At 40.9% G+C, this 72,089-nt stretch overlaps 1 protein-coding gene across 5 annotated transcripts; it reads right to left on the bottom strand.

The window, feature by feature from the left end:
• Positions 1-17,209: 17,209 nt before the first annotated feature.
• On the bottom strand, positions 17,210-41,692 carry PTGDR (prostaglandin D2 receptor). 5 transcript variants are annotated; one of them, XM_075192964.1, is made up of 4 exons: positions 40,767-41,692; positions 18,372-19,739; positions 18,236-18,324; positions 17,210-18,143 (listed from the first exon to the last, which is right to left on the bottom strand). In XM_075192964.1, the coding sequence occupies exons 1-2, from the start codon at positions 41,568-41,570 to the stop codon at positions 19,524-19,526; spliced, it is 1,020 nt and encodes a 339-aa protein (XP_075049065.1). In that variant the 5' UTR covers positions 41,571-41,692; the 3' UTR covers positions 17,210-18,143; positions 18,236-18,324; positions 18,372-19,523. The 5 variants fall into 5 exon arrangements, with proteins under 5 accessions (XP_075049065.1, XP_075049062.1, XP_075049063.1 ...); XM_075192961.1 differs by having other exon boundaries at positions 17,210-18,324; XM_075192962.1 differs by lacking the exon at positions 18,236-18,324 and having other exon boundaries at positions 17,210-18,189; positions 18,377-19,739.
• Positions 41,693-72,089: the final 30,397 nt, after the last annotated feature.

The following is a 72,089-nucleotide window of genomic DNA, read 5'->3' as shown; positions in this document are numbered from 1 at the left end:
CTTTAAAGCTCCCAAAACATACAATATTCTGAATTCTAAATCATTCGAAGCACAATTATGTTGCATTTAGGATGCTGGCAGATATCTTCAGTGAATGTTAGTGAAGTGGTTTATCCAAATTAAGTTGTGGTCTTATCTCAAAATATTGCCTTATGTTGTCTTAGCAGCTGTCCATCAGGCTTATTTAAGGCTCAATTGGGTGTGGCTCACAAGCCAGCCCTTGCTAGATGTAAGCCTCTATACCTAGGAGGTGAGTGCATCTGATTTGAACTGCATTTTAATGATGTCTAAAGCATATAGGTCAGTGTAGGACCTGCATATAATGAGGTGCCCTTGATGCTGGGATGCAGGCTTAAATGTTTTGATCAGTATATGAACCAATACCGCATATTTTCATTTTGCTTGATACGCACAGATATGAAGTATTAAGGAAAAGTGCTGGCAACAACTGACTTTTTGTTTTATATACATGTAAGGCGTTTATATTGCCATGCAGCTGGTACCATTTATAATATGGGATTAACCAAGCGTGGGCTTATTTCTTCTCTGGTTTTGTATTGAAAGGATAATCAATAAGGCGGGAGGAGGCAAGAGATTTTCCAAAACAACAAGGGCCATTGGGAGATTTCAAGGGTATTTAAATAAGGTCAGAGCACTTATTGTATTCATTCTTCAAAACTGGGGGCATGCAGATGAGTAAGAGATCATCTTGGTGAAACAACAACAATTTGTAGCCATCCTGAGCATTAGAATATTAAAAAGCACCGCAGAGTGTTTCAGGTTATTTTAACATTGTGAGAAACTACAAGAAGGTGCCGAGTGTCAGTACATTAAAGACGGTTGTTTCGATGACCTACTGGAATGCCATCTCTGTTCGGCTGCTGAGTATATGTGGACCGACGATTACACACTTTTCCATTGTTCCTATTTTCACTGTGTTCCATCACTCACAGGTTCCCTTTGGGTGCAATATATACAGCAAAATACAGTTATAGGCACAATTCTACCAATATAATAAAAACATCAAAGACATAGTTGAGGGAAGGAAAGTTTGAAATTAATGAAAGTTTTTACTGTAGCCACCTGACATCAGGACCCACAATTCTGTAAAAGGATAGACAGAGAGCTTTTATGAGGCAGTTCCCGAAGTGGGATTGATATATGGATCTATATAAGCACTAGTTGAACAGGTGAATAGGTGCATTCGAGCAAAAAAGAAATTTCCACATGTTTTGGGGCAAAAATATGCTTAATAGATGGGCTCTAAACTTACAAACCTGCCTGATAATGATCCTGTTGACTTGGAAAAATCTCTACATAGGAAATTAAGGTCAGTTTAACACCTTACGCATTGCCATATTGAGTTGGTTGCATGATACACAGGGTGAATTGTCAGCATAGGATAATTTAAATTGTACATAAGTGTGTAATTGTGTAGCTAGCACGTCATTGTCCTCTGACGTCAAACTTTGCAGACTTTTAGTTTTGTTGTAGGCAAAGAGGAAGTTTTGCATGCCTTGGCAGGCGTGCTTTCCTCTTGGATCATAATCTGGTCCTAAATATCTTCCTTGTCTTCAACATCTTCCTGAACTTTTTACTTACAACGTATGTTGTGAACATTACCTGTACCTCAATTATGCAAGGAAACCTTCATTATAGTTTTAGGGGTCTCTTCAATAATTAATCTATGTATACGCTGCTATCTTAGATTGTGCCCTCCATATTTTATTTAGTTGCCAGAATGGGGTCTTTGCTTTGGGGCTTCCGCAAGTATTTTAATTTTACTGCTACATAGTTACGATTCTAGGCAGAAATATAGGATCCCCGGGTCTGTCTAACTCTACACTACTCTACCCAGCGGCGCGTTGTCTAACAGGACAGGTTGTCTTCACCTGGAACCCCCGCAAGGAGGTATGGGCCTTGTAGCCACTGCCCCGCAGGTCGCTGCCGCCTGGGAGAGCATTAGACGAGACCCTTATAGAGAATTTAGGATTGGAGGGAACTCTGCAGGGAGATGCCGCAGAGCAGCGAACTGGACTCGAAGACAGGATAGTTGTGGATTAGTGGCACTGAACAGTCACTGAGGAATCACTGGAGCAACAAGCTGAAGAGCAGGAGCAAAAAGAAGCCACGTCTTACAGTAACACATACGGAGCTTTAGAACTGGAATTGCCATATAAACCGCCAGATTGCTCAGGGCACTGATAGCTTTTTAAACAAACAATTTGCTAATTATTGTCAGATAAACTCCATACTATCCTCACAATAATATATTGGTATAACATGTCTTCATGTGACTCACCAAAACCGCACAATGAAATGATTTGATTAGAAAGGGTCTGGAGCCCCTAGTGTTTATATTAACTGCTCTTGTTCTCAATTAAATAATTATTTATCCAATTTACTTAATTTGAACAAAGTGGTTTTCATTATTGACATTATTTGCCCGGGGAGTTATAAATATCTGCTTCAGTGGCGCACGGAGGATTGTCCTATACAGCAGCCGCGGCGCTGTCTAAGAAGCGTCTGCGGCGGTGCTGTATACAATACAGCACCGCCGCGGACGCTTCTTTGACAGCGCCGCGGCTGCTGTATAGGACAGTGGCCACTTAGTTAGCGCAGGGGGGGTTTTCTAGAGACTCAGAAACCCCCCCCTGCGTGCGCCACTGTGCTTGATGTCTAGAGATTTAGGATGAATAGACAATGGATATTTAAAGCACAACAACTAAGATGCGTCTGATGGTGAAGTATCGCACTTCGTAACACATTGCAGGGCGCATACTTGGATACAGGTCACCTGCTATTTTCATAGTTCAGTGCTACCATAAACCCCAAATTGATCAATGACCCCGATTGACACGCTTACTGAGTGCAACACGACTTGTCTTAAAGTCCATCAGTATAGCAGGAGATATCTCCTGCATTAGGCTTTTCTTAAATTACAATTTTACTTAAAAATGCCTTAACCATGTGGGAAAAGCTGTTTCCGCATGGTTTAGAGCTTCATACATAGGCCCCTTAATGACAAGGGAATTATCCTTACTCAATTCGCTAGAGATTTTAATTGTTTAATAGACAAATTATTATTATTCTTTTCTTTTTTTCCTTTAATTTGTCTACTTCAGCCAAGAGCGATACTTGGATACTAATGTTCAGCTTTGGAACGAAAATAGATGTTTGCACAAGAATTTATCATACCTGTCTCTTCATACTTCTTGGTTGCTATAATAGTGTGTACTATTGTGTTTGAAAAATGATCTTCAATAATAGGATCTGCAAAAACACCTACAATTATTATTATTATTATCGTTTATTTATAAGGCGCCACAAGGTTTCCGCAGCGCCGTACACAATACAAACAATGGACAGTACAGGGAATAACAGTACAGAACAATAAACAACTAGTACCATGACTTCAGAGGCTCCAGGCAAGGCAAATGTATGGAGGTTGGAGCAGAAGAGAAGGTAGCGAGACAGGAGGGAGGAGGTCCCTGCTCATACGAGCTTACATCCTATAGGGAGGGTAGACAGACGACAGGCACAGAGGATGTCGGAGGAGGGGAGCAAGCGCTCCCCTCTACTGAGGAGGAGTGAAGTGAGGAGAGTGAGCATGGAGAGAGGGTTAGGTGGAAGGCTTGTAGGCAATGCGGAAGAGATGAGTTTTGAGTGCCCGTTTGAAGGAGCACAGGTTAGGGGACAAACGGATGGACCGTGGGAGGTCATTCCAGTGCAGGGGGGCAGCTCGGGAGAAGTCTTGAATTCTGGAGTGGGATGAGGTGATCAGAGTGGAGGAGAGGCGACGGTCATTGGCTGAATGACCGTCAATTGAATCTTATGACCAATTGAATCTTATGACCAAACTTGAATACATCAGAGTTAATAGAAGTAATGTCAGAGCAATGAGTGGGTACTTTGGAGAATCCTTTTCCAATATTTGAAGTTGGTCTTTAGATATTTGCTCGCCGGACAAATGAGTCATTATTGTTTTACAGACCACATCTGAATGTGCTATGTGGTGATTGTATCTCGCTTGTTGTGGTTTGTGTGAATCTTGTGTTATTTGCTCTTGCATGCTTCATAGTTTTCCTGCTGCGTCATCTCCATCTGAAGCTCTGGAAAAAGAGAAAGAGGACACTTGTGCCCTTCGGTTTATTTTGGTACTCTGTCTCCGGTAATATTTTGGTTGGGAAAAACAGTCAATGCTGATTTTCTTCCTTGGAAATACTGTAGAAGGCTCATCTTGAAACATTTAATAAACAGCAACATGTATTTCAAGAGAAATATATTCCTACTTCTTCTGGTTCCTTTCTGTATGTGGGATGTACAATTTGGCCATGTAGAGGAAGAATTAGTATACACCAAATCGTGTATTGGGGTAAAAGATAAAAAACAGTTCAGTGAGTGTCCATTTATCTGACTGTAATAACAGCAATGTCCCTACACCAGAGGTGGCTAACAGGTGGTACGGGCGGCCACCAGAGGGCCGCCAAACCTTCACCTGCGGCCCATAGTTCTGTCCTGCAGGTCTGACTTTTTCTCTCCTGCAATTCCCCAGCCAAAATAACGTGATTTGCGGTGCATCGCGTCATTTTGGCCCCGCCCCAGGCGAAATAACAGCATTTTCATAGCAAGGGGTGTGGTCAAATGACGCAATTGACCATGCCTCGCCCCCTAGTCACACCCCTCTCCCAGACTGCACTGTCTGAAAGTAGGCATGTATGATATAAAATGATTCTCAGATGAGAATTTTACTGGGCTCAAGAGCTTCTCAAGGGAGGTTTGAGTACAGAATGTGATTGTAGTGTTTATGTGTAACATTTGTATTGCTATGATAAGATGTTTTTGTATCCAGTTCACTGTTAGTTTTGTACCAGTTTTATTTTTCTCTAACAACATAATAAATAATTGGTTATATATGTCGTGTGATCCGATTTGTTCCCTTTAAATCACGTGAGCGTATGCGTTTAACATTGCCTTTTGATAATGGCTCTTGCATGCGGAAAAACAGTAAAGTAACTTTTTAAATTTATTTTTTAATAACTTTATTTATAAAGTACCAACACACAATGTACACATACAATGTAGAAAGCCAAAGTAGGCCAAAATAGTTAACAAAATATGCAGCTGGAGGTGGCTTTTTAACAACCCCAACCTTTACACTGAAGAACGTACAAAAAAGGTAACAAAACGGCAGAAAAAGTACACGTTCAATTAGATGTCCTGAACTATAACAAAATATTCAGTACTAAACCATTAAATTATATATCCAAGTGTGAGGTCTATTTTCTGTAATTTAATAAGGGAGGGAGGGAGAGGGACGTAGGGGGAAGGGGGGGGGGGTTAGACTGAGACAAGACACAGGGCTCCCGGCGGCCACATTCCTTTATTTGAGTCAACATATAACATCAAATTTGACAGGTTATAAGAAGAGGGATGTCCTCAGGGTGAGTGCTGGTGTCGTGTGAACTTATGGGGTTATTATACATAAACCAATCGCACCAGATTTGGGAGAATATGTGGGATTTATTATTTAGGCATGATGACATTTTTTCCATTGATGCCAGGAACCAAATTTTATTTATCAGGTGCTGTCTAAATGGGGAAGGGGGGGTCTGATTTTTTCCATTACTTCGCCACTAGGCATCTGGCTGTGTTAAGGATTTCTCTGGATGTTTATCAAGAGGCTCTAATGAAGAGCCCAAGAGGAAAGACCAGGGACATTTAGTAATCTGAGTCTGTGTAACTTCACTTAGTAGAGCAGCCACGTCATCCCAATACAAAGCAATCTTTGGGCAGGACCACCAGATGTGAAGAAACGATCCCCGTTCACCACATCCCCGCCAACATAGATCAGATGTGGTCTCATATATTGTTTTTGTAATATAACATTTCAGACTTCATTCAGTTAATATTTTGCTACTGTTTCCAGTGGTCTTTTGCACGCTCCCACAATTACTGATTGACTGGTGGTGGGCAGTCCCGAGTACATTTCAGAGATCACCTGTGTCTTCTCAATTTGTTTGGTTGCTGCTTATGTTATATGACCAGCAACATCACAGTAATGACTATCTATTTAATGGTAAGCCTCTATCCGTGGCTTGTCATTTTCAGCACTATTTGCAATAAATCAAACTGAAAAAAATAAGACACTTTGCCCACAGATTCCAAAAACATACTAGTAGGTTATTTGGCTGCTATTTAATTGACCTTAGTCTCTCTCGGTCTCTGTGTGTGTGTATGTTAGGGAATTTAGTGTGTAAGTTCCTAGGGACTGATGTGAGTGCTGCGGAATTAGTGGTGTTATATAAATAGCTGTTCCTAATGAAGTGTTAATAAGTGAAACTTGGATTTTTTGGTCTGTGATTTCATGTTATTCCAGTCTAAGTGTGATACCCCTCTGACTATAACCTTGTCAAGTGATGTAGAGTGCACTCAACTGCCATGTGAGTTCGGCCAACTGAGATGCTGCTGATACTTGACTGTCTGAGGTCCATGAGCTAGGTTCTGAAATGCAGAGAACAGCTGGTGATGCTATCGGGAGTGTTAAGACCAAGTGCACGGTCAGGGCTGGATGCCACAAACTTGTCCTGTATGTGGGTTGAGAAGTGTGATTGTTGCCACTAACTCTGAGAGGCTTGAGACTGCACTTGTTAGAGTCCCAGGTGTAACCAAGAATGGAGAGAGGTGAGCTGGAAGCATGTGATTACATTGGAGGCATGTGACTACATTGGAGGCACATGACTACATTGGAGGCACGTGACTACATTGGAGGCATGTGACTACATTGGAGGCATGTGACTACATTGGAGGCATGTGAATACATTGGAGGCACGTGACTACATTGGAGGCACGTGACTACATTGGAGGCATGTGACTACATTGGAGGCATGTGACTACAATGATGTGACCGCATGTAGAGGCAGAAGACTGAGAGATATAAAGTGACAGTCCCACTTCCTGAGGGTGCCAAGCTTGACACATAGGTGCATATACTCAAATATTAAAGCTCTATGTGCCTAGGTGATTTTTACTTTCATAAATGACCTTTTCTGTGTTGCTCCTTCTGACCCATCTTTACCCTTTTTTACAGATGTTTATAGTTTTCTGAGGAATCTAACTTCTAAAAGATATTATCACAGCAAATTGCGTAAAGGATAATTAAAAGACTTTCTTGGAACCGACAGACACCAGTAATTCTATGATAATTAGTTCCGTAGTTATAGATGACTGGAGGGCTTATGTGGAAAGTTTACACATTTGGGAATTACATAAAACACAAGTAAACAAACACTTGCCAGACAGAGGGGACATATTTTATAATGTAACTTACTCAGAATTTGTAAAAACCATGTCTTTTAAAATGAACCAAAATTGTATTAATAATGACGCTATTTGAGAAAAAGATTGTCTCAAGCAACTAATCATTGCCATCTTCAAGCAGATTTGGACACCTTTTGACCAATGTAACATGAACGCTGCCCCCCCCCCCCCCCAAACCCTGCTTTCCAGGACCCCCTGCAGCCAGAAGCTGGTTCACCCTCCTGCAGTTCTTCCATAGCACTTCAACACAGCTTTATCGATGAGCAGCCGATAGATTGTTCCACCCATGTGAGCTGTGGTTTCAGCCAGATCTTTGATTCAGGTAACCGAATGGGGTATCTGGGGAGGCAATTTGCCCACTCATCTGCTGTACAGGGGCATTTGTTATTGATCAGGGCTTGTCCAAAGGTGGACAAACACATTAATGATCTGTCAAGCAGACAAAAGAAATAATTCTGATGTCTGTTAGGGTAAAGTGTCAGTGCATCCATAGATGCACCATTGTACCAGATCAATGTATACATATGTTCACACCCATGCTGACCACAATTGTGGCCCACCTGTGCATCCAGTATGCATTGTCATTGTGGTTGGATAGTGGGGATAGTACCTGTTATAGCAACGTTTATTGCCTCTATAAATTATTTAAAGCCATCAGTCTCTCGATTGCTCATTTCATCTTCAGTGATGTTTCTTTAACCAATAGTTGTCATCTTGATCCTATTAGAAAATCACGCCACATGTTGAAAATTCTTTTGGCTTACAAATGACTATATTTGGATCTCATTCAATGCGATTAATTTGTTTACTTCCAAGGAATATCAGTTATGTTTAATGGCAGCCACAGTTGTTCTTGAATGAATCCACATTTTGCCTGAAAGATTTAAACGTACTGGGACAGTATTTACAGTCATAGCCAAAAGTTTTGAGAAGGACACAAGTATTGGTATTCACAAAGTTTGCTGCTTCAGTGTTTTGAGATCTTTTTGTAAGATGTTGCTATGGTATACTGAAGTAAAAACTCCAAGGGGTAAATGTATCAAGCTGAGAGTTTTCCTGCGGGTTTGAAAAACCAATCACATTCTAGCTATCATTTATTTAGTACATTCTACAAAATAACAGTTAGAATCTGATTGGTTGCTATAGGCAACATCTCCACTTTTCAAACCCACTGGAAAACTCTCAGCTTGATACATTTACCCCCAAGTATTGATTAGGCAAGAATGGGCAGCCATCAGTCAGTATGTGGCCCAGAAGTTGATTGACAGTATGCCAGGGCGAACTGCAGAGGTCTTCAAAAATAAGGGTCAACACTGCAAATATTGACTCTTTGCATAAACTTAATGTAATTGTCAATAAAAGCCATTGACACTTATGAAATGCTTGTAATTTTACTTCAGTATACCATAGCAACATCTGACAAAAAGGTGTAAAAACACTGAAGCAGCAAACTTTGTGAAAACCAATACTTGTGTCATTCTCAAAACTTTTGCCCATGACTGTAGTATTTTCTGGACCTCTTTTGGAAGAGTTGCTTCATTACAATTTCTGCACCTAAATTCAATCCTACAGATGCTCTAAAGTTTAGTAGGTAGGGGGCTTTAGAAACACCGTACTTAAGTAAGTGGCTTTAAAAAACTGATGAAGGAGCAATAATAGAATAATAGAGGAGCAATGATTGCAGGGATTGAACACACACACACACACACACACACACACATTATGTATATATATATATATATATATATATATATATATATATATATATATAACTTCTCCTGCAACCAGCACCAGTGCGAGACAGATTGTCCTAGCTGGTATGATTGCGGGGTGACCTGCATCATTTATTTCCATTAAACTTCTTGACCAGACCCTGGTCTGTGCAGAGATGTGGGGGCTGACCTTATAACAGCTAAAAAAGAGTTGTTCCCCTTACTAATCACAACCAGTCCTACTCCTGACAATCCCTGGACCTCTTCCTAGACACCTCCTACATCCTCTATTCTTCTATTCTTCTCTATGTCTCATTTTAGGTCTGCAATAGCCTTAAATGGAAAATCGTAAACGCAAAAATATTCAAATACTCTAGCCTTACCCATATAATGTCATGCGTTTATATATGAATGTCTAATAGATTCAGAACTTGTGGTTTTTCTTTGGAGATTCAAAAGTGTCTGTCTGTCATCTCCCTCATGGGGGACATAAATGATGAAGAAATAGCACAGGGGAAAATGAATAAAAATACATTGGTACTCTGCCAGTGTAGATGTGAGGCATTGTAAATGATGACAATAATTTGCTGTTCAGGGCTAATTATCACTAAAGTACTGGGTTGAGAAAGAAAAGTTAATTAGAAGGCAGACATTGTGGGACCACAAAAGATGGATCAGCTTGGCATTTTATCTAGGTTATGGTGTCTTTTACTGGGAATCAGCAGTGTGATTAGAGCCTTACTAATGTGTGTGTGTGTGTAAAAAAAAAAAAGTGAATATATATATATATATATTCACTTTTTCTTTTTCAAATCCACCTTGACTTACATTTCAATCGCTTTGCGTCGAATACTCTTCTGTTCTTCGTCGCTGTTCTGCGCTCCTCCCTGCTGTGCTCGCAGTGAATGTCGGGCGTGATGATGTCATCATGCCCGACATTCACTGCGAGCGCATCACAGAAGAGGGAACCAAGGAGTGAGCCGGATTGTCACCTAACCTGAACAGTCAGGTGACCGTAAAAGGTAAGTTTGGGGTTTTTTTTTCTTGTTTTTTTTTAATAGGAGTCCTGCCTCTGGCCCCCTTGTCCGCTGGGCCACCGGGCAACTGCCCATCATGCCCAGCGGGAAAGACGGCCCTGCTCTTAAGTTTTAAGCAATGCCAAAGCATCACATAGAGGGGTGTTAGGAGTTCCTCACTTTTCTTGGAGCATAACCACTTCGTGTTAAGGTCTGCTTAAATTCAAGAACGCAGTTTAGAGGATTAGGGCCAATATTAGTAAATCATCCTTACGGTCTATATTTTATATGTAAACTATGCAGAGTTGATTATTTTACCTGGCCCTGTTTTAAATACAATGTTGCCAAGTAAATAATATTATATCACATGAGCCAAGCTGCTTTTTAATGATGGGCAACCCAAGAAAACAATAATATAAAGTCTGTTTAGAAAGAATCCAGTGAGATAAAGTAATGTATACTTGCAGGACGACGTGTAGAAACCGATAAGTGAAAGGTTTGTGCAAGTGGAAAACAGATGTGTTAAGATTATTTTTAATGTGACCGAGCAAATTGTTGTATCTGTACATATACGTTATACAGGAAACCACATTTTATCTGCAGAATCAGAATATGAATTAATCGTTTTTATCATTTCCGTCATTGATTTATAGATTGTTTACATTATTTTACATGATGTTAAATATGTGTCAAATACGCCCTACTGTTAAATTAATTATTCAGTTTAACCTCACTTGCTAAAGTGAATCATAACAAGAAGATGGATGGCACCTGAACCACCAGGATTGTTTTGGTAAATGATGTTTGGAAACATGAAAGATTAATGTACAAATGTAGAGAGGCTCTCTGCAAATATCATAAGATTTGGCATCCTTGGTACAGATCACAATATGTTAACCGTCCTCATCAAGACGATTAGGGGTGATAGGGGCGAGATGAAAGCCAGTTATGATAACCCCTTTCTATGTTTCCTCATGCAATATGGCACTACAATACTGATATTCAGCCTTTCTATCATCATCATCATTTATTTATATAGCGCCACTGATTCAGCAGCGCTGTACAGAGAACACTTTCACATCAGTCCCTGCCCCATTGGAGCTTACAGTCTAAATTCCCTAACACACACACACAGACACAGACAGACACAGACAGACAGAGACTAGGGTCAATTTTGATAGCAACCAATTAACCTACTAGTATGTTTTTTAAGTGTGGGAGGAAACCGGAGCACCCGGAGGAAACCCACACAAACACGGGGAGAATGTACAAACTCCACACAGATAAGGCCATGGTCGGGAATCGAACTCATGACCCCAGTGCTGTTAGGCAGAATTGCTAACCACTTAGCCACCGTGCTGCCCCATATCATATCACTATGCTAAGTGGTGGCTCAGTGGTTAGCACTTCTGCCTCACAGCCAGGGCCGGATTAACCCTAGGGCTAACTGGGCTATAGCCCAGGGGCCTCGGGCATCCAGGGGGCCCATCAAAGTCCTCAGCAGCATTATTGATTGGTTCGGGGGCGGGGGCGCCCCCATCCCGATCAATGCTGCTGAGCACTGTCAGTGCAATCCTCCGTCCCCGGCGCCGCTCAGTAATCTGCTTACTGAGGAGATCTCGCGAGAGTTCGAGATCTCCTCAGTAAGGAGCTTACAGCGCGCCACGGAAGGAGGACTGCACTGACAGGTAATTGCTTGGGGGGGGGCCTCACGGGAGGCGGCGGGCGGCTCACATTGGGGGCCTCATGGGGGAATGGAGGCCCCCTTAGCCCAGGGGCCTCCATTCCCTTAATCCGGCCCTGCTCACAGCGCTGGGGTCATGAGTTCAATTCCCGACCATAACCTTATCTGTGTGGAGTTTGTATGTTCTCCCTGTGTTTGCGTGGGTTTCCTCCCACACTCCAAAAACATACTGAAAGGTTAATTGGCTGCTATCAAAATTGACCCTAGTGTCTGTCTGTGTGTGTGTATGTTAGGGAATTTAGGCTGTAAGCTCCAATGGGGCAGGGACTGATGTGAATGAGTTCTCTGTACAGCGCTGTGGAATCAGTGGCGCTATATAAATAAATGATGATGATGATATGTTGAGTTTACATATATGTATGAAATTTTATCTTTTAAAAACAAGTGACGTTTTTTGCTTATAGCTTTTATGTCTTATTGTCTAAAACCAAGTTCTCACAGCCTGAGTATGTCTTAATCAGATACGCTACGTTTAGTTATTTTCAAAAGGTACGTATTGTATTGTTACATGTTTCTAAAACCAGTAAAAATACTTTATCAAATACTCCCTACTGTAAATTTATACCAAATGCCACCTACTATGTGTACATACTATGTGTACATTCCAAGTATATCTCTTTACATATTTAAAAATATCTCTTCTTATTTGTTCTATATATAACTAGTAAATATTATTCTGGGTGAAATTAATCAGGTGAAAATACCCCTGTGGGTGCACATTCTATGGGCGATTCATTGAGGCATGCAAAACTGACATAAATTGTCTTTTCTTTGTTTAAAACACACGTAATTCAGACATACGCACGCCCGTATTCAAAAAGGAGCGGATCTGAAGAAACATCTCTTCTAAAATACGGATCTAAGTCCACTCTGCTGTGATGGACAACACTGCAGGATACGTACAATACACATGTGGAATATGAAGTCTGAGCGGAACGCCCAGAAAAAAATATTCAGTTGATGTCATCTGTTAATATTATAGTCATTAATGACCAAAAATTTTTTTAAAAAAAATCCCCCCCCCCCCCCATAAAATGCATTTATTAGGATGTTATTAATGTTTACTGTACATAAAATACATTTATACATTTGCTAATGATTGCACACACATTCTAGCTGTATACACAGCCGTCATCACTAGTAATCGGCACTTACATCTGACCTGTAGCTGGTGCAAGTGATACGGCTGAAAAACACGTACCTTAGAGATGCCCAAAGGTTGATTGTACATTAACTGCGCCCATTCCCCTCCCCGGTTCTCCCATGATAGCGTAGGCTGCCGTAAGGATTCTCTGTGCTTGAAAATGAATGAATGTTCTTGCATTCACTGGCGTTTGGTTCACTTTTAGGCACGTGTAGAGCGAGTTTATGCAAAATACAGCACATATCAGCATTTATGTTCCTTAATGAATCAGGCTCTACATGTTTATAAACCCTGCTCTATGGGCTGGCTGGTCTTATATGGTGTTTATATATTAAATGTTCATGCACTGTTGCTACGAATAAGGTTTAATGTTTTAATGGGCTGATTAAATGTTATACTTTATGGATATTAGCAATGAGTTCTTGGAGACTTTGTATCTACAATGCATGGTATGTTTTCATTTCTCCTGTACTGGAAGCACCTGTTAAGAAGCCTGGAGGCATGCAGCTGAGCACGGGGAAGTAGCGGGGTGATTGATTGTGCAGAGTGAGCTAGGAGCCCTTTTATATTTGCATAAACACATGTATTCGCTATACATTTCCACATTATGGTAAATGCGCAATGCAATGTATTGTGAAACACTGGTTTACCTGATAAATGTAGGATGTTGGCACTTGCCAATCTGGCATGTAGCTTTAAATATCCACGTTAACCCATTCACACATTCTTCATGCGTATTTATAACCCAAATTTAGGCTAAATACAGGTTTTTGTTGAATGTGTGAAAAGGATCTGAAACTAACCAAACACTGAAGCAACGTGATTAACATATGGAATTCCGGAGAGTACTTTGAAGACTCCGCTTTTAGACCTACATCAGATGCCATTGGGACATAAAGATGCCCTAATGATGCGGGAGGAGCTACAGCTGTCTGCAATGGAGCGGGGAGTTAATACTTTATGACACGGAGCCGTAACTTAGAATTCTAGCGCCTGGTGCGAGAAAGACAAATGCAACCCCCCCCGCTAGCCCTCAATTTTAACCAAATTAACCTAAAATATTCCTAAATTGAGCCCCCCCTTCAGCGTTGTGCCCTGGGCGATCACCCCTGTTGCACAGTCCTAGTTACGGCGCTGTTATGACAGACCTGCCTAGGGAAGTCAGGGTAACACTGTACAGTGTATTTCCTCTCCATGGTTCATATCTGAAAATTTGAATTATGTACTTTAGTGGGCCTTTAAGGTTTCTTGCTTTCTTTTATATACTTTATATACTTTAATCATGTATCACCCATAATGCATCTAAACTGATCAACAGATCCATTACCCCTTTTCTATTATCCCTCATATCTATATAACCGTGTTGGAGTCATGGCATGTGTCCCAACGATTGATGTCCAAGTCGGGAGATGACCCTGCCTCCTCTAAAAGCGGGGGTGACTGACTCATGTTAGGGGTGTGGTCACATGACAGTAGGTATGGCCCAGAGGGTGCTCTAGCGCTTGTGAAGTGTTGGTCTGCCCCCAACATCTCTCCCCTCTCCTAAAACACACAGTTGAATTGTACCATGAGAAGGCAGGTTCCTCCTGTACAATAGTGAGTAGGCACATACCTCAAATTGGGACTATCTCCCGAAATTGAGACAGTTGGCAGGTATGGTAATGGTTACTTTATTAACCGTGTTGTGTTAGCTAAGCAAATTATTTTATTCATTTTAGTATAGGTGATTTTCAGGGCTGTATTTAGAACGTACTGTTTACTAGGTATTGTAAGTAAATATGCCCTAAAGAGTAATTGTAGTTAGAAAGGATTCATATAGCTTTGGAGTGATCTTGTTGTCAATCAACTTGTTTTGTCACTTTCATTTTATTACGACATGTCAGTAAGGATTTGGGTAATTTCACTTTTCCTGTTTGGTAATGAAACGCCTGACTGGCAGGAGCGCTGTGTAGAATTGAATATGACTCAATAGAAAAGAAAGAGTGTGAGCTTTTTTTCCTATATATTTGTATAAAATCAAATGAAAAGAAAATCCCATGTATCAATTGAGAAGATATTTCCCTTTTAAATGCTGTAAAAAAAAAAAAATATATATGTTGCTCACTTGTGCCCAGCACAAGGGGAGGCTTAGGGTAGACCTAGTTGTATGTTACCCCTCCATACAGACAGACGTAGCTGCGCCTGCCTCATCCTTGCCTACTCACTAATATTTTCGGACTTCTACATCCTTGTTTGGACCCTCCTGCCCATTTTATTATACCATGCCCACATTTATATCTCACCCACCCTTTGTTACTCGTCCACATCCACATATAAGGGTCACACAGTCTATACACAATTTTCACATTTGCAGTCAGATTATTATTAGGTTACAGCCAGAAATTGTAACATTCTCTATCTCTTCCTAAATTGTCACTACTCCCCCTGAGACCACCTAGGAGCAGAGCAGTTTGGACCACTGTAGGTCCTGAAAGAGTTAGGACTGACGATTGTAGGCACGTCATCGACAGCTATGTCATTATATAATTCATTTTCCGTTCCTATTGATCATAAATACGATATAAGGGTCAGTAGCTATTATTGTAAGAACTTAAATTAGGAAGAACTTTTGATAAAGGGAGCTACAATCTAACCAACGGTTGTGTCCTTTACCTACCCTAAAACATAATAAAGAGGTGGGCACCGTTTCAAAAATTGTCATTGGGCCCAGAATTCTTATGTCTACAAGGTAAGGTATGTTCTTTTTGCAGGTGATACAAAAGGAGTAATAAAAAAGGCAAAGTTATTTAGAGAAAATAGAGGGATAGACCATGGTCTAAAAATCTTTAATTTGATAATCAAAATGTAAAATAAAAATAGGGACATGAAATGAATGGTGAAGTACTATTAACAGGAACGGGACCTTTCACATTATAATTTCGGATTATATGAAGTTCAGCAAGCAGTATAGTCAGCAGTGGGAGGAGCCAGTAGAATACTTGGTTATATAGGAAGAGGGAAATTATATCACCACTTTATAGGACTCTGGTAAGACCTCAGCTTGAGTACTGTGTACAGTTCTGGAATCCCTATCTCGAAAAATATATTAATAAAATTGAAACAAATCAGAAAAGGGCTCCTAAAATTGTGCATGGTTGGCATAACAAAGCTTATCAGAATAGTAAGTGTCATAGAGCTAAACATGTAGAGCTTAGAGGAGAGAAAGGACAGAGGTGAGTTGATAGAAACATTCAAATTTATCTAAAGTATGAATAGAGTTCAGGAAGGCCAGATTTTAAAAATAAGAAGATATGTAGAAGGAGGAAGACACAAAAGTAAAGGTATGAAGAACTTTTTTACAGACCAATCCATAGAACAGTAAGAGCCGTAGAAGGGTGAGATCAGTAGAATGGTGATATCAATAGAACGGTTAGAGCCGTAGAACGGTGAGATCAATAGAAGAGTAAGAGCCGTAAAACGGTGAGATAAATAGAACGGTAAGAGCCGTAGAACGGTGAGATCAATAGAAGGGTAAGAGCCGTAGGATAGTAAGTGTCAGAAAATATTAAGATAAATCAGTCTTTTTATTTAGTAAAATTTGCAGAAAGGCATGACCCTTATACCAATAAATGAAGGTTTTGTGAAACCCATTGGAAGGTCCCCAGTCTAGCTCTAGTGGAAATGTTGTCTCTGTGTAATGTAAACTATAATGTAACCCAGCAAATTGTTTTATTGGTATGTATCCGTCATACAGGAAGCCACAAGTTTTCATCAGTTCTGCCGCACGCTATGTTTATTCATTAGCTTCTTCCTGTAAAATGATTGTCGACATCCCTTAGGGCTCATTCACACAGAAGCACTGGGGAAACTTACTGTGGCTTCTAGCAGTAACAATTAAACACTGAGATGATTAAAATTTCAAATCCCCAGTTTTGTAGCTTACTTACAAAACATTTTATTAAAACATGAGTGTTACCATGTTGTGATCAGTAATAGAGTCTATGAAGCTTGTCAGGGAGTAAGATTATCGCAAGAAACCTTAAAGAGCTGAAGTTTGCCTGTGGGTCTCCCGTTGGGCAGCCTTGCCCTACACTATCAAGTCATGTGTATTGGAAACTCATCGCCAGTGTTGTAAAGATGACCTGATCTGCATATGGATGACTTGAGAGTCGTTGTCTAAGAAAGGTGATTATGTCACCATCCCTATATGCTGCAGAACAGGTAAACTCAATAAATGTGATACTAGCACACAGATGACACATGAAATTTAGTGAGAGGCATAGTCACACAGGCATACCTTTGCTTTAGTGCAGTTGTTTATTTTCCATATACTGTATGTATACAATACATAGTTCCTTTTTCTGGGATTACATATGTATGACTACAGTTTCTTCATTATGTTTACTTCAGACTATTTTCACTCAATACCCTGTAGTACCATATTTATTAATCAGAAATACAAATATACATCCATACATTCAGTGTATCTCTGTGACATATTAATATATTTTCTTCTTATAGACAAAACTCTTAACACACCTCTCATGAACCTCTTTCCATTTTATACCCAAAACCTTCTACACACCTCTCACTAACCCCACCCATCTCTAACCATATCTCTCTATACACCTTTCAATAATCTCTTTCCATCTTATAGCCATAACCCTCTACAAACACCTAACTAACCGCTTACCATAACTCTCTACATATTTATTACTAAACTCTTCACTTATAGCCATACTCACATCCCTCAATAAACTCTCTCTTTCACATAGTTTCAACAATCTACCACAATCCTCACTAACCTCTTCCCATCCCATAGCTATAACCATCCACCAAATTGCTCACTAACCTTTTCCCATCCGATAGCTATAACCATCCACCAAATTGCTAACTAACCTCTTCCCATCCCATAGCTATAACCATCTACCAAATTGCTAACTAACCTCTTCCCATCCCATAGCTATAACCATCTACCAAATTGCTAACTAACCTCTTCACATCCCATAGCTACAACCATCTACCACATCCCTACCTAACCTCTTCCCATCCCATAGCTATAACCATCTACCAAATTGCTCACTAACCTCTTCTCATCCCATAGTTATAACCATCTACCAAATTGCTCACTAACCTCTTCTCATCCCATAGTTATAACCATCTACCAAATTGCTCACTAACCTCTTCCCATCCCATAGCTATAACCATCTACCAAATTACTCACTAACCTCTTCCCATCCACAGCTATAACCATCTACCAAATTGCTCACTAACCTCTTCCCATCCACAGCTATAACCATCTACCAAATTGGTCACTAACCTCTTCCAATCCCATAGCTACAACCATCTACCACATCCCTACCTAACCTCTTCCCATTTCATAGCTACAACCATTTGATATGTCCCTACCTAATGTCTTCCCATTTCATAGCTACAACCATCTACCACATCCCTACCTAACCTCTTCCCATCCCATAGCTACAACCATCTACCACATCCCTACCTAACCTCTTCCCATCCCATAGCTACAACCATCTACCGCATTCCTACCTAACCTCTTCCCATCCCATAGCTACAACCATCTACCACATCCCTACCTAACCTCTTCCCATCCCATAGCTACAACCATCTACCACATCCCTACCTAACCTCTTCCCATCCCATAGCTACAACCATCTACCACATCCCTACCTAACCTCTTCCCATCCCATAGCTACAACCATCTACCGCATTCCTCACTAAACTCCTCTTTCCACAACAACATCATTATACCCCATGCCTCATTAACCTCATAGCTATGTCGATCTACCACATCATCACTAACTCCTTTTTTTCACATAGCTATATCCTTTCTACCACACCTCTCACTCTAACCTCTTACATTAGCTTTATCCATGTACCCAGGGCCAGATGGTAAAACAAATTTGGCACTGGGGGTGTTGCTGGTGGTTTGCCTGTATCCGAGGATATGTGACACCACAGACCAATAGAAGTTACAAGCTTTTGAAAATATGTGGTAAATATATTCGGCTGCTTAACACCATTAACTAGCTGAATTTCCGGGTGTACAGTGTCAAGAGCTTAGCACCAGCCCAATCTGCCATGCATTTAACATACCACATAACTCACTTTCCTTCCCAAAGCGACACCCATTTACCACAACTCTCACTAACCTCTTCCTTAATAATGCTGTAGCCATCTATCGTATCCTTCACTAAGCCTGATTCCACAACTGTATTAACATATATATTATTGACTTCAAATATGTAAACTTTATTGATAATGTGCTTATATTTTGCAGTAAAACTATCTACTATTGTTTTTCCCTGTATGTCTAAACAGCGGAATCCTCTTAAGATACTGTATTGAGTTATAACTCGACCAGATTTCCTGGATAAATATTACTTGCTTTTATCATGAATCAGCAGTGCATCCTTCATATAATCTTTTTATAAACCATTGTTTTTCTTTTAGTAGCATATTAAGTACAACATTTATAAATTGAATGCTACGACTGGACGTTTTCAGGTTTTGATTAAATCTTTCCAGTCTGTTCACGGAACCTTGGTTACTGCAGAGTAATCCTTGGAAAGGACCAATGATTCAGATTACAGGTTCATGTTAGTGTCTAGCAGCTCAGACTGTGTGTTGCTTGTAGAATTAATTCTACTACAAAGTTTATGTACGTGGGTGTGAAATTTCGACGTCCTGAAGATGATAAATATCCAAGGATCCACTATAGAATTAATCGACAGAAACCTCAAGACTATAAGGTCGGCATATTCATTTTTCTCATCCGTAAATGCTCCAATGTACACTCGAACCTGTGGGAAAGAGGTAAAGGCCAGTTAGTGGTGACATTTTATGGGTATTTTAGATTAACTATAGATATATGATCATCAACCATTAAAACAGAGGTGTCCACACTCGGTCCTCAAGATTTACCAACAGGTCAATTTTTCAGAATTTCTTTAATCATGAACAGGTTAATCTATTTGGCTGGGTCAGTAAATAGCCCACCTGTTTCTACAGTCTGAAATCCTGAAAACGAACTGTTGGTAGCTCTTGAAGACTGAGTTTGGACACCTCTGCATTAAAATATGGAATCCACACTTTGACCCACTAACATTATTCTGTGTAACGAACAGCGAGATCTGTATCATTTATGTTTGCTGGTCTGTTTTACTAGTTGTGGTCAAGTACAAATACAAATCAAGTGCAAATCTATTTCTTTTGAAACATTTGACATCACCGGTGGAACCGCCGAATACATTTAGCAGCCCCCTGGGGCACTGGCTTGGGGGGTGCAAATAATAAGAAAAAATAACCTGGTGTATCTGAGCCATTTTTCCTTCCTGGATCCACTATGTTGCAATGCTGCTTTGCTGAACACTAGGGGGTAAATGTATCAAGCTGAGAGTTTTCTGGCGGATTTGAAAAGTGTAGATGTTGCCTATAGCAACCAATCAGATTCTAGCTGTCATTTTGTAGAATGTACTAAATAAATGATACTAGAATCTGATTGGTTTTTCAAACCTGCCGGAAAACTCTCAGCTTGATACATTTACCCCCTAGGAGTAGCTTGAATAGACTACTCAGTGAATAAATACAAGCTCTGTACGACAAAACAGTGAGTGCTGTCATTAATTACAGAAATAGGAATGGGAAAGCTCTGCGAACAAATGAGCACTTACAGTAGAAGAGGGTTTGTGAGACATCTGAGCGGCATGACAGCCCACTCTCTCGTCTTCTTGGACATCAGGGGGCTGAGATAGAAATTATTTAATGGCTTATCCTATATAGGCTCTTTTGGAGGCTACTCAGTTTTAAGGCAAATGTCCATTTGTCCCTGTATTAAAACAGTTCAGCTTTCACCCATAATGTTCTACAGTAGACAATCATCCAGCTGTCCAAATTCCTTCACACCAACTACAGCAATGTGAATTCTCCACCATAATTTCAGAATCACTTACATAATGGATTTTAATCTGGCATCCTTTAATTGTACAGCATTAGTCATGGTTTTATTTTGTGAAAGCTTCCATTAATTTACAAAAAATTACAAGTGCACAACTGCCAAAATATAGAATATTCTGTTCTTCCAAGCTAAACAAAGCTGCATACTTGCCTAACCTCACGCCCTGCTGGAACAGACTTCAATAACAAGATTTGTAACATAAGCCCGTTTCTCAGCGGAACATGATGAAGTTACACAATTGTGCAGAGATAGGCGAAAAGATAACTGTACTTAGAAGATAAAGGGACACAAAGGAACAATGAAGCACAACAGGACAAATTAAGTGACCAGGGGGTAAATGTATCAAAGTGCGATTCTGCCAAATCTCCAATATTTATTTACCCCCAAGACTGATACTAGGAGTCATTGGTATATTTAATTGTTGAGTGTTCCTTGAAGATATTCTCTCTTTTGTGCCTTAGTTTTGTCACATAAGTTGATCTTGATCTTACATTATTTTTTTCAATTCAACTTTAGACAACTTTAATTTATTTGCTTGTTCATGCCATTCCGAAACTTTTACTATGTATATTTTTTCCTTCCTTATGGGCTTCCATTCGTTTACTTATTTAATCAGGCATTTATCCATTTTCATAGCCCTGAGATACTACACAAAGTAACTCTCTGGATAATGCTGACATTTTTATTCTATTTCACTATGAATCTGTTTGTAGCATCCACATGACAACTATCAAAGACAAAAACACAACCTGACTCATAACAGCAGCACACGGTGCATACGTTCAAACATCCTGATTGGAAATTCAGGATAAATTAGGGATCACCCACAATCCACTCAAATCAGGTCCATATCTGCTAACATAATGCCCATTGTTGGCAAGAACACGCCTACTTTCCCCACGTGTCATTTCATTCCCATGAAAACTGGGATTGTTGGCAGGTGTGCATGATGACAAAAGAAGAAACAAATAAGAACACGTGAGGACCTCCTAGGCAGAGCAAAAGTTTTGGGACCCCCTATCACTGAACTTTTCAGTGTCCCACATGATAGATTATCTCCTGCACAATTTTATACAAGCAGTCTGAGGTGCCCACTTGATTATATACCAGCCTAAGGTACCCACTGGAATTCCAGAGTGCCCATGATTAAATACTAACTATAGTCCATACCTGTGCATGATGCTGAATAAAGATAAGTTAATGGAGAGACTGGAGATAGCAGTCCTCCATTCTCCAAATAATCTTTCCAACACACAGATTTCCCATAAATACTTCCTCAGCTTGATCAAACAGAAAATCTCAATCTCTGGGGGTAAATGTGTCATTTGCCATTTTTGAAAATTGGGATATTTACAGTAGCACATTTGTTCAAGGCAAAACCCGATGGATGATAGATTTACCCCCTGTTTCATCTCCTATGATGCCCTTGTTGCTCCACTTATCTCTCGATAAATGGTGCAATGACTGCACAATCCAATAGGCTAATAGTCTGTTACAACTTCTAGATGGCTGCAGGATGTCCCTCTAACCCAAAGTCTGCAGTTTAACTGCCCATCAGTTTGGAATCATTCAGTACACTAAGCTTCATAATACTGGTTGCGTTTGCATGACGTAAATTGTTGATAATCATGAAGTTTAGATTAATAAATTATTGCAATACCCTGGACAGCACAGAATAATGATATATGTTGCAACCTGTTTTCATGCAGTCCCCAGAATTGTAATAATTTATGATTCTATACTTAAATGTAAAGTAACTCCTTACTTGTGGCTCTACAAGTCCAAGCACAATGACCTGCAGGAACATTAACCATACTAGGGTAACCCAGGGATTGTGCCGATTCCTCCTTCTCTCCCAGTGCCGGATAGCACGCAGCCTATACATTTCAGCACACTCTTTGTGAGCCAATCCCCTGGCACCAAAGGTGATATTTGTACTTTACAATGTTGTTTCTGTGGACTTATCCAAAATATAAAACCTTCCTTTGGGAAGACTAGGGCTATGGAGCAAGCGTTCTTAACCTCTTTCTGGCTGGGACCCAGATTTTGTTTGGAATGAATCTTGGAACCCATAATTCAGAACTACAAATATTTCATTGTTACTAGAATGTGGCCGTTATGTATTTGTACATACTGATGTTATAATAGGATAATTTATCTGGTTTTTGTCAAAGAGAATCATAAAACATTTGATGCCCAGCTGTCCCCATTGGTGTAGGATTTTTGCATTTAGAGTTAGGATTAATTGAAGCTAGATGTTGTAATTTGGCAACTTGGCAAAACCATTTTGCGCTGCAAAAACGGGAGCAAATTTAAAATGTGCGGGCGCATTTAAAGTTGTGAAGGGGCGTGTCCTTGCTCAACTCTAAATCTCAGTGTAAACAGAAAGCTGTTCAGTATTTCTGCGCTAAAATACAAAAGCAACCAGTATTTTTCCTGTAGGCCAAGAAAAGCTCCATCTGTACCCCTGGCATCGCAACATGGTTTGTCCCGGCGTAAATCTACAGTCTTTAGCTGGATTTGCTTCTAACTGACGCTCCTAGTTGCAATTTGATTCCTAAATTTCTACATTTCTGTGGTTGTAAACCACATGCCAGGATGAAGTCACATTGTACTTTCCAGAGGAGGCGTTTCTGTGGTTGAAACTATGTTTTGACTTTCACAACATCTTAAATATACTGGATTGTGAAGCGATATTTGCATGTGGCTTATGTCACTTTCTCAGTACAGAGACCAGCTGGAATTGAGAGCAGGGCCATCTCTTCTATTGGGCACGATGGGCAGGTGCCCGGGGGCCCTGCAGGCAAGGGGGGCCCGTCCGAATCCTAAAAAATATATTTATTTATTTATTTAAATACTTACCATGCGGTCACATCAGCGGTGATCCGGCTCCCTCCCTGGTCCCCTCTTCCGTGCTGTGCTCGCAGTGATGTCACGCCCAGCATTCACTGCAACCACAGCACAGCACAGCATTATATATAAAAAAAGTGATTATATATATAATCACGTTTTTTTTACATACATATATATTTTTTTTACACACACACACACTATTAATATATATATATATATTTTTTTTTTAGGGGCCCGGTACACTGCATTGCCCGGGGGCCTATAAAGTTGTTAAGGTAGCCCTGATTGAGAGAGTTAATAAATTTGTACTGGAGACGGGCATCTGCTGTTATACGTTACTGGAAGCCGGACATCACTGTATATGTGAAGGCAGCTTCTACCCTCTGATCCACATGAGTCCAATTCCAGACCATGGCCTTATCTGTGTGGAGTTTGTATATTCTTCCCGTGTTTGCGTGGGTTTCCTCCGGGTGCTTCGGTTTCCTCCCATACTCCAAAAACATACTGGTAGGTTAATTGGCTGCTAACAAAATTGACCTTAGTCTGTGTGTGTGTATATTAGGGAATTTAGACTGTAAGCTCCAATGGGGCAGGGACTGATGTGAGTGATTGCTCTGTACAGCGCTGCAGAATTAGTGGCGCTATATAAATAAATGGTGATGATGATAATGATGATCCAGTCCTAATCAATAAAAAACTATAAATTACAGCGCTGAGCAACAGATTAACGTTCACCGCATATGAAAATGAGTGCGTGAAAATGTTCTAAAAATTGATTTTATTAATAAAACTTCAAAACAACAGTATGAAATCTCCAAATCATTGATCGCATAACCAATATATAAAATTGATCCTATTATACATTATTATATACACAGTTATACTGAATAGTATCATCAGTGCATTGATCTATATATTAGACATGACAGTTCTTTTGTCATTGCACTTAATAACAGTGATTTACAGATTTATCTGAGTGATGGGAAGTTGGAGATGTCCACATTCAAGAAGATGGTGGACGTAGCCGACTATCTTCACTACGGGAGAGCACATCATACAACATGGAAAAACAATATTCCAAGAGGGCAATTGAAATGGTACCAGTGAAGATCGTTTTAACTTGTAAAGCCAAAGATTAAATAAAGGATATTCAAGAAAGGGGCTATCCTGAAAAATGGCTTGATCATGTTTTTAGAGAAGTCTCGCATATGGATAGAAATAAATTATTGGTGGGGAAACTGCAGACTAACCTGGATGTTGGGACACTTAAGAGAGAAAAAGATGTGATTCTGTAGAAATAATATCTAACTCTAAATATAATAAAATGTCATGGGAAGTTAAGAAGGTTATTAAAGCACATTATCCTATTCTCCAACCACGTTGAGAAATATTTTACTACAGAATCAAAGAATGGTATTTAAGAAAGGAAATAATAAGAATTTACCAGCTCATAGCTTAGTAATATGTAACCAAGGGGGTGATTTAGGATCATCTAAAGGATCAGATTGAATCCCCAAAAAGAACAGATGGGTGCTTCAAATGAGGATGTGCAAGATGTAACACCTGTACCCATATGATTCATACATGCGAGTAAGAATTAAAAGGTCCGTGGGTTCATTAATTGTAACACATGCTGTGTAATCCATGTTCCTAGATGTGGCTGTGACTTAGCGTACGTTGGGAGAACTACAAGAACCTTGAAATCCAGGTTCATGGAATACAGAACATGCTAAATAAGAATGTACCATGCCATTTTCATACATGTCATGAAGGAGATATTAGGGGTCTAACAATTGTGGGGTGAAACATATCAAAAATACAGTACGAGGTACAAAAAATTGTGCACACAAGAGGTTTTTTGGATACATCAGCTAAACTAATTGAGTCCTGGAGGGCTAAACAAAGTATTGGAATGAAATGAAGTTTTCTCCTAAAAAATGCATGTGGGTTTCTGTATTTTTTTTTTTCCCCTGTAGCATTTAGGATACAAACAGGGAGGGATTTTCCCATCTCCGAATGGAAAGCTGAACTGAGAGGGTTACATAGGAAGAGCCATTGATCTATTATTACCAGTATTATTTTTTCTGGTCCATCTGAAGGTCGGCAATCATATAAGGGTACATGTGTGTATGTGTGTGTATATATATATATCTATATATATATATCTATCTATATATCTATATATATATATATATATATATATATATATATATATATATATATATATAAAGAGAGATAATATATATGTGTGTGTGCATTCATATTATTTTAGATAGGTATTGAGATAATCTATTATCTGTGTGTATGGTTAACCATTTAACGTTGCCATCTTATTAGATGTTCATATTGTTTTTAAACACTGTTTGTTTGCACAATAGATTGACTAAGTAATAGACTGCAGTTGTTACAATGTGATACTGGTAGTTTCTCCTTTCATATCCATGAGGTCTGTACATACATCGATTCATTAACCATTAATCAGAATCAATCAATCCAGAACAAAGAGCATTTTAGCTGTCTAATCAGAAATAGATACACTTATCTTAAGTCAATGAGCGCATAACTCTTGTTTTGGTCCTATAAATTCTATAAGGAAGGGATAACCGGAGTAATTGCCGCTCTTGCACCACAGAAAGGAGCACAGCCCCTAATTCTTCATCGCCATTGGATAAAGAAAGCTTATACACCTCTGAGGAAATCATATGGATACGACGAACCGCGTTAGGTCTGTTATTTAAAAGACATTGAACATTCATCATATCCTATTTATACATCCTGCTATTGAATGGGTTCCATATTATCTTCAAACTGCAGGAGGATCGCAAGCCGACACATAGAGTGAACTGAAAACTGCTGTCACCAGACAGCTAACCACTCGGTTAAAGCTTTCAAACAGAACGAGCAATCGAATGAAACGGCGATCGGTACTTTGGAATGACTGTCGTTCATCGTGCAAGTATACACACTAATGCGATGTCAGGTCAAGCGGTGGTTTATCGGGTGTTTGGCCCGATAATTGGCTGAAAAACCTGTAGTGTGTACCTAGCCTAAGTGTTGATTGCATTATTTTCTGGCATGGTGTATCACAGGTTATACACCTGTCACACAAAACACTGGCTGTGTTCAGTTTTGGATTTTTTGAATATTGGTAGAATATTAAATCAATCTTTATTTCCTTATTAACATATTAATTCTTATTGATTTGAGATATATTCTTTAACAATTCTTAATTTTAAAATAATTCGCTAAAAGACGTTTTCACCGTTATTTAAACAGAAAAAGACTTTAAGACTGTTATTCAGTTTGGGTTGTTATTTGTTTTTGTCAACAGCAGCGCCACCACTTTATTACAGTATTTTTGTGGTTTATTTGAGTTTTGGGTGGGTGCAAAGTCTGGAGAAGTTGGCTGCACCTGTTCTTAGTTTTGTTCTTTTAGATATTATCGTAGTATGTTTTATCTACTTGTGCATCTGGAGAACTTTGATCAGTTGGCGCCGTTTCATGTGCTAGTTTAGTTCCCACCCAACCCTTGGAACGATCCTCTACTTCATTAAGTGCTGTGCGTAGAGGTGTTTGTCCAATGATTAACAGTACACAACCTTTATATTCTGTTTTAAATATTTGTAGTGTGCTTATTTGTATGTTTTTCCTGTGACTATAAATACCTTAGAGCAAACCTGACCGCAAACCTACAAAAAGTTGTGCAGATTCTGTTTGAATAAACTTCAAACTGTAAACACATTTGCCCAAAAGAGAATGCACTTCAACTTTCCATTTTTTCCCACATTTGTAAATTAAGAATAACAAAACTTTCAAAATAAATATATATTAACCAGCATATTTGTTTTACTTAGCTGATGACATTTAATTTCCAGTGCATAGTTGCAAATTGCAATTCTAAGAGATCATAAAAACATCTCCATAATGTGTATTTAATTTCAGACGGCAAACCTCAGTGCGGGTATACAGTAGATTGTAATTTATTTTGGGGGATTGGGGAGGGGTATTTGCTGACAGCAATTCTAATTGACAAACCATACAATAAGCTGCATTAGCGCAGAATTTATTCTCTTTCTAGATTAGTTTAATATCAGATAATATTGTGTTAATCAAACAGAACATTCCTACTAAAACCAATAAATTATTTACTCAGTAACTAAGTCCAATTTGTTTTTCATGGTGCATGAGCTATGAAGTAGCATTAGGGTTTATCGAAATTGTTGCATGTTCTGTTTGCTGAAGGTGAACTTGAAGATTACTCTATGTAGAAACAGGACCGATGGCCATGAACCATTATACATTTTATTACACTCTATACATACATAGGACACTACACCTCTAACATGACCTGACCACTGGACGTGATCATAATACAATTCTAGTACACTATATACAGACATAGGACACTACACCTCCAACATGACCTGACCAGTGGACATGATCATAATACAATTCTATTACACTATACAGACATAGGACACTACACCCCCAACATGACCTGACCACTGGACATGATCATAATACAATTCTATTACACTCTATACAGACATAGGACACTACACCCCCAACATGACCTGACCACTGGACATGATCATAATACAATTCTATTACACTATACAGACATAGGACACTACACCCCCAACATGACCTGACCACTGGACATGATCATAATACAATTCTAGTACACTATATACAGACATAGGACACTACACCCCCTAAAAAACCACCTCTTCCTTAAAGCCCTTTAGTCCCCCACCCATTGACCTCCTCCCAGTCTCCCCCTACCCCCCTTCCTCTCCTGTCCCCCTCCTACTTCCCTCCTTTTCATTCTCCTCCCCCCCCCTCCGTCCCTGCCTCCGTCATCCCCATTCCCTCCTCCTACCATTGTGTCTCTGTCCGTCCTACCCTCCCCTTAGATTGTACGCTCCTCCAAGCAGGGCCTCCTCTCCTTCTGTTCTCCACCACCTTAACTCTGTTATCCAGCTCCTTGTCTCCTCCGCGAGGTCCTCCGGCCCCTGTCTCTACCCCGCTGGGGGCTCTCACCTCTAATCTAGCTGTTCATTGAGCTTCTGAGTTACTGTGATTTCTGTTAACTGTACTGTGCTGTCTCACCCTGTATCGTGTTTCTGTCTGTCCCTGTACGGCGCTACGGATACCTAGTGGCGCCCTATAAATAAAAATTAATAATAATAATAATAATAACATGACCTGACCACTGGACATGATCATAATACAATTCTATTACACTGTATACAGACATAGGACACTACACCCCCAACATGACCTGACCACTGGACATGATCATAATACAATTCTATTACACTATATACAGACATAGGACACTACACCCCCAACATGACCTGACCACTGGACATGATCATAATACAATTCTATGACACTATATACAGACATAGGACACTACACCCCCAACATGACCTGACCACTGGACATGATCATAATACAATTCTATTACACTCTGTACAGACATAGGACACTACACCCCCAACATGACCTGACCACTGGACATGATCATAATACAATTCTATTACACTCTATACAGACATAGGACACTACACCTCCAACATGACCTGATCACTGGACATGATCATAATACAATTCTATTACACTCTATACAGACATAGGACACTACACCCCCAACATGACCTGACCACTGGACATGATCATAATACAATTCTATTACACTGTATACAGACATAGGACACTACACCCCCAACATGACCTGACCACTGGATATGATCGTAATACAATTCTATTACACTGTATACAGACATAGGACACTACACCCCCAACATGACCTGACCACTGGACATGATCATAATACAATTCTATTACACTGTATACAGACATAGGACACTACACCCCCAACATGACCTGACCACTGGACATGACATAATACAATTCTATTACACTATATACAGACATAGGACACTACACCCCCAACATGACCTGACCACTGGACATGATCATAATACAATTCTATTCTATGTTTATCGTTGAGCATACATTATATTATATCAAGGCTACGCACCACTATTACTATGTCAGCTCATTAAAAATGAATGTAACGTGTGTAAACGTGTGTAAATTAGTACAGTATGAGATTTTGGAAAACCTTTATTAAAGAATAAATTAATAAGTAAAAAAACCCAATAAAACCTTTAACTTAAATTTAGTAAAAGAGACCAATACTAAAAATTAATCATCATAATCACAGATTCTGCCAAAAGCGTATCTCATGGCACCCTGGTGTCTTTGGGTGTAAATGAGATGTGCTAGTTGGTTTTTGGTAGGATTCTCCTCCTCTGCATGTGCCAGTGCTTCCTCCATTTTCCAAGCATCTGTGCATGAAATGACGCCAAAGTTTTAGTGTAACTGTATTGGTCATGTAATATTCTTCTTTTCTTAGTAAAACACAACATAAATGCCAGATACGTTTCAAACGTATCTGTCTCTGTATTGGAATATTTCATTTTTATTTTGGGTTATTTGCATCATCTGCACTTGTGTTCCACATTGCTAATTTCATATGCTTATTTGTAAAGGTACAAATTGAACATATTCTATTGCCAACGCAACAAATCCGTCCTCGAGGCACTACTTTTATACTTGAACCCTAGGGGCCCTACTAATTTTGGTGAATTTTATTTCTACTAACCATGTATCTTGCTGAATACAAAAGGTTTTAAAGTGGTTTAAGTGAACCATTTGTAGGTGATTTGGTTTTGGGAGCAAATGCAGTAAATGGTTTATTTCTAAATGGACAAATTATTCTGTTTTAGTGGAGATACTATAAAATGCTAGATGAACTCTGAAGTTACACATATACGCTACTACAGATTGTTCAACACTTTGGAAGAAATACATTCAGTGCCATGCACCCAACATGTGAAAATTACATTGTGTGTTATAGGAAATATAGAATATTTACATTGTTGGGTATCCGCTGATGGTTCCTCCTCCTAAACCACTTCCAAATCTTCCCCCAGCTCTCCCACCTCCGACTCTAGATCTTCCACCACCTCTTGTATAAGGCAGCCCAGTAGCTGCAGTTCCTGACGAATTATTTTGGTCTCTATGTCAGTAATCCAACAACTCTCTGTATTTGATTTTGAACTTTTGTGTAGCCAGCATTTTTGGAAGATGGATAGCTAAGCTTAACCAGACATCAGCTCTCAGCAATGTGAGAAAAAAATAACAGCCTAAATTCACCAGAAAAAGAGTTGAATATCTTTATTTTAGAGAGACCAGCCACATCTGCTGCACCCTCATCTAAGTCACCCACCACTGATGTGGGTAATTTTAAAACATTTTTAATAGATTATGTTTTCAGTAGCAGGGCTCTCCTGTCTTCTTCTCCGATCCCACCTCATTGACCTGTGTATCCAAGTATTATGCCTCTTGCATGCTGTGTACTATGATTTATGTTACACTTGCAGCCTCATTTAAATTAGAATCCTTCTATCCATTAGTGTAAAGTGCTGTAACAGACACATTTTATTTATAGACAGACGCATATATTAGGGCATGAAGCAGATGCATTATTTGTATGTGCTGTAAAAAATTGTTTAAAAAACAAACAAACACCAAATTAATAACTAGCCCCATCGCTATAGCCTGAGCAGAGCCCCTAATGTAGCGGCACTGCAAATTAATGACCTCAAATAAGCGAAAAGGGGCAACTGTTGTCCCACGCCAACCTCTTGTGATTGGCGGTTTGTATATTGATCCTTCTAGGTCATGCGAGTTCTTTCATTCGCCTCACGGTTCCATTAGTTATTTAAGTTGTGTCCATCTATTAGAGGGTTTTTTATTTAAAATTTCCATTTAGAAATCTTCAAAAAAACAATATTCCCATTGGAGCGTAATAAAGTTTTGAAGGAGGGGTATCGGGGTACTTTTATTAGAATAAAAATGTTTTAAAAAATGTGGTTTTTTTTTTACATTCCAGCATAGACATGCTGGTACTTGTAGTTCTACAACCACCAGCATTGGAAAAAGCAGTCAAGGGCTGTCAGGGCTTGCTGACACTTGTAGTTCCACAATAGTATGTTATCCTTTTATCACTTTAACCCATTACCCTGTCACCCACCACTCAGCGGGAACCCCCAGTGCTATTCAGCATGGGGCTTATTTGTTTAAGGGGACGCATGTGTTTTTTTGCAATCTTGATTTACCTAGGGGATACCGCCACATGCTGACGGAGCTAGGACTGGCATCACCTTATGGCTGAGATCTCATGCTCCCTGTTATAGTGTGAGCACCCCAGACTGGCATTGTCCGCTGCTGGTTACCTCTTAGTTGAGCGTGGGTTCCTCTGCATTAGCAGCAAGCAGACCCGCCTAGTGCACCGTTGCTTATTTATTTTAGGGGGGGAGGAAAATATAATTTTAAGAAAAATTTTTTTTTTTTTTTTTTTAACAAGTAAAGACAAATGCTGATGGTATCATCATCCTCAGAATGTACCTGTACCCTAGGCCCGTGGTCGCTGCAAAATTGGTATATCTGGAGAGGCGGCCAAGTCAATACAGACAGGATCTCCAGGTGTGCTCAACTTCAGTTTGGCCACCCCCAGCATAAGGAGCCACAGGTGCAAGTTGTGTCCTGTGTAAAAAAAAGCAGTAACTTTGGTGGCATGCGCAGTTCATGAAAAGCATAGTTTTACATGTCGCAAATGGACCAACTCAAAATAAGCCTCTGAGTATCTATCTAGTTTAGTACATATAAAATGTGTAGAGGAGGTAGGGTAAATTACCTACTGTAACTACATAGGATAAAATCTGAGAAACAAAGCATTTGGTTATACATATATGCAAATAGCAAGGGTCTAATAGTAGAGTAACCCAACACCTATATCATCATCACCATTTATTTATATAGCGCCACTAATTCTGCAGCGCTGTACAGAGAACTCATTCACATCAGTCCCTGCCCCATGGGGGCTTACAGTCTAAATTCCCTAACACACACACACATACACACGCAGACTAGGGTCAATTTGATAGCAGCCAATTAACCTACCAGTATGTTTTTGGAGTGTGGGAGGAAACCGGAGCACCCGGAGGAAACCCACGCAAACACAGGGAGAACATACAAACTCCACACAGATAAGGTCATGGTCGGGAATTGAACTCATGGCCCCAGTGCTGTGAGGCAGAAATGCTGCCCACTAAGCCACCGTGCTGCCCTATATCCTTAATATAAACAGTTCTGTATTATGTTTGTCTTTGAAAAAGATCCCAGGAGGGATCTAAGGTATAAAGTGCAAATGCTGATCTCATTTCTGTGGATTACAGGTATATAGAATTTCCAATAGTCAGAAGACTGGACTTTGTGTGATGTCATGTCCTAATTACCTGCAGAGTTACCAAAAGAATCTTTCTCCACTTTTATAGAAAGTTTGAATGTCAACAACAGAAATGTAGAATTTATCACTACAATCAGTAGCTAAAAATGAACCTTCCTTGATCTTGAAATCATTATCAAAGACAATAAAATTGAAACATAGACACACTTTGAGGCTATTGACATCAACAGTTTTGGCAACCACTAATCATTACAGAAATTGGCTCAATAATATTTCTTTGGGTCAATTTATCAGGCTTAGAAAAAACTGTTCACAGTTCACAACATTTGAAACAGCCATTTTCCCAAAACCCAATTTAAAGATAAAGGGTATGATATAAGTAGAGTGCAAGAAGCATTAGAAAAAAGTTAGGCAATAAAGATATCAAAAAATGTAGAAGTTAATACCAAACAGGAAGAAACAATTCATCACTCAATATACAGACTCAGTAAGTAAAGAGTATGGTATAATTAATAAACACTGGCACATACGTCTAAAGGATGAAACCTTAGTCAAACTGCTCCCCGTTAAGCCAAAGGTCATCTTCAGAATAGCACCCAGTCTGAAAAATAAACCTGTTTCTGGTCTTTTCCACTAAGTTAGTCCCAAAAAAAAGACTGGTTTTCTATAATCAATAATACAAAAGTTTTCTATCATTGCAACAATTGCAAAATTAGTACAGGTACCAACCCCATCATGCAACTAGCCAGAAATGTAAAATCCACACTAAAATCACATGTGAAACATTGAGGTCAATATACCTTATATCACCTGTCCATGTGGCCAACAATATGTGGGTAAGACTTACTAAAAACTTAAGACTAGATTAGAAGACCTTGGGCCTCATTCATTAAGGAACTTAAATTAAGAATTTTCTTATTTAAGTCTTCTGGACAAAACCATGTTACAATGCAAGGGGTGCAAGTTAGTTTTCTGTTTTGCACATAAGTTAAATACTGACTGTTTTTTCATGTAGCACACACATACTTGATAGCTTATTTGTACACTGAAATTTAAAGTTGATATTTGTGTGCTACGGCACGGTCCAACCAACAAACCTTTTTTTTCTGGGCAATTCACTTACTGAACAACTGGACTATCAGAAACTAATTGGAGTCAGTTTAAAATAAGACAATTCATGATAACAGGTCACTGCTGCATCAGTGGTAATGTACATTGTTACCCACATACTGTTTAGTATCATTACATCTGAACGAGGGGCTGGCCCTCTTACTGCTAATATTTAGGTATGCTATTTTGAATGTTGGAAAAATTTAATTAGACACAAATCTACAAAGTATCTACACCTCCCAAAGTATATATAGACCTCCCACTCCTTCCCCTTTCATCTTCCTTACCATTTGCGCTCTTACCCCACCATACTGGTTAATGTTTCCTAATCACCTGTACTTGCATAATTCAGAATATTTATGTACACTACAGCCTACAGCCTTTTGTACTGTGATGACATCATTGTATGCTGGAATAGAGCTAACAAACAAAAATACAGACTGATGCGGTGGAACATAAGTGTGAAAAATCTTATTAGTATAATTTTTTTTTAAATAACTGTTTAATAAAAATCAACTGATTGATGAAAATGTTGTTTCAGGCATCATTCCAAAATAAAGAAAAAGAAAACAATAATAGGCACTAAATAACCATCGGTATACACAATGTATATCTAAGCTGCAGCTCTCAATGACAGGTTGTGCAGCCTGAAAGATTATAGGCAACAAATAGAAAAATTTGAGAGAGCGCAAAGCATAGATAATAAAATGTATCTAGATTTAATAATATAAAATATCATAAAAATAAGCATTCAGCAAATAGTGATTGGAGTTGATGGTCTAATAGTTCATAGGGACTCTAAAATGCATATAACACATTAATCTTATTAACGTGTCCAACCCGAGTGACCAAGGGGCATATTTAACAAGTAGTGAAGAAACACTTTCAGACACTTACCGTAAATTCCACGCCACTTGTAGTGTCCCGCATATTTATGAACGGTGCATCGCAGCAGATATCGTGGATATCTGCTGCTTTGCATTCTGTTTCGTTTTTGGGAGCAGTCACCATTCAATAGTATGGTGAGTGCTCCCTACCGCAATCTAACAAGTTCTGAAAAAAGTTTTTTTCGGTAACTTGTTTTGCTAATGTACGCTAGCTGAAGCTGGCGTACATTACCATAATTGAAAAATGTCAGTGCTGTCAACTCTGCTCCGAAGAGCAGAGCTGGACAGCGCATGAGTGGAGGGATCACATGATCCCTCCCTGTCACTCACCGCTCTCTCTCTGCAGCTATAGTTGCACATGCCCAGGTCTTCGATCTGCACATGCGCAGTTGCAGTAAGAAAAGAAACGAAGCAGACAAGGAGGAGATCCGGAGACAGCGCATTACGAAGAGGCGGAGTAAGTATTTTTTTTTATCACAGAAATAGCAGTTTATCAGAACTGCTGTTCCTGTGTTGGGTTCCTCATAAATTTGAGAAATAGTTCAATCCTTATCAATGCGATAAGGATTGAAAACTATTTTTCACTTTATGCGAACATTGATAAATATGCCCCCAACTATTGTAAATCTCAGAATCTTAACTGAAAAGGAAGAGACAATGTTCTCCTTGAAGCAAATCTCTCTGAATAGGTGAACGCTTGATATAATCACTTCCCTTAGCTGTGGTGTCCGTGTTATGTTAGTTGTGTAAATTAGGACCCTCCATTGCTTATGTAGCAAGACACAGCATGCAACAAGTTGGATGTAGTCTAAGGATTTACTTATCCTCTCCTCCAGCCGTCATTAGTGAGGGAAGAATCAGAACAAGAACAAGCCGATAATGCAGCAAACCTGTGAAGTGCGCACTCATATTTTTTTTATTTGTTATCTTTGATCATTCCAAAATATCCCCAAAATGTTGGGTTGGGCTTAAATCTGGAAACTGAGTATACCATGGCAGATGGAGAACATCAATGCACTCATCAAACCATTGGACGATCACATGTGATCTGTGGCTGGGGCATTATTATCCTGGAAGATTACCATAGACCTTGCCTTCTAAGGAAATTACTTTACCCAAACCATGCCACAAGAATGCACCCACAACATTATGGAATCACCAGAAACCTTCATCATGGGAAGCCAGCAGTCTGCAGAGTACTTTAGGTTAAAATCCAGTGTTGCCGTTTGCTGATGTTTATGTCTGTATGTTATACATATATCATAAAATATGAGGTTGAAATAACAGCTATGAAAATCTTGTGTTTTATATTTCTGTGATACAGTTCACACCTGGAACTCCCGATCAGCAACGTCTGCATGTGGTGCAATAACTTTGTATAGTTCAGAGCTGTGCGAGCAGGAACTGGGATTTGCCGGACCAGAAGAGCCGTTCAGTATGACTTACTGAATGAGTCTATATCACTTTGGTGATTTATATGACCATGCACAGAGGCTGGCATTCTGGCTTCTGTGTGAATCTGCCAGTGTCTAAGTGACGGTAGGTGAGAGCTGAGCTCGGCAGGAAGTGATTAGGTGTAGTTGCATTGCATTGACTACACAGGATAAGCACATTTAGGGGCAGATTCAATTATCCGCGAGGGGATGCGGTGTGTCTCCGGAAGAGTCAGCGGAGACATATTCCGTTGGAGTTTTTACAGAAATTACGGCTCATTTTTGCATCCCATAGAGATGTAAGGGATAATTAGCAGAGATTTCTATACTGTACTAGTGGGCAAGGTGCACAGCCAGACCATAAAATGTAGCTGCGCTACGCAAGTGCACAACTTGCGTCCGTATTCAGAGTTGAGCGTGTCTTATACTTGTGACGCCTTGTGCTTAGACATGTGTGTCAAGGGTGTTACATGTAAGTTCAGGACAGTTGGGGTGTAGAGAGTCCAGGGCCTGATCAGCCAATAGGCTGACCAGGCTGCAGCCTGGGGCGCTGGATCCTGGGGGGCGCAGCGTCGCCGAGATGTTTTTGTTTTTTCTAAATGTGTCAGCCGGAGTCATCGGGACCATCCCTGGTCTAAAGAAGCTGTCCCGACTGTCACTATCATATGACAGGCAGTCTGGCAGCGAACGCTGGCGCTTTTTACTCTGGTCACGTGAGATCAGGTCTTCCACATCTCACATGACCAGATTAAGTAGCGCCCGCGGCCACACTGACAGGCAGCTAGCATCGATCGCTGCCAGACTGCCTGTCATACACAGCGCTGAAGAGAGGACTCCACAGCAGGTAAGTCCGTTCTAATGTCTCAGCGGGAGGGGCGGCAGATGGGCAGGTGAGGTGGCTAAAGGGGGCAGGTGAGGTGGTTAAAGGGGGAAGGTGAGGTGGCTGAAGGGGGAAGATGAGCAGGCTGAAGGGGGCAGGTGAGGTGGCTGAAGGGGGCAGGTGAGGTGGCTGAAGGGGGAAGATGAGCAGGCTGAAGGGGGAAGATGAGCAGGCTGAAGGGGGCAGGTGAGGTGGCTGAAGGGGGCAGGTGAGGTGGCTGGAGGGGGGGGTGCGATACTTCTGAAATAGCCTATGTTGGGGGAAGGATGGGGGGGCTACGGCTGAAATAGCCTAGGGTGGCCGAAACCCTTAATCGGGCCCTGGAAGGGACACAAGTCAACCACGCCCCTCATAGATGTGTCCGATTTTGACTCAGACGTAGGCTTGAGGTATGTGTTTTATGAGGGATGCCATAAAACTAATGCAAAGTTCTGTGCCGGTGATGATTATCTTATAGTTGCAACGGACGCATCTATGCGCTAGATTACAAGTTGCACATATCTTTAGATACATGTAGCTAAAAATACAGTCGCAGAACTGAAAGTGTACGGATGCTTGTTTTGTGCGTACGCAAAAATGTGCAATTTACGTTCAGGTCTGAATGAGGCCACAATATGCAGAACAAATGCTTTAAAGGTACTCAAATATCACAATAGGGAAAAGCCTTTAGAGTGTGTATAAAACAGGTGCAACATTGGGTACATAGTAGAAGCTCTGTCATCACCAAAAAAAAAACTTCAACTAAAGGTCTTTCTGACCGGTGTTATCTTTAAATGGTTCTTGCTGCTTAAATAACAGTCATAAGATCTAGATGTTCAGAACTCTGCCTGTTTAGCTTTTCTTAGGAAAAGTATGAACCAAGAGGCAGAGGAGGAAACATGATTAAAAGCAGAAAAAAAAAAGATTGAAAGTACAAATACTCCTTTACTGTGAATTTCAAGTATAGAATTTCATGGATTCAGAACAGAATGGGCTTTGTGTGATGTGATGTCCTGCGTCACCTACATATCCTAATCACCTGTACTTGCACAATACTCAATATTTAGGTACACTACAGCCTTTTGTCATGTGATAACATTGTGTGCGTGAATAGAACTAAATGAAACAAAAATACAGAGTAATGCAGTTCAACAAGAGTAGGAGACATGGGGAATGGCAAATCTTATTAGTAGGATTTCTTGAAATGTTTAGTAAACTAATTGGGTATAACTTTGCAGGAAGCTGTATTTCACAGCATATATTGCATTAATGAGCATGTTAGTTGCAGTGTTAAAGTTCAGCTTTCCCAGGTAGGATGAAAAAAAAGTCACCCTACTCAAGACGCCCCTCACCTGAACTTTGGGGGCTTCCCAAGACTGTTCACCTGAACCCAGGGCTGTGGTATGCTGCATTAAGAGAGGTGATCGCAGCCCCCCAGCACCCACAATATAGAGGTCCAGGGAAGAGTGACAGCGCTGTTCAGTCTTTTGGAGAAAGGAACAAGTTGTTTTTTTTGTGGACCCCATAGAGGCTCCTGCCCCTCAATGACCAGGTTGAATCCAGTTCACATTATAACAGGGGGACACTATGCTGGGGGATTCAATGTTCTACTGTGACCAGTCAGCCGGTCTAGTGATGGGCTAGTTCCCACTGTAGTATCCACACTCCTCGTTCTCCTGCTTTAGTGTGGTTTTAGCTCAGGATGTCTAATGCAAGCTCTGGTTATGGGTTTTGGGGGGAGGGGTGCACTTTTTTTTTATCTATTTATTAATATGTTACTGTTTTTTCCCATTCATTTCAATGTAGTTTTCAGCACAATATAACATCTAGTGATGGAGCAGGGTACAACGTTATAATAATGTCACTTTTGTGAGTTTGATACAAATATCAGCCATAAAATGTCAACAGAATAAAGCCATTTAGTAGCTAAATTGTCATAAAAATAGATCATTGATAAAAGCTATATTGTTTGGAGACCATTATCTAGTTAATTTTCTAAGCCTGACGAACTTTAAAGTGTGAATTAGGAAAATAACAACAAAAGTCATATAATAAAAGTGATACTGTATATTTGCAAACTGGAAAACAAAAGAATTTTTTTTTTACTAATGTGCAAAAACGCAACCCCACAATACATTGCTAAATGTACCTGTGCCTATCTGCATCCCATGCAAAACGCATTTGCGCAAAACAGGCGCATGATGTCACTATTGCGAAGTGTAGAAGGGAGCATTTTTGCACATTCGTAATTAATTCTGCCTTTGTTTTTCCAGTTATATTAAAATATATCACTTTTATGGTACTGTTTTCTTTTACCACACAAAACGTTTCTGTTACCCTGTATTGTCTTCTGACTACTGTACAACTTTTTTTGCATACAGTTTTATCTGAAAACAATGATTCACTTAAAGGGAAATTCACCTGGAGATGACCACGTATTGGCTTGTATGTGCCGTCCTGCAACTCTATACATTGTTTTATTGAATTTTAGCTGTATGCTGTGCTTCAGAACCATGACTGTATATAATGCAGTTGGCTTATCTATTTATCTGGGACACGTCTCCTGTCATCTCTGCACTGGATACAATTATATCTACAGAGCAGATTTGTTTTCTCTCCTAGGGTGATGAAAAGAAACAACTTTGTCATATATATACATGGCTAAAAAGCACAAAAGGAACTTAGAAAGAAAATGGTAAGAAGTTAGTAAAAGATGAATGTGGTCACACACAAAGCTAATAAAGTAATTTCAGTGTTAAAAATAGTTTGTCTGCATTATATTTGGTTCCTATTTACTTTATAGTAATATTGAAACAAACTATGTTATTTTGGAAACAGAATTGCCTGTCTGTGTCTTCCTCCTGCTTCACACTTGGGGCCAGATTTACTAAGCTGCGGATTTGAAAAAGTGGGGATGTTGCCTATAGCAATCAATCAGATTTTAGCTGTCAATTTGTAGAATGTACTAAATAAATGAAAGCTAGAATCTGATTGGTTGCTATAGGCAACATCCCCACTTTTTCAAACCCGCAGCTTAGTAAATCTAGCCCTTGGTTTTTAAATGTTATATTAGGATTAAATCTTATTCCATTCTAGAGACCAGAACCACGAATTAAAGCGGTGTTGGCTAACCTTTGAAACTGCAGGTGTTGTGAAACTACAAGTCCCAGCATACCCTTCCAGCAATAAGCTGCTCTATATTGGCAAAGCATGCTGGGACTTGTAGTTTTGCAAACTCCTGGGGTGTCACAGGTTAGCCAACACTGAATCAAAGCATAAAAAAAAGCTGAACTCTGTTCCGTATCCGGGAAATAGAATTTACCTTTCATCCCACACAAGCTATTTTTTGCAATAAGACAACAGCACACCTTGCACAGTAGAGAGTTTGATAGGATTGGATACGTACAGTTAAAGGAAGTGAACATACTGCAAAAATGATTGTCATAACTGCCAAGAGAATAAGATGATCTAGCTCTTCCATGCCAGCCTGCTTTACATATTCTATCTTGGATCCGAACTTGGCACCAAAAACGCTCCGTTGGTTTTGAATTTGGTACATCTGGTAAAGGCGTCTCATAATAGCCACATTGCAGATGATGATGGCTACCACAAATATCCCCATAACCGTACCATATAGTACAGAATAAGCAAGGACATCGGGCTTTGATTCCTCCGCAGTCATTTGAATAAAACACCAGGTTCCGGGGCAGTACTGCTGGAATTTCCCAATGCCCACAAAAGGCATCACGCAGAACCCAGCGCTGAAGATGTAGACTACAAGAGGGACCACAAAACCAACCTTCTTAGTGATGTAGTTATGGTAGAAAAAGGGTTGAGCGAGAGCAATCCAGCAATCTACAGCCATGGCAAAAAGAATAAGCATTGGAGCCAAACCAAAGAAAGTCATAAAGAAGCTGAATATATTACATAGATTTCGGTTTTCGGCCATCTGGACCAGTGTCTGATTTTTGTAATAGGCAGCCAGCACCATTGGGCTCACCAGACATTTACCCATCAGATTTGTGACCGTCAGACCAGTAACCAAAATATAGAAAATAGAGGTTTTGTCCTTCACCCGTAATTTGTGTTGCCATAAGATAAAGATTGCAATGATATTCCCCAGGAGGCCAGCAGAAAAGAGCAATGAGCTGGGTATCACCGAGTAATTACCTTGAATGGCTCGGCTATCAGAGCATGGATAAAACTCCATGTAGAGACTCAACACGGAGGATACAATTGTCCAGCAGCCAAGGAGAGGTGGAAGCCGACGTCCGTGAGTTCTGAATTGCTCATCTGTCTGAGACTGGCTTTTCTATATGAATGGTTCAGCTCCTAGGATGCCTGAAGGAGGTGGAGAAAAGCAATTGACAAGTAAAATAAAAAGGCTTATGCAAGGCGTGTCCTATTCTGCTGTAACTGGAATAAAGCCAGAAGAGGAAAGTTTGCAAAGAGGAAGTGTTGTAAATATAACCAGTTGTGTTTGTAAACGTGCTGGTGTAAAATGAATTTACAGCTTTAGTTAGATGATTGATTATTATTCTGGTGGCTGTACAAGGCCAAAAATGTACTTAATAATAAAAATGATAAAGCAAACACTTTCAGTAGACAGTAAATTAAAACTTAAATGAAATTATTAGCTCCCCTATCTGTATATTCTACCACTTATCCTGTCTCATATTGCAGCATACATGTCTTTTTCTACCGTGAAAGTGTATGTAGATGAACAGAGCAATAGTCAGTGTTATGTTGAGAGTATGGCGCTTGGTTATGATGTCACAGCCTGACGCCACGCTCCAAGTCCCAGGAGGTGAGCATGCCGCTCCCCGCCTGCTAAGGTGGGGTACAGCACAAGAGGGGGGATGCCGTTTAAGGTGCCCCCATGACTTGCTCTAGCCCTGAATATGCTCACAGAGTGATAGACGATCAATAAAAAAAGCTGTGTGCTCCATCTGTAACTCTCAATACTTGTCTCCAGTCTGTGCTCTAAATCAGGTTCTGGCACATGTGTTAGCACCTGTACCTTCTTCTTAAGGTGTGTTTGAATGGGGTGAGAGCACTTTTTTGTTTTCAATATATATCTCCCGCTCGTCCGGATGTTTCTAGTGTTGAAGCGATTGCCAATCAAATCATCAGAATGTTTACAGCAGCACAGTGTATTTCAGGGATGAGCCTGCTGATCGTGTGGGAGGGAGTAACCTGTCCACTCACTCTTGTGATTGTTTAAGTGAGGTCTAAGCTGCAGTGCCGTGAAGAGTAGAGAGGGATGGAGGCACCGGATGAAATCACCGACTTGAGACTTCCGTCACACTGATGGGAGATTGTGGTGTCGAACGAACCTCTATATGGAACAAAGTTGTTGTTTTTTTCATAGGATTTTCTAGCTTCTCTATAAAGATATGTTACCTATATGCACTTATGTGCCTTACAGCCACTGCATTATGTCATCTCTCGGGTGTATGTGCAGCTCTGTAGACTTTTGTACCGCTGTATGGTAACTTCATTGTCTCCATGAAAGGGGAGGGGTGTCGGGGTCAGCCTCGCGCTTCAGAGGAGCTAGACACATCCTGGGGAAGTGGACAATCCCCCCCTAACATGACATGGCCATGACTCCTTTCCGTGTCCTGATTTTAAAAGCTTATGCGGTATATTACGGATTTCAGCAGCCAGTTTCTAGACGTTGATTACTTCCCTTCTTAACCTCTGGCTTTTTGTTTTTACGTTGTCTGGGTTCTGTAACCAGGGTGAGTAAATATCAGCAATCTGAATCTATTTTACTTCTTTACTTCTTTTTGTAGGGCAGCACGGTGGCTAAGTGGTTAGCACTTCTGCCTCACAGCTCTGGGTCATGAGTTAAATTCCCGACCTGTGTGGAGTTTGTAAGTTTTCCCTGTGTTTGCATGGGTTTCCTCCGGGTGCTCCGGTTTCCTCCCACACTCCAAAAACATACTAGTAGGTTAATTGGCTGCTATAAAAAAAAAATTGACCCTAGTGTCTGTCTGTGTCTGTGTATGTTAGGAAATATAGACTGTAAGCTCCAATGGGGCAGGGACTGATGTGAGTGAGTTCTCTGTACAGCGCTGCAGAATCAGTGGCGCTATATAAATAATTGGTGATGATGATCTATTTTACTTCTTTATCTTGCACTCTTTCTCCATCTCTCTGTTTCATGACTTTAGTGAACCTTTCCATTTATTGTCTGCAGTGATTTATGTTCTTAGTGCCCTCTGCTGGTTACTCATTATAAACCAACATTGCATTATAAAGTTGTCCTCATGCAGCTTCTTTACCTATGACGCAGGGTTGAAAATTGGACTGTGCGAAATTAAGGGCTAGGGGGGCGGCATTTTTCTTTCTCGCCCCAGGTGCTCAACTTTTAACTTACGGCTCTGCTATGACGTAATCAGGAAATTACTTGGGCTCAGTTTCCATATTGCTTATTTGCCTAGGAAACCTATCCTCCATGTATAATCGGTTTAGCTTCATAGGTTATATGATGAAATAATGCATTTTGGCATTATAACTACAGTTACCTGCCAGATCATTAGACATCCCACTTCCTTGTGGCTTCCTAACAATGCAGCTTCTATGTGTTCTCTTAAATGTTCTATTAGATAGAGGTTTCTATGCAAATATTGAGCACTCATGGGCTACTTAAGCAATAAATTATTGATCTGTGTGTATTACATCAGATTGTTTATTCCAGTTTCACCTCATCCTGTAACTCATCAATAAAGTTGAAGCTGCTGGGAGCTTAATACATGTTTTTTGGAGTTGTCCACTCATTGTGAAAACCTGTGGATGTTTGAACTTATTTTCCTTATCACTAATACAAGACTCCCACTTCTATCAGAATTGTCCCTTTTAGTCATCTATCCCCCAAAACTCCAAACATACACCTGATATGTAACGGGTCACAAATTAATCACAACCAGATCGGCACTAGCCCAATTTTGGAATCCACCCCCTCCCCCTCCACCTATGCCTAAAACTATTTCCAATATTCAGAGCCATGAGATGTAAACCATCAGGTTCAAAAACTCCACATCCGTTTCCTCCCCTTTACCAAATGGTGTCAATGGCGAACCGAGCCACTCCACCCCGCAACTCCAGTACATAAATTAATGCTAAGCCTTATATGTACTTTTGCATCTCTGTTTGCTGTTCACTTTATTATCCTAACCTTATAATACAGATAAGTGTTTTCTGTGCCAGGATTATTGCCTTGTCCAATTTTCCTTCCCCTCGCTTTCTTCCCCAGTTTAAGGTTGTTTTCACACCATTTTTTTCCTAATGTTTTTTGCAAATTACAAAGATTATTTATATGCAAATGTTTTGTATCTCAATGAAAAAATTCTTAATAATAGCTTGAGATAGAAAATAAAAATAAATAAAGTTGAAGCTAGAATCTCACATGGTCTTGATCAGTGTTTCCCAAACCTGGTCCTCAGGGACCCCTAATAGATCTTGTTTTCCATATCTCCTTGCTGGAGCACAGGTGTAATCATTACTGACTGATACATGTAACTAGGCATGAGCGGGCTCGGATTGCGCTAATCCGAGCCCACCCGAACAGTGCGGATCCGACGGGATCCGAGCACTGTTCGGGTATTTCCGGCCGCAAAGAAAACCGAAACAGAGGCTCTGACGTCCAAGTCTCGCGTTGGATCTCGCGAGACTCGGATTGCATAAATTCGCCGCTTACGCCCACCATCTTCATTCGGGCTCAGATCAGGGAAGAGGGAGGTTGGAGTTTGTAGTGGTTCTCTGTCCTGCTGATCAGTCCAATGGTGCTTTTGTCCTGTGCTCTGTCCTGCTGAGTCCAGTGGTGCTTTGGCCAGTGCTCTGTCCTGCTGAGTCCAGTGGTGCTTTTGTCCAGTGCTCTGTCCTGCTGAGTCCAGTGGTGCTCTTGTCCAGTGCTCTGTCCTGCTGAGTCCAGTGGTGCTGTGTCCTGTGCTTTGTTCTGCTAAGTCCATAGTTATTTTAAAATTTTAAAAAAATCCTAAAAAAATTATACAAAAATAATTAAAAAAAAATATAAAAAAATTATACAAAAATCTTTTAAACAACATCAGGGTGGGTGCGAGGGCCCAAGGACAATTCCATCTTGCACCTCCTAGCAAACTCTTGCAAACTGCCATCCTGTCTGCCACTGCAGTGCCACTCCTAGATGGGCCACGTGTTTGTGCCGCCCACTTGTGTCGCTTAGCTTAGACATCCAGCTACCTCGGTGCAACCTTTTGGACTAAAAACAATATTGTGAGGTGTGAGGTGTTCAGAATAGACTGGAAATTAGTGGAAAGTAATGTTATTGAGGTTAATAATAGTGTAGGAGTGAAAAAAAAAAAAAAAAAATAGGGAATTTAGCACTTTTTATGCTTTTTTAAAAAAAAAAATCAGAACCCAAAACCCAAAATCAGAACCAAAACCTTTCGTGGGGTGTTTTGGCAAAACAAATCAGAACCCAAAACACCAAAAGTGGCCGGTGCACACCCCTAATTGTAACAGATCCACAGCTGGTCTAATTATATCACTTGTGACCTGAAAAACCTGCACTGTTAGGGGGCACTGAGGATAGGATTTGGGAAACACTGGTTTAGATGAAAGGGGGGCATTTAGCTGCCTGTCAATCTATATCTCCCCACATCTCATGTAGACAGGACAGAACAGTGAAACAGAGGCTCCACCTTGCTTTAGGCTATCGAATCCTATACACATAATTCTGCGCGTCATGGCACATCTCAAAGCTAACTGCAGCTGCAGCAGTGCAGACAAGCAGGCGAGTTTGCAATTCTGTAATGCTGCAAACATTTGCACCAGGAAATTGCTGTGTTTAAGTGGTCCACTGCCAGCACAAAAGCCACTATTGCCAATAAAAAGCAAGGGTCTCCTTTTCCAAAAAGGAGATGAAAGTAAAGTAGAGAAATCCAGCATAAAAACAACTTTTGTTTCTATAGAGAGGAAAGCGGCAGCCACCAATGATTATACGGAGGTCCTAGAGACAGCAGCATATCCTGACAGTGAAAGAAACAGTTATACGGTTGATCCAGAGCTTAATTAAGACATCTTAGTTTGATTTGAGGTACAAGGGCAACACTGCATAACATTAATAGGCAGTTGAGCCAAAGACAAGCTGTGCTACAGTCACACCGTGGTGCCAATATTGCAAATAAGAGAACGACACTCTAAATGGCTTCTTCTGTGATGATACACTGACAAGCCACAATGGTACAGAACGCCAAGCACACTCCATAAAATATATCTGACCACCAGTTATGTTTGTTGGAGATGTTTAAAAACTCCCGGGAATTATCTACTTATTTGGTGGGACTGCCCCAAGATACAAAAATTCTGGACAGAAATTGTTACAATTGATAAAATTATTCTAAATTATGAAGCTCCGCTAGAACCAAGCTTTTGGCTGCTAACTTTATCTTGTATCCTCATTAACAAATACAAAAAAATCACTTTTAAATCACTTAAACAATGCTGCTAAAGCAGTAATATCTATTCAATGGAAATCTACCATCCCACCTACATTAAAATATTGGTACACCCGAATTGTTTACTATATGTCAATGGATGACCTGATCTCCTCAACTAATGATAAATCTTCAGATTTTACATCTACTTGGCTTCCATGGTTAGATTTCAAGGAAACTGATTGTTACAAAGACTACATGTTTTTAACAAATAGAGACAAATAAATATTAAAACTATCAAACATTTATATGCTTTCTCAATAGTTTATATTTTCCTATCTACAGATTTAAGCTGAGTTTAATTTCCATGATAATTATCTTTCTAATGATTAAAAGCGGTCCTCTCTTACCCTAATTTTCCTCCCTCTTCTTCAGTCTTTTTCCTTTCACTTTCCCCATCACCTCCTCGTATGTATTAACCCTCTAAAATTTGTCATAAATGATATCAGAAAATGAAAAGTATTGAATTATATTTATATTTATTAATACAAATGTTTCAATATATACTTTCAATAAAAACAGTTTAAAAACATACACTGGCAATCTTACAGTTGGCGCTCTCTTTACACAGAAAGGGAATGCTGGCGACTGGTCTGAAAGAGAGACCTTTAACAAACGTGGGTTCCCATCAAACCTCTAGTGTAATAATGTGTCAACAACTGATTTGTCTCGAAATCAGACACTAGCAGTCTTTGCAGAGTTTTTTTGCCTAACATGACTGCAGGACTTAGTATAGAGTATGGAGACTGGTAATCTTCATTCCAAAATGCAATTAAGGACTTAGATCTGTCTGCGAGTGAAAAGGTAAAGCTTCTAGTCAGATAGCGTTTAAATGAGTCCACAGAACATGCAAATCTGATCAGAGGCTTTAATATTGAATGTACGTCGCTAAAAATGATGTGGGAAGAGCTTTAATGAGTGTTACAGCTTCCTGGACGTCATTGAGAACCAGGGGCTGTGGGCAGAGGACATCTGTGGGCTACCTTGGGCTCTGGGCCACCTGCGTTTTTACCCTTTAAAATGTACATAATAGGCTGAGTGGAGTCTTACCCCTGGGCTAAAATTTGCTAGCCCTCCCCTGTTGAGAACGCACTGTTCAGAAAGACTGAAGAATTTCCGAGAGGTCTCTAACAAAGGATGCCAGAAGCTGAGAGATCTAAGCAATTTATTAATGGAGCTCCAGTCTGCCAAAGGGAGATCTGCAAGGCCTTACATTTTTTGATATAGCATGTGGTCTCGGCCCTATAATACAGAATCTACCATACAGCCTGTAAGAGAAATGGATTACTCAAGGCTTGAGGTGTGAACTGCAAGATAACATATCGTTCCTTCTCCTTTTTTGTAGACTCCGTATGTCAGCAAGCAAGGACTTGGAACTATCCTAGTATTGATCAATGTTTAATAATACTCATCTCAAGTCAGAAAGGATTGCTGTGCTCCACAACCTAAGAAACACTGTCCACAAAACCAATGTGTTTCCTACAGATCTCCCATGTAAACTTCCTGGCTCTTACGATAAAGAGGAGATGCCAAATGTGAGTCAAAAGTATCAGTCACACAAGAATCCCCAGCCACTCAGATAATGTCCTGGTTTAAGAGAGAGGCCCCTTGCAGAACATAAAGCTTTTTTCAGAGAGAACAATATTTGCTATAGAGGCTGATGCCAGCCTCACATCTCCTATGGACAAGAATTAAGGGACAGATTCAAGTCCGAACGCAACTTGCACTTGTGCGCGGCACCGATCATATTCAAATCCAGCTCAAGATATGTTTCCTTTTGAATCTAGGTGTAAGAATGCTCTGGCTATACGGTACTTGCAGTACGTAGACACACAAAACAGGCTGCACAAGTGTATGTACAAAGTATGTAAAAGATCACATAGCGCATAAAGTTTTTATCATGACATAAAATAACAACTGTTACCAGCAAAATCATTTTTACATTTTGAAAATTAAATTTCATTTTATTTACATTAATTACATTACTAAAGATGATTTCACCGAGTACTGTACATACATGCATTTTTGCAGTCTATCTTTCTAGCATACACATATTCTATACTATTCAATTCAAGACTATGTTGTGTCAGTCATCACTATCACAGTACTGACACCTGATCTGTAGCTGGTGCAAATGATACCGCTGAAAACAAGCGTACTTATGAATCGCCTCCGAGTTCGATCCCCTTCTCTTCTTTTTTCTGAGTCGTCGCTGTTCTCCGTTCTGCGCTCAACCATGCTGTGCTCGCAGTGAATGTCGGCGTGATGGCGTCATCACGGCCAACATTCACTGCGAGCGCAGCACGGAAGAGGGGACCAGGGAGGGAGCCGGATCACCACCTGACCTGAACGTGACCACCTGACCTAGACCGCAAAAGGTACGTTTTTTCATGTTTTGGGTTTTTTTTACAGCATTTTTTATTTTCATCCTGCCTTGGGCCCCTGGGCACCTGCCCATCGTGCCCAGTCGAAAAGACGGCCCTGGCCTATGTTAGTCCGCCCCTTTCTCTCTCATTCCACCTCTCATGTTATAGGCAGTAGTGTCATTTGCATTCAGACGTGAATTGTCTGCAAGTGCGTTCATTGACGTAAGGTCCATTTCTCAGCAGACACAGAGCTGTTTCACATGAGATACAGCAAGCAAAGGGATGTACATGAATCAGGCCCTTGGTGTTTGTCTTTCTATAGTGTTTGGATTTTTTTTTATTTATCTTATATTATTTAGGCTTAGCCATTTAGGACATGTTATTTATGCCTGCCATCGAGCTTTGTAGTAGACTCCAGTAATTCGTTTTTTTTTATCACCTTTTGGCAAAAGTGTGGTTAAACTCATGATCCTGCTATACATACTTAATGGGTCATTGAGCTGCTAAATATTCGTACAGTTCATTTGTTAATTTACTGTAGATACGGTTTATCTTTTTCTTCCAACCTTTCTGTAGATTGTGAGTTTATGTACACGTTTTACTGCTGGAGATATCTCATTGGAACAGTGTCTATGTTTATAATTTATAGTATTGTGTAAGGCTGGGTACACAATACAGTTTTTTCAGCTGATTATCTGGCCAATCAAATGTTAAGTGACAGTTCAGCCCGATATGACATTAGTGTGTACGCTGCAAAGATTAGAGGTTATCGTTCCAAAGCTCATCGTATCGTTTGATTTGATTTTTAAACTGGACTAAAAATCTTGTTCAACGATGGAACGATGTTGTTCCAATCCTGCAGTGTGTACGCACTCAGGACCGGCAGTGTTCATAGATCTCTACGAAGTTTACAGAATCACCATCTTTTCAGCAGATGGCTATGACAGATGAAGAGCACAGATCTGAAGGTAAATCATGTGAAACATGTATAGTGTGTACACAGGAATCAGCTGCTCATCGGGACTTTTTCTGTCGTTGGTAAAATCATTAAAGATGACACATTGGGAGAAAATTCTGTAGTGTGTACCCAGCCTCATACTGTGGTTTTCTCATATCAATAGTATGCTTTGTTTAGGCTTATGTGTTTATTTGATCTTGAACCAATTGTTACTATTTCTATTTACATGTTTATACACACTGAGAGATACTGCTGCAAGCACGCTATTTGCTTCTGAATAACAAATTCTACACTGAAACTGTTTTCTCTGTGATATTTTTATTTTGTTAATGTGACATTGTTTTATGTTACAAAAACATCTATAAAAACACCCTCTGAAATATGCTGTTTGAATGAGCATTGATTCTGTGTGTTGTGAGAGCTCTTTACACTGTTGAAAAACAATTCCTAAACAAGGCTATAACTGGCTTACAATTGTTCTTCACAAGGGAATCATTAAAATAACTATAATCTTTCATTGTCTGGATAAATACCCCACAGTATATATTATATCTGTGCTATATGTTTATATTACACCCTATTTTGAAAAAAACAAAAAACCTTTTTATTTAATTTAAATTTTTAACTGTCCTTTCAGTCTATGCATGTTGTGGGCAGTAGACTAGAACAGGGTCCTGTAGAGCTATAAGATTATACATACTGCCAACTTTTCCTTGTTAGCTTCAGGGAGAACCTTGGTGAGGTGGGGGCGGGGCTTGACAGATTGCATCATTTTTGGCCATGCCCCCTAAATGATTGTCACAATTTTTACTAATTACATCAGGGGGCGGGGCTAAGATGATGCAATATATGAGTCTTTAAGCACCACCCCCGTCACTTATCTATTGCGGGGGCGAGAATCGGGAGGTTGCCCTGCTCTCCCGGGAGTTCTCCCAGAAATGCGGGAGTCTCCTGGAATGTAGGCAACTATGCGTTAAAATATATCAGCTAATGTATCTCTATAGACTGAAGTGTCTTTTACATTTCTGTTTCCATTACTGAAGTCATGTTGTCTTACCTGTCAGTCTTTGATTAAATCTTGGTCTCCATGAAAATGGCCACCTCCATAGGCATCAATACATGGGCATAGGACACAATTTCTGAACTGTGTCATCATGCCACAGATGGTGAAGCCAACCACGTCTTGTACTGTCTCAGCATCAGGGAGAATGCCAGACTCTTCAGGGAGTGAGGGAGATCACCCCTATTTCAGGGAGTCTCCCTGACAGTCAGGGAGAGTTGGCAAGTATGAGATTATATTATCGCTCTGTATAGTTTGAGGATTGATCAGCGCTGCCACGGTGATACAATATAGTTTTGATAAATAGACTCCCTTAGTCTCATTTTCTTTCTGTCTCCAACTTTTGACTTTAATGTCTACTATGTAATCTCATCTTCAATCTTTCTTCAGTGCTTTTTCTCCTATGTCAGAATGTACTTCTTGTCTTTTCCATTGATCTCAGTGTCCTCTAGTTTGTCTCACAGCTTCTCATCTTCTTTCTATCTCCAACTTGTGTCTGTTTCTTCTACCTCCCAACCTCATCTTCTTTCTAACTCCAACCTGGAATCGGGGCCGTTGCCTCTTCCCCTATCAGTACACTACATACGGCTGCTTGGTGGGCAAGAGGAAGGCAGAGGATTCTGCCCTGCCGCTCCATTATATTTTAACCACAATCGGAGCAGTCAGGTAGCATCTACTGCCCATTTCTCAGGCTCCAATCAGAGTGAAAGAGGGGGGCGGGGCTGACCAATCAAATTGACGGTGGGTGCTTAATTGCCCCCCCACCCCTAAATAAAAGTCCAGCACTGTTCTTGGATGAGATGCAGACAGATTAGGTCAAAACATGTTTCTCTAAAGATGTTATTTTAAAGCAAGATCAAGTATGCAGCATTTTTATATAGATTGTCTTACTAAGTGGAGTCGATTTCTCAAAGATCTAAAATAGTTATATATATTGAACTTCGGTCACGAGACTAAAATGAAATTGTGAGAACAAATCTCTGATTTACAGCTATGTTTTTTGCAGCCAAAAAGTGGAATTATCTTACAGGGGAAGTGTTTTGGAAACTATTTTGATGTTTCACAGCAGACATTTCTGCATAAAGAATGCCTCTATTTTTTAAAACAGTTGACGTGATTTCATTTAAGCTGTAAGTTAAGGCCTCACCCTTCAGAAACTTTCATTTGTTTCTAAAAGTACATCATAGGCTAAGAACTATTTTAAAATTAATGTGTCTAGAATCAGCCAGACAGAGTATTGAGATCTTCGCTTAATAACAATACAGTGGATTTCGGGTAGTATTAAGGTTGAAGAGCTCCTGTAATGTCTAAATTTCCTGCATTTCCTTCGCTTGACAGAGTGGTGGATCCAAAGAGGCTTATCAACTCTATAGTGTAGGGGGAAGGGGAGCTTTGCAGGGGTACAGGATGTACAGGATCTGTCAACTGATTGGTGGATGGTGCTGGCCATTCACCAATCAGAGTAGTGGGAGGTGTTCACACTCTGATTGGTGAATGGCTGGAATTGTCCACCAATCTGAGTGCAGGATGCTGTAACAGCGCACTGGGAGACAGCAAGGGACCGCAGGAGGGGTAAGCCATTTAAATGGGTCGCCCAACGCATCTGGGGTTTGATTTTCACATCAATAGAGATTAGATAGGGGGTCTAAACCGCACACCCACTAAAATAAGCTCATTGATCTGCAATCTGGTCTCAATTTCGTGAACACATCCAGCTCGGTAAGGTCTGGTGTCTGGTGTGAGATGCAACGGTTGGAGCTGAGTGTGTTGTGATTGGCTGTCGTAGTCTCAGTGGAAGAAGCTTGAGATCGGAATTACCGCTTCTACGATTTCTTAACTTTAATATCATTATTTATATTATAAATATTAAGTGACTCTATAACCCTGCTTATAAATAAGATATATTTTGTTGCAGACTAGAAGTCGCTCTGAGGTTATTGAACCCTGCTGGAAGCTACTGAATAGATATCTTACTGTTCCATACAGTGCATTGACCCAGCAAATAACCCAGACGATATAGCGTGCTATAGAAAGAGACGTAGCTTATAAGATACAATGTAAACTTTCCAAATCACCAGCTCCTCTCAACAGGGCACATGTGAAAGACAACTGAGGGGGAAAAACGTGACTGTGGGTGACCCTTAGAATAATGCAGCCTTGTACATCTGTATAGTCCGATCATTTTATATTTAACCTTTTCCCTGCCAGAGATCTGGCCAAAATTGCACCTCGGCAGGCCGTAACATTTTTTTTCCCTCTTCCACTCTGCATCATTTTATCCTGGCAAATTTTTTTTTTTTTAGAATGAAATGTGTACTTTTCTGGACTTTAATAATAAATATATATATATATATTTTAAAGCATAGAGACATTCAATACAGTAATATTTGTATATATTAGAATTCAATTACAGGTGTAACCAACGTACAAGAATATTCACATTATTGCTGATTCAGTGGGTATAATTACTGAAAAGCAGCCTTAATTAACAATCTCTTTATACTTGTCATAAGAGTGATATTAATTATAATACCAGTACGAACATTCCAAGTATGCATTAAAGTGACATTGAAGCGCGGGGAGACCAGAAGAGAAGGACAGACCCAATCTCCTTCCCTATAATAGAATTGGGGGATCTCGAAGAAATATTCTAGTTTCAAACCAGAGAGTTTGGTGGAAACAATCATGTAACTGTGTTCGCAGCAGAGTAGATAAACTATTTATATAGCTTTCCCATGTTTCAAAGAATTTACAAGTTAATTTTCCTTTCTGGAGAGATGCCTCCAACCAGTCCATCAGCAGAGGAAAATACATCTTTTCCTTAGTCTAATGTTGGAGGTGAATTCTGAATCCACATAAGGAGAATCGATTTTCTAGCCACTGCAGAAATTGCCATGACCATAAAAACAGGTTAACACTTAAAAATAGGTATCACAAAAGAAGAAGAAATAGCTTTACAGTTGCCACTGATTGCATTCACCTGTTCTAGCGTGCATACACAGCCGTCATCATTAGTAAGCGGCACTTAGACTAGACCTGTAGCTGGATCAAGAGATGCGGCTGAAGAATACGTAGCTTAGAGATGTCCAGAGCTTGAATCGGACGCTGCTGTCTGAGTGCTAGTTTGGCACGCCGATAACTGTACATTGACTTTGGCCAAACACCCTTTTTCTGCCCCATTCCCTTCCTGAAATCATAGTCTGTAGTAAGTGTCCTGTGCGATCGAAGACGATTTGAACATGGCCGTGTTCTGTGGCGTATGGTCAGCTTTTGGATATGCGCAGAGCGATTTTGCAAATATTGCGCACAAAATCGCCATTTATGTCACTTGATGAATCAGGCCTCAAATCTCTATTTTCATGTATGCAATAAGCATTTCACACTCATATCCTTGTACTCCATCTAGCTGTAACCCATGCCACCAGCTATTAAAAAACCTATAGAACCAAAGGTCCATTATTCACCTATAACAGCTCCTATTTCCCATAGTGTTAGATGTGCTCACCGTCTTAGGTGTGATAGGTTTATATCTATAGGCTAGTGCGTACAAGCAGATAGGAGACTGAGTCCTGATAATACTAAACAGCAGACTACAAAACTGCAACACATACACATGTCAAGGTAACCAAAGAGAAGTGAGTGTTAGTGACAGGCCGTAAGAACTGTAACACTCTGAAGTCACTGCAAGTGCCAGGATTCCCGTAGCAAACTGAAGTCAGCGAGCAAAGCATGTACTAATAACTGTAACAATCTGAAGTCAATGCAAACAGCAAATCAGAGTAACAGAGACAAAATCAGGGCAGGCGGCAGTCTAGAATAGTAGCTGAGGTCAGTGCAGGCAGCATCACAAGTAAACTTAAAACATTCAGGTCAGCACAGGTGGCAGACAATGTAATTGTTGAACGAGCACGCCCACCAGGGTAGCAAACCCTATAGCCGGCAATGAGTGAATGGCACTGAGACCCTAATAAACAATAAACCCACCAGAACCAATCCAACACAGCCAATTAGTCCAGCCCTCACAATGCTAATGAATATCCAGCACCCGAGTCAGAGGGTATTAAGGAAACCAAGTACCCAGTATAGACATGCTGGGATGCAGGATGCACCTCCTGAGTCTACCACTGTTTCTGTCCCAGCTTCTGTCCACCATCCAGACACTAATAAAACAGTGTTGACTGATTTACATTGTGTGCGCGCACTTTATTTTTACTGTACAGGTGAATCCACGCCCGACCCACCCATCTGCCACACGCCCTGCACTTCCAAGGAAATTCACCATTTCTGTGACCTCTAATAGTCTCTTCTCTACGGCTGACACCCTGGAGAGGTTTAAACACATCACTCCTCAGTGCAAATGTTTGATCATCCTACTGGACAGCTGCCACAAGTGAGTTATATCGGTGCCAACAGGATTGTATTATTAGGAACTGTGGAGGTGACAGGCGATAAACTCCCTGGGTACTGCCAATAAGCTGGAAGGGTGGTGTTTACAAACAAAATGATCCCTGTACTTTAGAAGGTCATCTGCATACTATCAGTTACTGAACTCCAACGTGAGAGGACATTTTTAAAGCTAAAGATCACACAAGGCTAAAGAATTCACTGTCTGAGGAGAACTTGGAATCATACATGTTACTATCTATTGAAAAGGAATTGTTAGATGGATTGGATGCAGAAGCAATTATTGACAGATTCACACAATCATCTAGTGAATTCAAACAATTGCTCTTAATATAGTGGATTGCATGACATATGTTTTTGAACTACCTGTTAATGTGTAAAATGTTCAGTACAAGCCAACTAGTTAAAAATATCCACCATTTATTTAAAATAAAAAAAGTAAAAATTAAATAACAATCTGCATTTACATTTAGTATCTACTGTATACAGCCAGTAATATGTACAATATACATTTATTTTGCAAAACTTTTAATTGTAGTTTTTTCCACTATTTTTTTTTTAAAATGTTATTTATTTCCTATAAAAAATAAGTGATAGCCTTATAGTTGTGGCTGGGCCTCCTTTGTCTCATGGCAACCAATATTTTTGGACCCAGTCCGCCACTGGAGGCTGGAAAGGAGAACAGCAGGACAATTGCCCATGGGGCATCCTTGTTGTTTGGGTTTTTTAAGAGAGATAGTCGGGGCTTCTAAAAAAGCAACATTCTCTCAAACGTCTATGCACTTGGTGCATGTATAGAAAACGAGGACTGCCTTTTTTCTGCCCTCCTGGCCGCAACACGAGGTACATATTCCTAAAGGGTTTTTAAAAACAGATCCCCCTGGATGTACTGTAACAGACAAAATATTGATTATTTAATTAGACCTACCAACAAGGTAGAAACCACTTTTACAGCAAGAATATTTTTGTTTTTAAAGTCTCTACATTTTGGTGCCCCCAAAACTTGTCACCTGAGACAGTGGCCTCTTTTGCTTTATCACAGGACAGCCCCTGACTTAAATGACATTGATTTGCTATGAGGGTTCTGTCATGTGACCAGGCATGTCCTTCCCAGGATGACGAGCAGATTACCGATTAGCACAGGTGTGTGTACCTAGTTGGTGAAACTAATGAACAGACCTTATGTGCAGAGAGTTGCAACACTTGTCCTGTCCTCTAATGGGAACCAAAGCAGGTTATAAAGCAGCATTTCTCAAATAAAAGGTACTGTTTTATTTGTTTTCTGCTAATGAAATAAGTGTATGCAAATAATTGTGGACTAAATAGGATTAAATGGGGGATGTGCTATGCATAGCTGCCAACAACTTTAAATAGTTTTACTTACCTGCTGTATTTTAAGTATGTTATATCTATTATTGTCTTGTCAAAACCTTGGAGAACTACAATTCCCATCATGCCTTTGTCACTGAATATAATATGAACATACTTTTCTGTGTAGACTTAAGAAGCCCAGAAAACAAGAATAGATTATAATAATTGCATCTTTGGAGCAAAATGAGGAATGTTATTGTGCAATTTGTTGATGTTGAAAAATAGGGACATTTGCAGGGACAAATCTGTGATTGTCCCTAGAATTTAGGGACAGGTGACAACTACGGTAATGGGCTCCATGCAGACCATTTGTAAATAAACATATTTAGGTTTACCAGATCAGCCGTGTTGGACACATCTAAAATGAACATGCTGCCTCACTGCACTGCAATTATAGCTCACGTGCATGGCTGCTGTTTGCACTAGACCAGGCTGGGAGAGTGTCTCTCATGTTTATGCATTTTCCAGCCAACTAACCCTAAGGGCTCGGGAGATGTTTGTTTGCTCTTGAACTTAGCTCTGACTTTAGGTCCATTATCATCTATGAATTTTCACTGTACATGTTCTGTATTACATTGAAACACAAAGTAATTGAACGTGTTCACAATTTACTTTGGTCAGATTTTGTGTGGTAGAAACAGCCAACACATTGATAATGATTGTAATTAACGTGTTATATGTTTAGCATGGTTTAATCATACATACCAACTATTAAATGTTGGCATCCGGGGGAGAGGTTGGCGTGTAGGGGTGGGGCTTAGTGAATCTAATCATTTTGGCCCCACCCCTGTGATGCAAATGTGTAATTTTTTTGGGGGGGACAAAATGACGCAATTCCCTAAGTCATGGCGTCTCTAATCCTGCCCACTTCACTGGGAAGAGGGCAGATGGGGGAGGATGCCCTACTTCCCCGGGAATCCAGCAAATATGAGTTTAATGTGTTAAAAATCAACAAAAATGATGTAGTCTGCACAGGTGGGTATGGGCCCTAAATAAGTGTCTAGGTACAATGAATGCATGTGGTAGGCATGTCCTATGTTAGTGATGTGCCAGGGGTGGCCCTCAAAGCATTTACCTGCGGCCCCCAGCTCCTTCCTGCTTTATTGTCAAGCTTGTTTCTTATAGCTTGTAACACTTGTGTGATGCTGCTGATGTGTTATTACACATGCGCGTCTCTTTCTTTCATTAAATGTCTTGTTTTACCTTATTTCTGAGATTAAGGATAATGTTCGGCCCTTATGAAGGTTAAAGGGCAGCCGTGTGGCCCGGAAGTGTTTCAGTTGCCTATCACTTACATCAATGAATGAACTGAGCCCCGGTTACTATGTCATACTTGCCAACTCTCCCTGAATGTCAGGGAGACTCCCTGAAGTAGGGGTGATCTCCCTCACTCCCTGAAGAGTCTGGCATTCTCCCTGATGCTGAGCCAGTACAAGACATGGTTGGCTTCACCATCTGTGGCATGATGACACAGTTCAGAAATTGTGTTCTATGTCTATGTATTGATGCATATGGAGGTGGCCATTTTCAGGGAGACCAAGATTTAATCAAAGACTGACAGGTAAGACGACATGACTTCAGTAATGGAGACAGAAATGTAAAAGACACTTCTGTCTCTAGATATTCATTAGCTGCTTTTCTTTAACGCATAGTTGCCTTCTCTCCCGGAATGTCTGGGAGACTCCCCCATTTCTGGGAGACCTCCCGGGAGAGCAGGGCAACCTCCCGGTTCTTGCCCCCGCAATAGATAAGTGGCAGGGAACGGTGCTTAATGACGCAAATATTGCATTATTATTAGCCCCGCTGTAATTGGCCAAAATTGTGACAATCGTTTAGAGGGTGTGGCCAAAATGATGTGATTCATCAAGCCCCGCACGCCCACCGCCTCCGGGATCTCCCTGAAGCCAACGAGGAAAAGTTGGCAAGTATGTACTATGTTTCATTATATATGGCTGTATTCAGCGGCCGTAATTTAGAAGTGGCGGTATGGAAAATGTAATAGGAATGTGAGTGAATGGAATGTGATAGTATTACAATCACGCAGTAGAAGAAGTGGCAGTATGGCATACATCGTATACCATGCAACTTCGAGCGCAGGTTGTATTAAGCTTTGTTACTCCACAAAATGTACATTATATATACATGTATTTTGTTTTTAGGAAAAAATATTTCTGTTTAAGTTTTGTAGCAAATACACGTTGTGTGCTACAGAAATGTAATCTCTTGCCCAAATGTAAGATGCACCGTCTAGGAAGCCAAACACTTAAGTGAACTACTTTAAAATGGCAGCGGAGGGTGTGTGAGCAAGAGGATTCTAATTGGTCCTCCTTTTAGCACACCCCCTCACATACCTCCCAGCATGCAAGTGCCGGTCAGGGGGCATGGCCAGGTCAGGATGGGGGCGTGTCTCATGGGGGATATCCGTTCTACATTCTGCAGCAACGTAATTTCTGCAAAGTAAAAAGCGAACAGTGTTTGCATCTCTCTGCCAAGCTCGGTTGTAGTGAATAGAAAAGGGAGGGGGTGTAATTTTAAACTGCATTTAATTGCACTGTGGTTTCTAAGGGGGGGGGTATTCAATTGTCAGCAAGTTGTTTTTTTTACTGTGTTGAGTCATTTTAACGCTGTTTTTTAATCATTTTCGAGCGGATTAACTTTACCCGCAATTCAATTCCATTTTTAACGCTGCGTTTTTTTTTTCATCAAACGGTCCTCTCACGCTCCAGTAGAAGGTCTATTGAAAGTATAGGGAGTGCAAGAGGCAGCAGCGTTAAAAGCTATTCAGTTGTTTTTTAACGCGGCGGGTAACACAGGCAAATATGCTGTTTTATCTCGCACCTCTTTGGGGTGTGTTAAAAATAAAAAACCTCTGAAAAGTATTTGAAATCATGTAAAAATGTTAAAAAAAATGAAACTTATGTTTATCATTAATGCCTAACTTGTGTAAGTTGATTTTCTTGAGAAAAAATATTAAAATAAAACATAAAATCACTAATTAATTAGATTTATGTATGTCTTTGGTACAAATATGAATGTAGTAATGTGTTTTGACATGGTATAGATGATTGTATGGTAAAAATAGTTCAATAAAAAAATATGCTAAAAGAAAGTACTGTAATGTAGATATTATCAATGTGTAATGCAATCTAATGTATGGAAATGTATGCAAAACCTTTTTTTTGTGTTATTCATGACAGAAGTTAAAACTCCCTTTCACTCACCTAAATTCTCGCAAACACAATTTTTAACGCGCGGGGGGAAGCGTTCCCTCTTAATTGAATTGCACAAGTTTTCCCGCTGCGCTAACTCAAAGCGGTCGCTATTGCTTGCAAAAACCCATGGATTATTTTTTTTTTTATTATTTTTTTAACACGGCGGGTAAAACAAAAATCTCGCTAGCAATTGAATAACCCCCTAACACCGTGAGATTTGACCATACAACTGAAATCTGCCTGTGTCTATGTATCTCTTATATAAAAGACAACTTTAATATTTGATTATTTTTCCACTAGATGAGAGGAGAAACTGTAATAGCAATATATTTTAAATCATCTTATCAACTGAGGAATATAATTTTTTTTAAAAATTTGGGATTTTCCTTTTAACTACTCTACCAAGGGTTCCCAATACCACCAACAGGACATGTTTTCAGGATTTCTTTAATCATGCCCTGGTGAGTTAATCTTTTTTTTTTTTTTTGCTGTGTCTGTAATTATCCCGCTTGTTTCCACAGACAGAAATCCTGAAAACATGACCTGGATTGGAGTTGAGAACTGCTCTCTACAGTGCTATTTCCTGTAGGTGTTGCAGTTTGTCGCTGTGATCTTCAGTTGTTGTGATGGATTGATGGCTGCCGGTTTCGGACATTCTGTTCACAATGACCTTATTCCACCACGGAGTGATACATTTCATTTGCGGTATTGCTAAACTATCCCAATCCCTGTGCACATAGCTGACATTCATTACCCAGAACGACAGGCAGCTCCTCGCTATGTGCCAGACAGTTGTTACATTTGATGATGTTGGCAAATGCTTTTTGTTTGTGTAAGGTGTACACACGTGTTGTTGCCTGCACACACTTGCATCATTGGCCACCCAATGTTCTTTAATATTAATTTAAACAATATTTTCTTATGAACTTACTTGCTCTTGCAGTAGAATTTTCCACATTAGTCTTTCTGCACCAGAGTTTTTGTGTGTTATCTATCTTGATCCATAACTGGTGCTACAGTACCTTATATTATGCAGTACAGTCCTCAGGCACATTCTTAACCCAATACAATAGTACCAGATCCCATTTCATCATTATAGATTGATGCACAATTTTAAGACACCCATTGACCAGTATATAGTTCACCCTTTGACCAATTTGACCAACTACATCCCACATTAGCAGTGTACAGTGCATTATTTGTCCAGTAACAGTTCCCATCACAGTACACAAGAACGCGCCATTTGACCACTAGCCAATCCCATTTGTCCTAAGACTACAGACCCAATTTGTCCAGTATGCATTGCTGCAGCATTTGACGAATATTGCATTCTGGCTCATATTGACCGGTATACAATGATCTCTTTAACCACTAATGGGCCATAATTTGACTAATGCATCTCGTTGCACAATTTATCCACTAAGGCTGAGTAAACGCTACAGGTTTTTCAGCCAATTATAGGGCCAAACACCCGATAAACAACCGTTTGGCGTGATATCGCATTAGTGTGTCTACTTGCACAGTGAACGACAGTCGTTCCAAAATACCGATCGTCGTTTCATTTGATTGCTCATACAGTTTAAAAATCTCGTTCCAACCTCCTTCCGATCCTGAAGTGTGAATGTTCTCACAATCACGATTTCCATCGAGTTTACAGAGACGCAATCTTTTCAGCCGACGGTTATGACAGATGAACAGCACAGATCTGAGGGTAAATCTTTTAAAACATGTATAGTGTGTACACAGGAATCGGCTGCTGATCGGTGCTTTTTTTTTTTTTTTTTCAGTCATTAGTAAAATCATTGTAAATAACACATTGGTCAGAAAAGTTCTGCCATGTGTCCCTGGCCTTAGACCAATTTGACCAGTATACAATTCTGCACCATTTGACCAGAAACTGAACCCATTTGCCCCTTACACATTTCTTCATTATTTGACAAGTAACACGTCCAATTTTTTTAGTGTAGCACCACTTGACCAATTATATTCCTCATTTGGCCAATATACACTGCTTGCTAATTTGACTTATATACAATGCTCCTATTCAATGAGTAACGGACAATTAGACCAGTAATTATTGCTAAACCATTTCAGCAATAACTAACCCTTTGGGGGAAATTCAACTGCTGTTGATGTGGCGCGCGAACATTGCGCCCTAAGCATTTCTGGCAATTACGCTCATTTTCCCTCGCACCTCTATGAGGGAGTGAGGGAAAATGAGCAGAGATTTCTATCAAGTCTCCTCCGCAAAGTGTCTTGTGTGTTAATATGGAGCGCTATGCTTTGTCTCCCATCTTGGTAGTAGTGTCCAGGGCCTGATCAGCCAATAGGCTGACCAGGCTGCAGCCTGGGGCGCTGGAGCCTGGGGGGCGCAGCGGCACGGAGATTAATTCTTTTTCACTGCCTTTTTTTTAAAATTTAGGCAGCGCCGGGCCTGCATCATCGGGACCGCCCCTGGTGTAAAGGGGGCGGCCCGACTGTCACTACTACATGACAGGCAGTCTGGCAGCGATCGCTGCTAGCTGCCTGTCAGGACGGCCGCGGGAGCTTCTTACTGTGGTCACGTGAGATCAGGACTTCCGCATCTTACGTGACCACAGTAAGAAGTGCCCGTGGACGCACTGACAGGCAGCTAGCAGTGATCGCTGCCAGACTGCCTGTCATGTATAGCGCTGGAGAGAAGACTGCTGTGCAGGAAGAACAGGCAAGTCCTTATGTCTGGGGGCGGAGGGGCTGGTAACAATGCTAAAGGGGGCAGGTGAAGAGGCTAATGGGGCAGATAATGCTAAGGGGGCAGGTGAAGAGGCTAATGGGGGCAAATGACAATGCTAAGGGGGGCAGGTGAAGAGGCTAATGGGGGGCATATAACAATGCTAATGGGGGCATGTAACAATGCTAAAGGGGGCAGGTGAAGAGGCTAATGGGGGCAGATAACAATGCTAAGGGGGCAGGTGAAGAGGCTAATGGGGCAGATAACAATGCTAAGGGGGCAGGTGAAGAGGCTAATGGGGCAGATAGCAATGCTAAGGGGGCAGGTGAAGAGGCTAATGGGGGCAGATAACAATGCTAAGGGGGCAGGTGAAGAGGCTAATGGGGCAGATAACAATGCTAAGGGGGCAGGTGAAGAGGCTAATGGGGGCAGATAACAATGCTAAGGGGGCAGGTGAAGAGGCTAATGGGGGCAGATAACAATGCTAAGGGGGCAGGTGAAGAGGCTAATGGGGGCAGATAACAATGCTAAGGGAGCAGGTGAAGAGGCTAATGGGGCAGATAACGCTAAGAGGGCAGGTGAAGAGGCTAATGGGGGCAGGTGATGAGGCTGATCAGGGCTGATGAAATGGTTAAGAGGACTATTTAAAAAACGAGCAGTTTTGGGGGGGCATAATCTTTGTATTATGTGGCGATTATGAGGATGGTCTCTGTGGTTCTAGGGTCATTAGAATGCTAAATATTAGTCAGGTGGGGCTGATAGAGGTTTATATTTGATTATAGCTCTTTGACAACAATTTTCATATGTTTTATTGCCTACATATGCCTGTGCTATGGGGTAGTTTTATCTGGCCACAATGGACTGTTGTGTTTTGGAGCCTAATCATTCAGGATTTGTTGACATTTAGCATTATAATACAATTGCTGCATATTTCCAAAACAGGACCCAGACTTTCCAGAAGCAGCTAGAAGACAACAAAGCTGCAAGAACAGGGAACAGAGAAGAGCAAGAACAGGCAAGAGAGAATGTACTGTCTAAATTTGAATGCTGGCGAATTCTCCTGAATATACATATTCAGGAGTATTCCTATACGCTTATATTGGGGGGGGGGCGCTGCGGCGGTAATAGCCTAGGGCGGCTGGTACCCTTGATCGGGCCCTGGTAGTATCCCCTGTAATCTAGTAAGGACAGAAAGTGGGGCAGCCTCCAGCCATCCGCATCACTCTACTGAGCATGCACAGACAGGAAGTTTGGCTCTCAGCAGGTTCTTCCAGTGACAGTTGAACTGTAAGGAGGTTGTAACTTGTGCTGCGTCCCTGTTGTATAAACTTACATATATCTATATAAAGTGACCGGAGGCACAAAAAGATGTATGAGCAACCTGATCTCTGCCCACAATATAAGCTTACTCCCATCTGCATATATTAATGTACTAAAATAGTGTTACGTACATTAACTGCATAAGATTGTCATCCTGCCTGTCAGTTATGTGTGTGTGTGTTTGTATGTGGTGGTGTATGTATGGATGTATATATAAACATTCTGCCTTATTGAATCCCCCCCAATTTGTACAAGATACAGTGCTGCACCCTAAGCAATATTTTTCCATTATACCATGCTGCACCATTTGTTCAGCAAAAGATAATTTGACCAGTATACTTTGCTGCATCTTAGGTCTACTTGCAGATCAATTTTGACCACTATACAGTGCTACACTAACCAGGAACAGACCCTATTAGATCAATAGACAATGCTGGCTCATTCAACCAGTTATAGACTTAATTTGACCTGTATTCAATGGCTTAATATTTGACCAGTCTTAAGGGTAGATTTAATAAAGCTTCTAAAAAGGAAAAAGTGGAGGTGTTACCCGTAGCAACCAATCACAATCTAGCTGTCATTTTGTAGACTCTAAGAGACACCTCCACTTTTCCTATTTAGAAGTTTTAGTAAATCTACTCCTTAGGCTCTATATGACCAGTATACATAGCTGCACCATTTAATTAGTAAGTGACCCAGTGTGACTCTTATATATTACTATACTATATGACCAGTAACAGACATGGTAATTATACAGTGCCATGGCATTGGCCAGTATCATATTGAACATTTGAATATCAGTATTCTGGCCGTACAGCGTTCGATGTGGCCACTCCTACAGTGCAAACATTTCCTTATAACACAGGTGATGTAATTGACTTGCATAGTTTGCACAAATACCTTTTTAAACTGATTAACCACAGATTGTTTATAAGGAATGAAAATAGATGATTTTTTTTATTTTATTATTCAGTTCCCGTTAAAACTTCTTCATGGTTACCGTGTAAATAGACTTGTTTGCTGGTCTGGCTACACTTCATCTGTTGTTTTCATTGTATAATGTGTCTCCATAGCGACTATCTCCCTCTATCTATAAGGCATATTGTTTTTCCGACTGCTTGGTTTGGCACACATGACCATTTAATTTGGTGTTTACTTTTTAGTACCTGCTATTTTTGTTTACTTTTAATGGACCACTAAACAGTAATGAAAACCGGTTTGAATGATCTCCTGCATCACTGTAAGGGGTCCCCTGAGGGAGGGGAGGGGACGTCTGAGCGCCCAAACCGCTGCAGGGGAAAAGGGCCCCTGTCTTCGTGTGCAGGGCACTCGTTTTTCTGTAAGGGAAAAGGGGGGGAAAACAGGAGGGACAGCTCCACCAGGTGAGTGCACCAAGGGAACACCCCTTGTTGCGGCTATACTCACGGACACAAGTCTACGATGGCGACTCTCTCTATCCCTTCTGCTCTAGAGGTCCTCGCACGCCGGGATCTTCCGTAAACCTTGTCTGACGACCAACAACTGTAAAACAAGGGAGACTGAGCCACACAGAACAATCCCTTCCCCAACAACCCAGATGCTCACTCAATCCTGAGGGACCGCTACGGAACGCACGTACCTTTTGCCTACGTGACCAGGGTTCTCCTACTCACCCGTCTTCGGTCGTCTGGGTCCCCTGGCACTCTGTCGCTACACAGGCCTCTGCCCACAGCCCTAGCCCCAGCTGTTAAGCCCACCCGATCTTGGGTCTGAGGACTTTCAGTGCCCTTCCGGACGGATTGAGGGCCTTTGTATGCCACTCATGGTACTCTACTACTTAACTACCAAGGGACCAAGTGCCCCCTACGTTACTCCGGGACCTAGCGTCCTACTAGACCTGGGCCGAACGCCTACTACCTACTATAAGGGCCTACTGCCCTGCTAACCATAAGGACCTTCTGTCCCTCTAACCACAAGGACCCAATGTCTTTGTTACACTACAGGGCAGCCGCCCTGCTACTCTGGCAGGAGCCTATTGCTCCCCTCACTCAGAGGCCTGCGCCCCACTACACTCCAAGGGCCTTGTGCCCTCCTACAGCTCCAGGGCCTTGTGCCCTCCTGACTAATATGGGGCCTTATGCCCAATCAACGCCTACTGTGACAACCTCCGCTTGCCGTGCCGTCTACGGGTCTTCCAGACCCTCCAGCCTCCGGCGCCTCTTCTCCTGTTCGGCGCTCTGCCTCCCGCAGTCTTGATGGCACAGTAGCTTGCAAGGGCTTCCTGCCACTTCCGCCGGCGTCTCCAACTGCTCTGGAGATGGGTGTCCTCCGGCATTCTCTTCTTTCTCCTCCGCCAGCGAACTGCCAAGATGGCGGCGCCCAGCGGCTTATAAAGCTGCGGGCGCGCCGACATCATTGGCCGTCGCTTTGAGCCCTGATTGACTCACAACGCCGCCAAAAGTTTAAGTGACCGGAGGCGAGCCACCGATTGGCCAGCAGCTGGAAGTGAGCCTCGATTGGCCCACTTGCCCGCTGTCACCGGTACCTGCAAGAAAAGAGGAGGGATACTCACTGCTGGAATGGTGAGTAGCTTTCTTTTTCTTCTTTCTTCGCCCTCTTCACGGGCAGCTGATCCGCAGGGAACTTCTCCACATCACAATGTCAATGTCCTTCTTCTACCGTCACTGTGCTGGGGTAAGTGTAGCTCCCAACATTGTCCTGGAGATAATAAAATATTTATTTCAAATAAAAGGCATGCCTCTGATGTACTAGCCCTCCCCCACCCTAAAATATCTTTGATAGCAAAGGTGTTGCCCATAGCAATCAATCAGATTCTAGTTATCGTTTTCTAGGGTTTAAAGCACTCAATAAATCCTGTAATAATGCAAATTGTCCCTATATAAAGCTGAAATGTATTCTATGAATATGTTCTTGGAATCGCCAACCTTTTCCTTCCCATCCTGTTTCTTTGATTTATGTTTTGTTTTTTAGCTTTACTTTTCTTCTGAAGCTGGGAAATGTCAACTAATAAACTCCTCTGCACATGTATTAAATATATATAATGGGAGCAGTTCTCACAGATTCCTTCCTGTGTTCATGTCGCACATAGGAAACCACGTGTCCATAGTCCGTGCTAACTAACGATGCTTACCATATGTACAGTATTCATTGTTTATACACTTTGCTGTCATTGGTGTGATATATATATATTTAGCATGATATTTCATAGCGGTTTTGTAATTGCGTACATATGTTGTATTGTATTTTTAATCATTTTTTTGGGCTAAAAATGTAAAAAAAAGCCAAAGCTGTTTAATGTTGATTACAGCTCTGGCTTTCCAGTTGTCATGGGACTACAAGACCCACTCCCAACATGCCCTCATGTCCTACAGTGTTTTATAACTGTTCATCTGTAAATCCCTCGTGGATGACAATAAAATAAATTAATTTGCCAACTTTAAACTCACTTAATATCTGTCAGGATCCACTAGGATGAATGGGATCCCTTTGTTCTGCCTGGGATTGGTGTTACTCCACCCAGAGGTGCAGGGTCTAACAGAGTGGAAGGTTTTCACCAGAGGTTCCCGCAAGGGAACTTGGGCTTGGCTGCTTCCACTCTGCAGGTCGCGGCCCTCTAGGGAAGTTCCCAGTAGCAGTGATAGAGAGCCAAGTAGGAGATGAATACAGGCACTAGATAGCCACGAAAGAACAGGAGTACCGAGTGAAGCTCAGCGAGTGTCCACGGAGAGATAGTAGCGGACTTGCAGCAATACACTAGGAGGGATGGTAGCGATGATTTGCAGTAGTTACCACTAACGAGTGGAGCAGGTAATAGGTGAGTTGCAGCAATACACTTGGAGAGATGGTAGCAATGAACTGCAGGAGCCACCACTAACGAGTGGAGCAGGTAATAGGTGATTGCAGCAGCAGAGTGCATGAGCTGCTTCCAGACCAGGAGTCTGACAAGACGAACCAGCACTGAGAGGTGCTGGGAGGAGGCTTATAAATGAGAGGTAACCAATGGATGAGCAGGACAGGTGAACACAGGTGAGATGATTACCTGCGCATGTGCAGGGCGGATTGCTGGCCTGACAGCCAGGGAAGAAGCAGGGAATGAGGAATGAATGATATTCAGGTTACCGGGTGGCAGCTGTGGGTGAGCGACGTGTGACAATTTCCCCATTGTTGTGTGGATTTACATTCTGCTATGTAGGTTGTTAGTGCAAAACTCCACTGGGAGAAGGTTTAAGATTGTCGACTTCCGCTACTACTGCTACAGCTACTACTACTACAACTGTCGGCTTTTCACTACAGCTACTACTACTACAACTGTCGGCTTTTCACTACAGCTACTAGTACTACAGCTGTCGGCTTTTCACTACAGCTACTAGTACTACAGCTGTCGGCTTTTCACTACAGCTACTAGTACTACAGCTGTCGGCTTTTCACTACAGCTACTAGTACTACAGCTGTCGGCTTTTCACTACAGCTACTAGTACTACAGCTGTCGGCTTTTCACTACAGCTACTAGTACTACAGCTGTCGGCTTTTCACTACAGCTACTAGTACTACAGCTGTCGGCTTTTCACTACAGCTACTAGTACTACAGCTGTCGGCTTTTCACTACAGCTACTAGTACTACAGCTGTCGGCTTTTCACTACAGCTACTAGTACTACAGCTGTCGGCTTTTCACTACAGCTACTACTACTACAGCTGTCGGCTTTTCACTACAGCTACTAGTACTACAGCTGTCGGCTTTTCACTACAGCTACTAGTACTACAGCTGTCGGCTTTTCACTACAGCTACTAGTACTACAGCTGTCGGCTTTTCACTACAGCTACTAGTACTACAGCTGTCGGCTTTTCACTACAGCTACTACTACTACAGCTGTCGGCTTTTCACTACAGCTACTAGTACTACAGCTGTCGGCTTTTCACTACAGCTACTAGTACTACAGCTGTCGGCTTTTCACTACAGCTACTAGTACTACAGCTGTCGGCTTTTCACTACAGCTACTAGTACTACAGCTGTCGGATTTTCACTACCGCTACTAGTACTACAGCTGTCGGATTTTCACTACAGCTACTAGTACTACAGCTGTCGGATTTTCACTACCGCTACTAGTACTACAGCTGTCGGATTTTCACTACAGCTACTAGTACTACAGCTGTCGGATTTTCACTACAGCTACTAGTACTACAGCTGTCGGATTTTCACCTCAGCTTCTTTAGCTACTTTGCAGCTTCAAGATCCTGTAGACAAAGAAATGCAAATAAATAAATTCAGCCATTTGTTTTCAAGCTTTAAGGCATTTTGAAGCCAAAAAATATGAAATGATGAAAATTACCGAGCGCTGTCTACCTTAACGTGAACAAGGGGATATGAAAGTGGGGTGCTGATTCTGGGGATTTAAATGGTCTCTCTACCATTCAGATAAAATAGATATAGATACAATTCCCTGGTGCTCCACCACTAAGTAATGTGAAACAGAGTCTCTAAAGAATGTAATGATAACAAACTTGCAGGTTTAAATATCCCTCCTTCCAGTCCCTGATTGGTTGCTCGCTGGAGATGGGAGGTGCTGATACTTAAACCTGCAATGCTGACTGGAGATTCATATTCACTTATCCCTGAGGAAGCCACTATTGTTGAGGTGAAACGCGTTGGGTACTCTGCATATTATCCATACCAACACCCACTTCACTGCAACATCCGATAGTGACTCCCTAAGCGATATCCACCGTTAAACTGCAGCCGCAGGAGATTCACCCGTCAAGCGAGACGTAAGAGGCTACAGACGGAGACTACTACAGCTGGGAGCACCGAGGATCAGCTGCACATGCGCTATCAAGCACCTACTTTACAGCAGCTAAGTCCACCTATAGACTGCTCTCCTCTCCCTATCCAGGGGACAGCAAGGAGGATCACCCGAAAGAAAAACGAGGGCATGTGTGATCACAAACTGGGAGTATTTTTTCTTTCCATTTTAGGACTGATCATTTTGAAACTATGCAGGCGTCTATTGGGACGGTTATACATCTGTCTAAGTGACCACGATTAGATGTCATTATATAGGATTATTCTGCACTGCGTTGCACTTGGACCATGTAATAAGTGAGAGCTTGGACTCTTTACCTAAATTATCATATGATTATGTGCCATTTTCTATCTGTGAGTTTTGTCTGTTTACAACTTGTATTTGCTATATTGTTATACTCTGGCCAGAGCAGCATATGCTATTCTTTTTAATACTTCACTATATAAAGTTTGTGATCATTACATTATTTAGAGACTCTGTTTCACATTACTTAGTGGTGGAGCGCCAGGGAATTGTATCTAAAAAAAATATGAAATGGCCCATTTGGAAGGGCTCCATAACCTTGTTATATGAATATAAGCCGCTGTGTTAAAGCATTAACATTAATGTCCTCTCTCTCCTCTTATTTATATGTCCGTTTGGTGTCTGAACGCTTTCCCCTGGATTCACTGATAAGTTGGTTACAGGGAGAAAATAGCACCAGCTCCTTAATGTTCATTTCCTCTCCTCCAATCATCTGGGAGCAGCTGCTGTTTACTCGCTGCGAACATTCACTGGCAACTCGAGTTGCTAGTGTAACCCAGAGGCAGAGTCTGGAACTTTACAGGGGAGGTTGGGAAACTTTGGCTAAAGGGAGCTGTGCTCTAATCCACCAATTGTTTCCATTCACCCCCCCCCCTCCCCCCAAAAAAAAACAAAAACCCCAAAACCCATAAACTAATTCTTCTAGACATAAGTTTGTTAATTAGATGTTGAGATATAATATTTTTCAGGCCAATCTCTCCTCAAGGGGAGGTCGGCCTGGGATCGAAAAATTGTCATGGAGGGGGGCATTTAATTGCATTTACCTCTTAATGCAATGTCAGTCAGCACTGCCAAGTATGTACATGTATATATCTACCTATATAGCTATCTGAGTGTGCGTGTGTATATATATATATATATATATATATATATATATATTTCATTCTCGCAGACTAGTAAATGGAATGGACTGTGTTTAATAGTGGAGAGAGACCTCTCCCTACAGCAGGATTCAGGGGCGGGCTGGGCCGAGGGGCAGGGGGGCATCGGCCCACCGGGCCGCTCAGAATCACGGCTGTTAGGGCCGGCCGCCCCCCGGAAGTAATATAAATGTGATGCGGCCGTGCAGGCGATGACGCGCCGCATCACGTGTCATGTGATGCGGCCGCCTGTGCGGCGTGTGCCCGCCGGGCTGACGTCCGTCAGCCCGCGCCTGGCAGTATTACTTGCCAACATTTACCTACCTTACTTACAGGAGTTCTGTCAGTAACATAAGAAAATATGAGGTGGGCAGTCGCATGAACAACCCCGCCCATCTTAGTGCACTGAAAGTGATGTGATTCCCATTCTGGCCCTGCCCACTTTGCGGCAGTTAAGCGCTCCCGGGCAAATTATCTGGGGTCTGAGAGGTCTTATCCTAATTCAAAAGTCTCCCGGACGTTCCAGGAGACTAGGCATAATTATGTGTTATCATCTTAATTCCCACCATTTATCCAGACAAAATCAGGACAAAACAAGCTCTGCCCCAAATTTGCGCAAAACGTGCCATCATTTTCCTCCAAACCCTTCCCTAATCTGCATTGCCACAGCCTCTTTGGCCCACAAATCGGGGCAGCCACATATAAATCAGGACTACTGGGAGGTTTGTTTGTCTATATGACAGCCAGGAAGAATTAAATATATCTGTCTACTGTTCAGGTACCTGAATCAAATTGATAATGATGTAAATAGTGAACTCTGGCAACTTTCAAACTAAATGTATTACCAGGGCAAACACAGAGTTTCTAGAGGGCAGGATTTCCAAATG

The sequence above is a fragment of the Mixophyes fleayi genome, chromosome 12 (genome assembly GCF_038048845.1).
Source record: "Mixophyes fleayi isolate aMixFle1 chromosome 12, aMixFle1.hap1, whole genome shotgun sequence".
In the NCBI taxonomy this organism is placed as follows: domain Eukaryota; kingdom Metazoa; phylum Chordata; class Amphibia; order Anura; family Limnodynastidae; genus Mixophyes; species Mixophyes fleayi.
This window is presented reverse-complemented; position numbering and strand designations above follow the sequence as displayed.

Coding starts and splice junctions, on each gene's coding strand:
- PTGDR (XM_075192961.1), bottom strand. CDS start 41,570: ATGGAGTTTTATCCATGCTCTGATAGCCGAGCCATTCAAGGTAATTAC. Junction 19,740..40,766: donor TATGTTCACTTCCTTTAACT/GTACGTATCCAA, acceptor TCTTTCCCACAG/GTTCGAGTGTACATTGGAGC.